The 72,089-nt window shown below is 41.3% G+C and overlaps 1 long non-coding RNA gene and 15 other non-coding genes across 16 annotated transcripts; 1 reads left to right on the top strand and 15 right to left on the bottom strand.

The window, feature by feature from the left end:
* Window positions 1-27,228: 27,228 nt before the first annotated feature.
* On the bottom strand, window positions 27,229-27,310 carry trnas-gcu (transfer RNA serine (anticodon GCU)). Its single transcript has one exon. It is a non-coding gene; the product is annotated as a tRNA-Ser (tRNA).
* A 122-nt stretch (window positions 27,311-27,432) lies between these two features.
* Window positions 27,433-27,514, bottom strand: trnas-gcu (transfer RNA serine (anticodon GCU)). Its single transcript has one exon. It is a non-coding gene; the product is annotated as a tRNA-Ser (tRNA).
* A 2,927-nt stretch (window positions 27,515-30,441) lies between these two features.
* On the bottom strand, window positions 30,442-30,523 carry trnas-gcu (transfer RNA serine (anticodon GCU)). Its single transcript has one exon. It is a non-coding gene; the product is annotated as a tRNA-Ser (tRNA).
* Window positions 30,524-31,911: 1,388 nt separating this feature from the next.
* Window positions 31,912-31,993, bottom strand: trnas-gcu (transfer RNA serine (anticodon GCU)). Its single transcript has one exon. It is a non-coding gene; the product is annotated as a tRNA-Ser (tRNA).
* A 528-nt stretch (window positions 31,994-32,521) lies between these two features.
* Window positions 32,522-32,603, bottom strand: trnas-gcu (transfer RNA serine (anticodon GCU)). The gene has a single exon. It is a non-coding gene; the product is annotated as a tRNA-Ser (tRNA).
* Window positions 32,604-33,981: 1,378 nt separating this feature from the next.
* trnas-gcu (transfer RNA serine (anticodon GCU)) lies at window positions 33,982-34,063 on the bottom strand. The gene has a single exon. It is a non-coding gene; the product is annotated as a tRNA-Ser (tRNA).
* Window positions 34,064-34,590: 527 nt separating this feature from the next.
* On the bottom strand, window positions 34,591-34,672 carry trnas-gcu (transfer RNA serine (anticodon GCU)). Its single transcript has one exon. It is a non-coding gene; the product is annotated as a tRNA-Ser (tRNA).
* A 1,171-nt stretch (window positions 34,673-35,843) lies between these two features.
* trnas-gcu (transfer RNA serine (anticodon GCU)) lies at window positions 35,844-35,925 on the bottom strand. Its single transcript has one exon. It is a non-coding gene; the product is annotated as a tRNA-Ser (tRNA).
* Window positions 35,926-36,442: 517 nt separating this feature from the next.
* trnas-gcu (transfer RNA serine (anticodon GCU)) lies at window positions 36,443-36,524 on the bottom strand. The gene has a single exon. It is a non-coding gene; the product is annotated as a tRNA-Ser (tRNA).
* A 1,350-nt stretch (window positions 36,525-37,874) lies between these two features.
* On the bottom strand, window positions 37,875-37,956 carry trnas-gcu (transfer RNA serine (anticodon GCU)). The gene has a single exon. It is a non-coding gene; the product is annotated as a tRNA-Ser (tRNA).
* A 1,138-nt stretch (window positions 37,957-39,094) lies between these two features.
* On the bottom strand, window positions 39,095-39,176 carry trnas-gcu (transfer RNA serine (anticodon GCU)). Its single transcript has one exon. It is a non-coding gene; the product is annotated as a tRNA-Ser (tRNA).
* An 867-nt stretch (window positions 39,177-40,043) lies between these two features.
* On the bottom strand, window positions 40,044-40,125 carry trnas-gcu (transfer RNA serine (anticodon GCU)). The gene has a single exon. It is a non-coding gene; the product is annotated as a tRNA-Ser (tRNA).
* Window positions 40,126-45,751: 5,626 nt separating this feature from the next.
* Window positions 45,752-45,833, bottom strand: trnas-gcu (transfer RNA serine (anticodon GCU)). The gene has a single exon. It is a non-coding gene; the product is annotated as a tRNA-Ser (tRNA).
* Window positions 45,834-46,331: 498 nt separating this feature from the next.
* Window positions 46,332-46,413, bottom strand: trnas-gcu (transfer RNA serine (anticodon GCU)). The gene has a single exon. It is a non-coding gene; the product is annotated as a tRNA-Ser (tRNA).
* A 522-nt stretch (window positions 46,414-46,935) lies between these two features.
* trnas-gcu (transfer RNA serine (anticodon GCU)) lies at window positions 46,936-47,017 on the bottom strand. The gene has a single exon. It is a non-coding gene; the product is annotated as a tRNA-Ser (tRNA).
* A 14,250-nt stretch (window positions 47,018-61,267) lies between these two features.
* Window positions 61,268-64,153, top strand: LOC137188813 (uncharacterized). The gene is made up of 3 exons (XR_010929537.1): window positions 61,268-61,810; window positions 63,495-63,586; window positions 63,681-64,153. It is a non-coding gene; the product is annotated as an uncharacterized lncRNA (long non-coding RNA).
* The last annotated feature ends 7,936 nt before the right edge of the window (window positions 64,154-72,089 follow it).

Genomic DNA, 72,089 nt, shown 5'->3' with positions numbered 1-72,089 from the left:
GTTGACTCACACAAAGGACTAAAAGTCTGAATATTTCAGCCTCTGCTGCTTAAATTTAGACTATATTTTAAGAAAAATCTGTCTCTTGCAAGTCCTCCAACTTTGTGGAATCAGTATTCAAAACTAAATTGCTAGATTGCCCCTTCATAACTACACACCACATTTATTTTTTTTACACTGTACACATAGTCACATAGGTCTATGTTGGCATATGATGATAATACAGGTGATTTATCCAGAAATACACATATTGTGTGTAAAAACTACTTTTTCTGAAGAAAGAAAATTCAGTTCAGCTGAATTCTCCAATTGTGACACAATAGACAAGACTCCAAGGAATATTTCATATCAGCTGCCGCTGAGTATAAATATCAGAACGCTGCTAACTGTAGCCTCAGTTTGTGCCTCTCTCACAGCTGCTGGAAGCATTAATAAGTCTGATAAGAGATGACAGAGAGGCGACGTTGTGCTGCTCAGAGAACTGCGGTTATGCAAACAACCAAAAGATTTATTCCTTTTCTGTGGCAGTAAACACAACACATGGGCCCACCCATGGGCGCCTGCTTATATTTTCAAAAGGGAGAGCAAACTCGGAAAGATAAATAACTAGTGTGGGGGTCTGGGGGGGGTAACTTTAAACAAACTCTCTGCATTTCTACACCATCTAACCTCTTACATTAAAGTCAAGAAAACAGAAACCTGCACTAGTTTAGACTGAGGGTGCGATGAAAACCAAGAATGCATCAAGAACAGTTTATAACTGGTGGATCAGGACAGGAAATGATTACTAGAAGAAGAATGGTTACTTCATATTTGAAACGATATTTATAAAAACATTATGTAATGTAAAATGCTAGCAGGTAGCAGGCTACTAGGCCATCAGGTCAAACAAGGATAAACAATTTATATAAATGATCACAACACACGCTGCCTCTAGACTCTGAACAACAGGCTACTATAATACCGGTCAAATGATGTGATTACTAATATTATGTTCAAGTGAGATTTTCATTAAATAAAAACACAAAAGTAAAGAGGATCCTTTGTTTTTTTAGTTATACTCATAATTTCTAGCTGTTAGATTACAATACAGTATTCAAATCTTTCTTAATTAGATCATGTAATGTGAAAAAAATGAGACAAAAATAATGAAATATTGTTTAAAAGGCAGAAAAGAGTAAACCTAACCTAACCTAAATCACTATCTTTTGTAACAGCCACAGATTCTGGAGCCTTTCCACTCTTTGCTAAATACTAGCTTTATGGACTTCGCTATTTTGTTGACTAAAATGCTGACAAAAAAGACTGAATAAAACGACTTAATAACTATGCAACATGACGATTTAGTCACACTCTTGACATAGGCCGTCATACTACAGGGGTAGAATCACATGATCTGTTCAACTGAGCCATGGACCATTAGTTTAGGAAGGTGACAATATGGAAACACATGCTTTTACAGTTATCTCTAGATTGCATTTCTCCTGACTTTTACTCAGTCTGTGTTTAACTCAGATTTACTGACCAAATGACAACTATAGTTTCCAAATGTAGCTGAAATATAATGAAATATCCCAGCGTTAAACAGGTAATACATGGAAAAAAAAAAGACAAAGCCACTTACAAAAGCAAGTGAAAGCAGGTAAGTTATCTGTCAGTTTCCATGAGAGTTATATTCTTGTAATGCAGCATCAAGCTCAAGCATCGTTGCTATGGTTACATAAAGTTTGATGTAACCTATTGATGCTGATTCTTCCAACAACATGACACCTGATAGATCTGGAGATCAGACGCTTTAATTAAGGGAAGTTGAAAAGTTATTTTTCCTTCAGTTGTGAAATGTTTCCGGACTCTTTAATTTTTAATGACGTAACTTGAGGAGTAAAGTGTCGATGACATGTTTGGTGGGAAATGAAGGTCTAGTATGTACAGTATGAATCTGCTGCTGAAACACAGTGCATGTGAACAGATGGTCTGGTCTATTTTTGTTGATGTTGTTTAACCTTTACTCAAAATAAATGAAAACAGACAGAGCCATCTGTTCTCAGACTCTGTCACTAAAAACCTCCCAAAAACTCCCAACAACACTTCATCATCACAGGTTCAGACTTCAGCTGCTGAAGAGACGCTTTACCCAACATCTAACTTAGTTTTTCAGGTTGTTTTTTTTTTTTCCTTCCATAATTTTCATATTGTGATTTCAATGTTGTTGTTTTTTTCTACTTTTTGTGGGTATTTTGAACAGTTTCTTAAGGTGCTAGATCCAAACAAAGATGACAAATAAACTGCTTTCACTTGTTTTGTTGCCGAGTTTTCATCTTTGTTTTGGTGAAGGGACTCATATTGACAGACAGGTATAATTTTCCTTTCAGAGACTTTTTTTTTTTTTTTTTGTCACAGCGGGATGTAAGTCTTTGGAAGTTATGCTCATGTCTTTGACAAAACTGTAACTCTTTATATCATTGGAAATAAAAAAGCTTATTATTGGAAAACTTCTGGGGCCTCATTTATAAATGTTGTGTAGGCAGAAAAGAAGGCATACGCCACTTTCTAAGCAAACTTTGGGATTTATAAAAAAAACAACAACCTGACTGGAGAATGTGTGGTTCTCCATGGAAACTCTGACCAATGCATATGCATATAAACTGGACAGTTTTTTATAAATCAGGCCTCTGAGCAGCAGCGAGAACAAACGAGGAGAAAACAGAATGATGCTTTAAAGTCCAGCGTTTTATTTGACGTCACCTTTAGTGGACTTTGTTGCTCTATTATAACGTCACCTGATTTCCTCCTTTGCTCCTGTCATAATTACTACAGCTGCGAGAGAGCGCCGTAACTGCAACGTAAACCTGTTGTTTTTGGGGAACTTGACTGAACAACTGGTTTTGTTGTTTTTCTTGGGAGGGCAGTCTCTTATATTGATGCAATGGAATCACGAGTTTCTTTTTTGGTTTTTGGTCTTATTTTATTTCAGATATATTTAAATATAGGAGAAAAACTGAAAGGATGGTTACTTTTACTAACAGCAGAGAAAGTAAGCTTAGCAAGGGAACTTCTGTGGTTTGTTCTAATACATTCATATATTTTGACCAATTTTTTTTAAGTATTTGTGTTGAAATGTTCCTCTAATTTGATTTTCAAAAAATGTCCCTTAAAAGAATACTCCACCAATTTAGCATTGCACTTCTATTACATACATCAAACATAAAAACTGAGATGTTTTTTTCAAGCAGCAACCTCCGGGGCTGTAAAATGAAGCCAATGCGCCAAAAACTGCAGTTCCTTGAACGGCCACTTGAGGCTCCAAAAGCGAGTCAATCCCCATAGACCCCCATGATAAAATAAAACTTTACAGCAGAAATAAACATGTTTACAGCCTGGTACAAAAAAACGGTTTTGGTCTCTGTAGCTAATTTCTTCTTTCATGACAACTGTACGGGGGTGAATTTTTTTTATAACTCACCCGTTTAAATTTTATTAAGCCGCAAAGTTATGCATAATGAAGGACATGGCTGCTTTGAGTGACAGGTCCGCCAGCCACTAGGTGGCTTGTTTCAGCCATTTGGCCCGCCTCTTTGCCCATTTTTGATTGGCTGGGAGTTAGGCAGCGTCACGCACTGCCAAGATGGCGACGGCCGGAGCGGCTCACTTTGAGCTTCAAAACCGCTCTTCAGAAACCAACGGGTGACGTCACGGTAACTACGTCCATATTTTTATACAGTCTATGTTCTTTCTATTTCATACATCCTCCTCCTTTGTCAAAGCTACATTACCCAAAATTCAACTGGACCATGGACAATGCGGTCAGAGATACAGGTGTGTTATGCTAGTAGCAGCTAATGTAGCCTGGAGCTGCAGCCTCCAGCAGAGATGAGCAGCTACAGATGTCTGATAATCTCACTTCTTTCTAACTTCACACCCCCAGATTTTTTTTTTTTTTTTACCTTTTTCAAACTTGTAGTCTTTAGTCCCAACCGACGCTGACTGAAGTGACATCACTTGAGGCTGTTTATCAGATTTCACACAGCTCCCTCTGGAGATACAAACGATTTTATTCTACTTTTCTTACACACAAAACAGCTGGAAACACACACTGAGTCAAATGATTTCATGAAGTACAAACAATCTTCTGGAGATGCTGATTCCCAATTGTGAATATGGTTTTCTTTAATATTCAGTCTTTTTGTATTTAAATGCCTTTAAGTGTATGATTAAAGGAAGGTTTTGTGTTGTTCTGGTTGTTTTTGTGCTTCGTTTCTTCCTCAGCAGCTTTTCTCTCAGATGTGACAACACGTACGAGGTCCACGTTTCTGACACAGAGATAAACACAAATCCTCATATATACAATTAATTGTTCAAACCTAGATGAAGAAAACTAACTGAACCCCTGAGCTTCCTCATCAACCTGAACACTTCATCTATCAACATAATGAGTCAGATCCTGAGAACTGTGTGAAAATATTTTCTCTCGCTTGTCATCTTGGCTGACGTGTGACAACATAAGAATGCCAATTACAGTTGAGAAAACACGCCGCTTCCTCTCTGATTGTTTTTTTTTTTTTAACTCATTAATCACGGGTCTTTTCCATCTGAGACACATTTTCCAGATCAGAATGTCACTTGAAGAAACGTTGCTGCAGGGTTTTCTGTGCTGACAACACAGATAAATTTAAAAAAAAGTTTGTGCAGCAGCTTAATTTGAGGTTGTGAGCTTTTTTAAAACTCGTCTGCTGAAGAAACATGTGCTTTATCAGTTGAAATCATTGATTCAACTCTGTTCTGTCAGAAGGAAAGAAAAGAGGAGGATGGGCGGAAGTAAAGAAGAGGGAAAAGAAAGACGTGACGGACTAATAAGGTGGAAAGGAGGTAGGGAAGAAATTCACAAAGCCGAAAAGGAAAGGAGGAAGTATAAAAGACAAAGACCAGACAAGACAAAGATGTGGTAGGAAAGGAGGTAAAGAAAAAAGGAAGGAAGGGAAGAAAAGAAGAAGGCAGGAAGGAGAAAAGAGTTGCAATCACCAAAACTTCCCCACACAAACTGTTATTACTGTGTGAGAGCAACACTACAGTTTGCAGTCTAGTAGTGTGATAATGTAGTAAAAATGGCGATGAAACCACAGCCGCTTCATATAGATGGATATATCAAGGTGTGACATCACCCATTTGTTTGCATTGGAGCCGTTTTGAAGACTAGAGTTGCTGCTTATCTGCGTCACCATTGCTGTTTGGAGACAGGAGCTTCTAAATAAGAAGTGCAGGGTTTTGTCTTTCATGGTATCTTAATCAAGTCACATTAAACTTAGTGAAATATTGTGACAATAGTCTGACTCAGTGTGAGTCCCAGAGCCTGAAGAGCAGCAGGTGAGCCAACTGTCAGTCACAGCCGTCAATCAACACAACCCTAACCCTAACCCCAACCCTAACCCTAATCCTAACCCTAACCTTAACCCTAACTCTCTAACCCTAACCCCAATCCCAACCCTAACCCCAACCCTAATCCTTACGCCCTAACCCTAACCTTAACCCTAACCCTAACTCTAACCCCAATCCCAACCCTAACCCCCTAACTCTAACCCTGACCCTAACCCCAATGCCAACCCTAACCCTAACCCCAACCCTAACCCTAACCCTAACCCCAATGCCAACCCTAACCCTAATCCTTACTCCCTAACCCTAAACCTAACGCCCCAACCCTAACCCCAATCCCAACCCTAACCTTAACCCTAATCCTTACTCCCTAACCCCCTAACTCTAACCCCAATCCCAACCCTTACCTTAACCCTAACTCCCTAACCCTAACCCCAATCCCAACCCTAACCCTAACCCCCTAACCCTAACCCCAATCCCAACCCTTACCTTAACCCTAAGAAGTTGAGGCTTTTTGATTGGGAGTCAGTTGGAGCAGCTAGCGGCTGTCGTGGTAGTAGCTGCTTGGATGAAACACACTAGAAATAACAAGTACAATAATTTCTCCATTTCTAAACAAAGTGCAGTATGTTTCTGTTGGCAGAATGAGCACATCTGCCTGGTCAAAGATAAACATGTTTAACTTTGTAAAAAAAAAAGCTTGAATTTGTCTGTTGGATGAGTTTCAATACAAATGAACAGGAAACACAACAAATATTTGTATGACAGAAATATAACATGACCGCATCTTCAGGGTAATAAAACAGGAAAATGGAAAGGAAAGAGGAGGGAAGAAAAGGAGCTGTAGGAAAAATGAAAGAAGACAGGACGGGAGAATGTGTGAAAATAAAGGAGACAGGAAGGAAAGGAGGTTGTTGGGGATAAAATAAAGCAACAGAGGAGGAAAGAGGGAACAGAGGGGCATAGGGAAAAGAGGAACTACTGAAGGAAGGGAGAAAGTGGTCAAACAAAAAGAGGAGAGACGGAGGTAAGTAAGGAGGAAAGGAAGAGAGGAGGAAGCAGAGGAGGAAGGAGGGAATAAAAAGAAAAAAAGTTGTGGTAATGAAAGAAAATGAAGATAAAAAAGTAAGGAGGTTGGAAAGGGAAAGATGATGACAGCAATATAATAGAGAAAGAGGAAAAAAGGGAAAAGGTAAAGAAGAAAGAGGAGTGGGGGAGAAAAGAAGGAAAGAAAGTAAGTAAGACTTAGGAAAGTAAATGAGGAAGATGGCAGGAAAACAGCAGTATAATTAGGTCTATGTTTTGCATTAACAGAGCTGTCAATCAAATTGGGACTCACAGCAGGATCCAATCACACGCTGTGAATGTTGGTGGTGGGCGGGGCTTTGTTACAGCAGAATAAATGTATGTCATGAAAATTTAACCAATGAAGCAAAAATAGTTTTAATGTCATGACACAAAAAAAATCATATTTCTCCTGGAGATGTGTTTGCTTGAGTGGGAATGTTTGTGTGTGTGTGTGTGTGGGGTTTGTGGTCTGGGGGGGTTTCTGGGGGACCTCCAGCCCCCGTCGATGCCGATTATCAGACTTCCTTCAGATCAGCCGAGAGTAATTTGATTATGACGTCCCTGGGGGGTTTTCCAGCAATCACTGATTTACTTAAAGAAAAGAAAAAGAAGACAAAAAAAAAGGGGGTTTCATTTTATTTCTCCCTGAAGGAGGCGTTCAGTCTAATTTGATAACAAGCAGGACAAACCTCAGGAGCCGCGGGAATAAACGCTGAGATGAGACGCGCTCTGACGGCACAACTTATACAGAAAAGCTAAAGTTATAAGCTAAATATCATTTAAAGGACCATGTTTGTTTGTTTTTTTTACCTATTTCATTTCAACTGACCAGATTTCCAAAGAATATCATCACTTTTAGATTGATTTCCTTCCTTCCAGGCAGCTTTTGGTTCAGTTCATATGTAGATAATCCATCACAGTCAATGTTTAGTCATGTTTATTTTTTGGTAAATATCTCAAGGATTCGCTGGCATTTGAGTCTTAAGACAGGAAGAGGAAGTAAAGTAAGAAGAAGTAAAACTAAAACAAGTAATAAAAACTGTAAAGTTTATCCTGATGGAGGCGCTGGAGGGAAGGTCCGAGGTTCCCCAAAAACACTTTAAATGACCCAGGCTTATTATTGTCCCGATACCCGACCTCTTTCAGCTGTGTGAAGAAGTTAACTCCCAAGGTGCATTTTGGCAAGAAATATCCAATCACAGAGCTTAAAATTCTCTTATGTGAGCTGCTAACAACAGCGGAAGTGTTTTAAATTCATTTTCGATGCGTATGTCTGACTGGCTTTGTCTCCATAGCAACAGCAGCCGAAGCTCATGAGTACCGTAGTATTTTTTAGCCGTATAAGAAAGACAAAACATGATTTCTCAGAAACAGGATTGAAATAATTAAAAAGTGTGTCCATAACAAAAACATATATGATCGTTATATAATCTGGGAAAGTCCTGTTTACATTTTCAGAGCAGATCATTGAAAGTAAAAACACCTCAGGGAGCATCTCTGCAACTCTGTTATGACTTTCCTCTCTCAGAAGCCAAAGAGGTGAATAGATGGGATGTTAAAACACCACAAAACCCTTAAAGAGGAAATTGCACTGAAACTTTGTAAAATCAATTCACAAGAAGCTCAGATATTCTGACTTTTATGTTGCGTTCGTGTCATAATCTACTTATTGTAAATATGAGTTTCTGTCTTGTAAATAGTGTTGATATCAGCATCCAAGTCGCTGTCAAAGCAGGAATTAGAAACATGAATCATGGCTGTATTCCATTTAGGTGAGCTGGTTTTAGGGCTCTGGTGTTGTGCAGGCTCACACGTCTTACTGGGACGATTAATGGAACGGAGCCGTTGTTAATGCTCTCTGAGTTACAGCTGTGCTTTTCCTGCTTTGAAAGGTCAAAATGTCTGCCATGAGAAGCGTCTGTTACTACTGACTTAATAAAACCAAAGTGCCTGAAAACCAAACAAACACAGACACCTCACAGAGTCCAACGTTCAATGTAATTAAACACAAATGTAATGGATATAGTGTTATATTGTCATATTTAATCCTCACATGACCAACTCTGGTAGTCACACAGCCGTATTGATGATGCTTGCAAGTCATAGGAATCTTTCCCATCCCTACCTTTATCACTTGAACGCAGCATCAAGCTCCAAAAATGATTCGACATTTCTCATAATTCAACTTTTCTTTACACCCTTTCTGGTAAACAAACTCCTTGAATCCAGTTGGTAACACAGACTGTCTGTCTCAACATTTGTAGCCTTTGATGAGTAAAATCAGTGGATTTGACCTTTTTAAGAAACATTGTTAGATTATTTATATACTTCCCAGCATGCATTGCATCTGAGTGAACTCTCCAAAAAACTGTTCTTTGAGGCAACAGCAAGCATCGTTCCATCAGAAACAAAACACGCTGGGCCAAATGCTACCAAAATGCCAAAGTACATAAACCCTGCCAGCGCGCCCAGTGTGTGTGTGTGTGTGTGTGTGTGTGTGTGTGTGTGTGTGTGTGTGTGTGTGTGTGTGTGTGTGTGTGAGTGAACCAGGAGGTTGATGTCTGAACAAGGCTGTACTTTGATTAAGAGCTGGATTTCAGAAGCTTTGACAGTAAACTTTGTCCTTGAGCGTTTGCCTGCGACTGCTACTGAGCGAGCAGGGGAGGTTGTTGGGGCTCTTCCAGAGTCCCGCAGGCGTGCAAATGAAGCGCACCCTTGGCCGAGCACTGATTAGTATTTGACGATGGCCATCTCTCCCTGGGGCAGTTTAGATGGCTGACCTACTTCGGCCTCGATGGTCGACGGAGACGTTTGGTCCTCTGGCCTTAAAAAAAAAAAAAAAAAAACTCCATCATGGTCGGACGGCGTCTCAGAAACATCTCAGTCCTTCAAAGAACAAACACGGCAGCTGGAACACGAAGCCGAGACGGATTGTGGTTTACAGAATATGTGAGCTCAGTGCTGAAATAGTATTTGCAGCTTCCTGGCAGGGCTTTCTGTTTGTGCTTTTGACAAATGATGATGTATTTTCACCTTTTGATTTTCCTCTGAAATTGCTTTTGGTAATTTGGGGCTGACAGCAGCTGCATGTTCTGTGTATGTATTTATGAACAGGGTGCAGAACATTCAGTGCTCAGACGACAATAATAAATGTCCATCTTTAACCAGACAGGAAACTGACTAAATGAAGTGAGAATAAGAAGATACAGGATGAGTACTAAATACAAACAGCAAGAAATAACACCCTGCATGTGATTTATTATAAACTGCATTGTTAAATATTAAAACATTAGCTCCCAACTTTTTTGTCTTGTGACCCCTGACAAAAAGCCAGTGTTGAATCTCTTGTATAAAAGCAGTGTGTAGTCGGGGTCACATTTCACATGTCTATGAGTTGTTAACAGCTCCACCAAATAGTGATTTTTCCCTCTAAACTTCTCACATGCTTTCATTTCAATAAATGTTCAAATGATCCAATATTTCAGCAAAAATCAAAGATTAGAGAAAAAGTCCAAAAACAGATTTGTGTATCAGAACTTTGTTTTTTCTTCTTTCCTCTCCCATTAATCATCTCACCACCCCTCAGATTTATCTGCTGACCCTTTGGAGGGGCGCGACCCCTAGGTTGGGAACCACTGGACTAAACTAGCTAACTGTATATAAAGAAGTGAGTCGTATTTGTGACAGTACGTCTTCAAAGTGATGCTTTATGGTGCATCTTTGACTGCAGCTCGTGTTGCAGCCAGCACAGGCAGCAGACTGTGTTTTCTGAAATGACACATTTATGTTATTGTGCAGAGAAAACTCAGCTGAGTTCAGACTGTTTACTTACAGCACAGCTACACTCTGGCGGCTGCTCGCTCTGCCTGCATGCTGCTGCTGCAGTTCAGAGGCTAACAAGCAGAGCTAACTGCCAACAGCCACCGCTGCAACCAACAAACTCCACAAACTCCACCATCCACAGTCAGACACACACTGCTGCTTATTTACCATCAAATTACATTTACCATTACCATAAAAAGTCATGCTTACAGCTGACTCGTGTGAGTGTTTTGCTGGCTAGCAAAACATCCGGGCGCCGATTATTTACTGGCATTACTGGCAGCTCATAACCCCCCCCCCCCTTCCCCCACATTCAAAACAAAACAATGATCAACTTCTTTAAAGATATCAACAGTCATTTCTACAAAATTCTTGAGAAAGAGACAGAATCTGCATATGTCACTGCAGTGGTTTTGAGAAAGTAAAACTTTAAGAACTCAATAATGAACAAAACTTAAAGTTAAGCAAAGGCCACAGTGAAAAGGTCATCTCAAACACTGAACATGGAAAGATTTCTCAAAGCAGTTATTAAAAAAAAATATTATTAGTCATTATAAAACACTTTTAAATGTTTTTTTTTTTAGTCTTTTGGGGGACATTCAGAATGATATTTGGGAAATAAAGGGCAACAAGCCTCTGGATGATATTTACTCAACTTTAGCTTTGTTTCAGCCTGTTTTCTGCCAGATTTCATGCTTCTGTGACTGTTAATGATGTTGCAGCAGCTCAGTATTTGAATGAATACAGAGTTCCCGACACACGTCTTGAAAAAAGAGGATTTTAACAAACAGCCTCAAGATTAACAACAGAGATAAACACTCAACAGCAAAACAATCTTTAAAATCCATTACTTAACATAATTATATTTCAACTGCTGTTTTCCAATACTGAGTCATTTACTCTCATTACAGGACTTTAGGACTCAATAACAGGCTGAGTTATTTCTTGCAGTGTGCATGAAAACAAAATTTAAAGTCCCTTTAATGTATTTATTGCAGAGACTCATATTGTTCCATTACAGTGTACATTTGTACACACTTATACACACTTTGAACACTTGCACTCTTTGCATACTATTTACATTTAACAGCATTAAACAGACCTTTAATCTGTCTGTAAACTCAGCAGTAGGGAAGGATTCACCAAGTTATTTGCTGACTTTTTTGCCGCAGGTTTCAAGTGAAACTATTCCTGCAGACACTATTCAGAGAAAATACCTCCACCTCCTCTGCATGTCTGTATTTTTAGTTACAGTTAATATTCTCATAAAAGACTTCAACTGTTGACAATCAATCAGAGGTAAGATAGTAAAGTATTAAGAACACTTTTCAATATAAAGTACTGCAGCACCACCACCTGCTTTTACCTCAATAATAAAAGTATTTTATTTATATTTATTTTTATTTATATTTATTTATAACACCTTTTGAGAGCAGAGACATCACAGAAATAAAACAGAAAGATACATACAGACATAAAACGCAATAAAAACAGAATTAAATAGAAAATAGAAAAAGAACACAAAGACAAGTCTGAACAAGCTGCTTTTTAAAGATGTCAACAGATCTTAAATACAAAGAGAGAGAGTTCCAACGTTTAGGAGCCACAACCTCAGAAGCACAGTCCTCTTTAGTTTTAAGCCTAGTTCTAGAGACAACCAGCAAACCCTGATCGGAGGACCTTAGAGACCTGCTGGTGACATACAGCCATGCAGAGCTCTACAGGTGATGACAAGGACTTTGAATTTGATGAAGAGCAATCAGAATCAATGTCACATGAGACCTTTCTGAGGACCTGGTTAAGAGTTTAGCAGCAGCATTTTGGACCACATCTAAATGATCCAGGGATGTTTTATTGATGCAGGTGAAGTCAAGACGGGACAATATAACAGCATGAATTAACATTTCCATCTCTGCTTTAATGGGCCTGAGCTTTGCAATGTTTCTCAGCTGGAAAAAACAAAAGAGAATCAGACACTTGACATGTTGGTCCAGTAAGAGTCTGGTCCATAGTGACACCTACATTTCTTATGGAGGATTTAACCGACGAGGTAAGACACCCAAGACCATCCTTTACCTTAAGGACAAGACCAGGAGGGGCAGAGATAAGGATTTCTGTTTAGTCTTCATTTAGCTGTAAGAAAATTATCTGCCATCCAGTTCTTTTAGCATTCAGGTAGTTATTTAAAACTGACAACGTAGCTGTTTTGAGTTTTAAATGAGACTGAATATCATCTGCATAGCGATGTCTAAGGGGACGCATATACAAGGCAAACAGAACAGGACCGAGGACTGAACCTTGGGGTACACCACAATACAGAGTTTCAGATGAGGAGGTGAAGCTGCAGCAACAGAAACTGCAAAACTCCTATCAGAGAGGTAGGAGAACCACTGCAGGGCTGACCCAGAGATACCCACCCACTGTCCAGGTCTCCCAACCAAGATTTGGTGGTCCACAAGTACCAAACACTGTACTGAGATCCAACAGCACCAACACCGAACATTCTCCTGCATCACCACACATCAAGATATCATTCGAGACTCTGAGAAGAGCTGTTTCTGTTGATGCCAGACTGAAACTTATCAAAGACATTATGCTCAAAAGTATAATTTAGAAGTTAAAGAAACAGTTATCATTATCATATCATTGTACACCCTGTATACTGTATGTGTTCATATTTAGTCCTATTAAGCCGAAGATGAAGCCCGATTTTATCCCCAAATTACTCAGATTACTGATCTACAATCAGGACGAATTTCTACCAGATCGCTTGTCGTCTGATGTTTGATTAATCACCTGAACGATCAGCAGTCTGACTGGAATATTGGTCAAAACATCCGTTATAATCTGTAGTGAGTTTGTTTTAATATTAATGGCGTATATTGGACATTAGGGATGTACAGAGGGCCAAGTATTTGTATTTGTATCTGAATAAAAGTGGAAAGAGGCTTAAAAATCCTGTTTTTGTTTTTATTATGCTTATAATTTTAGAAAATTAAATTGAAAATTAAAGTGATGTCCAAATTAAGAAATATGCGTCATGTAGCAGGTGAATGTGACTCCACTCATTGAGACCTGCAACTATAACTGACCTGCTCGCTGGTATTTGACATGTTTTGTGCAATTTGCCGAATTACACATTTGTATTCGGGCACACCCCTATTGAACATGTTACATGCGGCTGCTGTGATATAAAACTGAACTTCAGATCAGATTGATGCATCGTCCAGATAAATTATTTCATTCTGTTCTTATGTTTTTAAAACAGATTCATTTACTTGGTGAATAAAGTCTGATTCTGATGGTGAAAACACCTCAAAACATGTGAAACTGCACCGGAGACACGTTGAATGATTTTACCTCACAGGTAAAAGGTTTGTTTTCATGTCTGAAACAGAGTCGGTGTCGGATGTTGAATACGAGGCTGAACGACACGTCAGGACAGATGTTTTCTTCACTGAGTCTGTCTGTCAGGACGCCGATCGTCCATGCGACTGCGCCGCTTCGTGTTTTCCTCCATATGTTCTTCCTGCGTGGGTCTGATGTGAACGTGCATGACCGCCTCATCGGCTCTGATACAATTGCCTCGGTTAGCGTTGTTCTCCTGTTGTGGGTTTCTCAGCTCATCCTGTACACACACGCTACACAGAGGACTTCCTCCCCTGTGGGTTTCTGGGAAACGTTACAGTCAGCTTTGGAAACCAGGCGTTTGATTGGCTGTGTGAATCATCGTCTGTGGAGCTGTAGAGTGAGTAATCATGTTGCGTGTAAATAAATCACTTGTGATTTTGCTGCTGCCATGTTGCATTTCATACTGAATACATCTTTGGGTTTTGGGGTTTTTTTGTGTCTTTTGAGATCATGAATTGGCCTCTGTATGTTTTTTTTTATTTCTTTATCAGTTTATAATATTTCTGGAAATTTGAGGGTTTATACTATAAAAAGAAATAGAAATAAATTCTACAATTACACACATATTATACATATATAAACATGCACATTTTTAAGGTTGATAACTAAACTATTTAGACAAAACTTGAATAAGTTAAATTAAAATGAGAGGAATTTAATATTGCCAACCAGAGTTACAAACCTGGCACCAGATCATTATGTAGTTAAATGAAAATGACAAAAAAATTACAATTTAATAGTTACATCAACTAATACAATGTGATTTTTATAAATATACAGTATATATTTGTAGATATATAGGTTACATGTCAAAATATTAAAAAAGTTGGACTTGTGACATCAGGATTTCTAAAACCTTGTCAGAAGTTCTTAAAGCTTCATTTTTTTTTATAATCTCACTTTCTGTCAGTATGTAATGTCAGAGAAGAGACTCTGCAGCTCCTCTCGGCTCTACGGAGCTTTATAGTGAGTTTCAGCTCATTGTTTATCTGTCCGGCTGCAACTTTACTATTCTGGTTCACTCTCAGCGCTCTCATAGCATCATTTTTGGCTGCAGCAGGCAGCTGTTTTCAGAGAAAAAGCTCTAAAAAGCCACTGTACACTACCTGCTGTTGGGCTTCAACCATGAGGTCAGACAAAGAAAAGCCTACATGTAACCTCTGAGGCCTGGCCACGTGGCTGCCTCTTTCCCTTGTTCCCCTGAAACAAAGGAGTAGCACCAAAATGCTGCTCACAGACTCCATTTCCACTGATGCATTGCAATTTCGCACCTAGGTGTCATCACATCGCATCAACATCACAAGGAGTCATGGCAACGCAGCCGTGACACATACATACACCTGTTTACCTGTTTTACTTTTACACAGCTGCTGTTTTTATGTGTGTTTTTACTTAGTATTAGTCGGTAGTATAGTGTTTGTTGAGTGAAACAATTGTTGACTTTGTTGATCCTTGTGGAGATTAATAAATACCGTTTATAGCTTTAAAGAGAAGTCTTCTTGTCATTCTTGTGCATATTCTATTGTGATAAGTGGCTGATTGAGAGTAAGAGCTTGATCTTTCACCTTCACTGTTCACTTAGTGGTGCTGATATTTCAGGTATTAGCTTGTTTATGAGACTACTTTACAGTTTGGTTATTGGTCCCGGTTGCCGTGTGGTGCCCCACATTATTAATTAAATTTAATAATTTCTTAACTTCATAATTCTTAATTATCTCCGATAACACTGCTCAGCACCAAACATCAGACAGACACAGTTAGCTGTAGACTAGCTGGTGAACATAGTGGAGCATTTAGCAGCTAAAGAGCCAGATGTTTCCCTCAGGAGTTGGTAGAGAGCAAAAACAGAGCTAAAAGAGAGTGAATATTGGACTTACTTTCACCAGGTGGACAGAAACACGACTCCACATGAATGATAATGTTGCTCCGTAACTGCTGGATGTGGAAATGAGAAACTTGCTAACTGGTTCAACATGTTAGCTTAAAAGCTGATGATATGTTAGAGTTGTGTTCACTACTTTGTCCCCAAATGGCCCCCAAAAAACACTTTTTGCAGTTTAAATAACTCAGTCACCCTAAAATGTTTTAATATTACTTCACATCCAGGAGCCAACATGATTAGCCATCACTGACGTCATCGGCCATTTTTGTTCAGTTCCACCTTCTTATAAGATAGTTTTGTTGTTTGTAAAACTTATTGTGAGATTGTTCTATTTTAAATAGTCATAAGGATTCAGATTCTGCTTTATGTGGATATCATTTCTGCCTTCACTGTTCAGCAGTACATAATACTTTAACTTAAGTAATATTTGAAACAGATTTGTTTGGTTGTCGGAGTGTTTCAACCTGGACGACAGTTATGTTCACAGTGATACAAAGTCTGCAGAACAGTAAATTCATGTCGGGCATCCTCTCATCTTATATACTCAGGCTCTGTTTGCTAACAGTGCTAAGCTAACCACACATTATCAGATAACACACACACACACACACATTTCAATCCCCACTGAGTCAGTCAGGCAGATCAGACGCCACAACAACAAAAGGCAGCAGGATGGAAACAAACTTGGAGAGCATCTTAGGGCAGCTCTCGCTCTTTCTATCCACTGTAGGTTCTCTGATAGAGTTATAATCAGAAACACTCTTCAGTCTGCAGCTGTCAGTGTCGACTGGCGGAGTCTAGAATAGATCCCACTTATCCTCAACCTCTTCTATTGCAACGGTGCACTTTTGAATATTTTGAGTAACTGCTTCTGTAGCGCCGAGAATCAAAAAAACTGAGTCAGATTCTCCTTGAACAAATGGAAAGTAGCTAAAACTCAGTCTGGCAGTGCTGGAAGAAGAACTCTGATCTATTAGTGAATTTAAAGTAGCAATACCACACTTTGAAAGTATAACAAGGAAACGTCCTGCATTTCAAAGTAAAAGCATAGAAGTATTATCAGCTTTAACTTAAAGTATTAGAAGTGAAAGTACTCACTTTGCAGAAAATCATGTTAAATATGTTTAATATAGTACATTATTAATACTGAAGCATCAATGTGTTAGCAGCAGTTTGAACTACTTTATATACAATTAGCTAGTTTACTCCAATGGTTCCCAACCTAGGGGTTGTGCCCCTTCAAAGGGTCACAAGTCAGTTGTCTTACATCCCCTTTTCGTGGTTTTAATTTCCCTGTTGATCTCCTCATCTTTCCCTTCACCTTATTCCTGTTATTCCTACATTCTGGTGCACAAATCTCTTTTCAGCTTTTGGACTTTTTGCTAATTTTAGGGGGGGGGGGGGTTTGTGAGGATTGAAGAGTTTCACCTCTTTGGGTCTCAAATAGATATTTAAATGACACCATGTGAGAAGTTTAGAGGGGAAATGTCTCTTTGGTGAAACATGACGAGGAGACTCAACTAGACATTGATTTTTTGTAAGAACGTTCTCTCTGTAGATATAAAAGCTCATTCTAAGGTAATGAAAACACGATAAATCTTATTTTCAGGTGATTATACACTAATTAAAACATACATATTAATATTATATTCCATCTCTGCTGAGTCCGTTCTGCTAGATGCTGCTAAATTCTACATACTGGTCCTTTAACTGTGTTAGAAGACGTTGCTTTCTGACTTTTGGGGTTTTTCACTGAGCAGAGTGAAGCTTTCCATCACATATCATTATTCTGAAGACATATTTTTAAAATGCACAGATTAATTAATAATCAGGATAATTGTTCATTTTAGTCGTGTTGTGTCTGTGTCAGTTCCAGTTTGAAATATAAAGCCCCCCATGACGTTCTCACACACTCTCTCTCTCAGTCTGTGTGGGTAGCAGGTGGTGTGGCGAGTGTCCTGGTGTTGTTGGCTGGCCTCTGCCTCCTGCTTGGCCCAGGTTCATCACTACACCTCCACCCCTCACCTCCCTCCCCTCCCCTCCCCCCCTCTAGAGTCACTCGGGGTCAGGCAGGTTTAATCACATCCAGCTGGGTTCACTGGTTGAAGCAGAAAACGTCTCTGAAGCTTCTAGCTCGTCCAGCTCAGAGTGTCAGGACGGTTTACGGTCTGTAATGACATCAACAAGTCAGCAGTGTTGAGCAGAAAGCTTTGTGGTTTGTCTTAATTAAAACTAATGTACTACTTTTGGTTGTTGGGCTACTGTGGCTGTGACACTGTCATAAGTTGCCATATTTCTCTAAGTTGCCTTCTATTGCACCTGGACAATTATTAAATCAGGTTTTTCTTCTTCTTTTTTTTTAATGAAAATGACTGAAAAGACAAGGTCAAATCCATTAAGGCTGTGTTGATGAAATGTTGCGTGTCGTGTGTTGTGTGTAAAGTGGCTTTTTAGAGCTTTTTCTGAAGCTACGCTATGATTGACGCTCTCAGCAAAGACACAACACATTACACACTGACATTTCATACATTATTATTACGAAAAATATTGATTATAGATTCTCTAAAAACTTGAAGACTGACCTCTTACACTGTAGAGAGAGCACAGAGGTTCGTATGATGAGGTTGGTAATTTGAGTCAGTCTGGTTGTTGTTACCAGGGATGTGCAGAGATCCCAGTATTTGTATTTGTATTTGTTGAGGCAGCAAAATTATTTGTATTTGAATAAAAGTGGAAAGAGGCTTAAAAATCCTGTTTTTGTTTTTATAACACTTTTAATTTTAGAAAATTATTATGATTACTGAGCTAAAACTTTACTCGTCACCTCGTTGCAGCCAGACTTATCTATTTATACAACCATAACACAGAGACAGCACAGCGTGTAACGTGTAGGGAAGAACTTCAAAGGTGATTCTTGCTTTGCACTTTTCATTTATTGCCTATTTTTTACAACCTAACTTTGTGGAAAGGAGAAGAGGAACAACAGGTTATGGAGAGTCTTTAAGAGCACTTTGCTTGTGTCAGTAGCTCAGCTTTATCTCTGGGGAACACAAATATTCGTATAAAACTCACTATCTGTGCTTTGCCGAATAATGTATTTATATTCGGGCACACCCCTAGTGGTGTCTGTAAAAAAAAGTGTATTTTCAGGGACGTCCAGCAGCCGAATGGCGAAGACACGTAGCATAAAAACCAGACATGTCATCCTTCCCTCTCCTCCCATTTCATGTCTGTTTCTGCTGTCTGTCAATTAAAGGCAAAATGTGTAGTTACATGCCAACAACTAAACTGTAATAAGTCAAATTTCCCTCATATCAGACTTTAAAACTGTAACAAGTGTGTTATTTGAGGGGGGAAAATGTGTAGTGAAAAAATTAAAATAACATTTTTACAGTGAAAAAATGTACACGGCAGATGATTAAAAAGAATTTTGCTGGATACATCTTCTACTCCTGTGTGTGTGTGTGTGTGTGTGTGTGTGTGTGTGTGTGGTGTCGGTTAGACAACTCGCTGCCAATCACTGCACCACGCAGCGAAGGGATCGATTCAACACCTCCCTCCAATTATTCAACCCGCCTCACAGCAGGTCGCAGCGAGAGCGCGTCATCGGGCCTCCCGCTGCCTCTCCCGCTCCTCTCTGCCATACGGTCATTAACCCGGTCGCCCAACCGGAAAACGCCGGCGAGGGACGAGAGAGAGGAAGGAGCCGCCGCATGGAGGCGGAGAGGCGGGGGGGGGGGGGGACCTTCAGCACCCCGGGGATCCTGCTTCCGGGTTCCTTCCCTCATCGCCACCCCCCTCCCCCCTTCCCCGATCGCATCCCAAGGCCCAATCACGGCCTCCTGAATAATTCAGCATGTTCATCAGCTGTAATCTGATTATTCACCGGCTCTGAAATATGAATAATGAAGGAGCAGAGCGGCGGCCATTTCCATATTCTCGCTCTGTCTATGTCTGAGTTTTCCTGCAGACGAGGACAGATGGACAAACAGACACACGGACAGACTTTGTCCTCCAACAGATATGGCCAAAAGTATGTGGACGCCACTGTTCACATATTTCGGTGTACTTTTGGTTTTTCCAGGTTTGTGCACCATAGTTCCCATTTACTCAGAGGCCTTGACCAGCATACAGTAGAACACAAAGCCAGCTCCTTAAAGAAATGTTGTTGACTGGTCTGCACAGACTCATGATCTCAAAACCTATCCAACACCTTTGGGATTAACTGGAACACGGTCTATCACCCAGTATCAGTGGTGGACCTCAATGATGCTCTTGTGGCTGAATGGGAGCAAAATCCCTGCAGCCAGGTTCCAAGTTTTGATATCACATGTTCATCAATCACATACAATATAGGTGGAATAATTGCATGTGTGGTATTTAAGACTTTGAAAATAATTAATAATCTTTTCAGAGTTATGCAATTATATGTCTTATATATTCTATTTCCTTAATACATAATTTTATTGTTATTTCAGTTATGTTGCTAAGGTTATTACTGTGGAGAATATCCAGCCAGAGTGTAAACCATACAAATAGGTAATGTGTGTTCTTTTTCTGGGTTGATTGTGCGTCGATCTATTGGCAATGCCTCATGACTCCAGTAGGGGGTATCACGCTCTCTGCCTCACTCAGTACAAACGAGTGAAAACGAGAGAAGTATGCAGGTTTCTTCATCCCTCTTCCCTCACTATTTTCCTTGTTTTAAGGGCACAACACATGTCCACATACTTTTGGCCATGTTGTGTAAGAATGTGACGTGTGGAACAAAAATCTAATCTCTGAGTGGAGTTGAGACTAGTTTCAATAATGGTGATTTTTTCATTTCTGTCTTTTAAAGAACAACATAAACAGACAAATGAATCAACATTTCACCACAATTAAAATAACTATAACATTACACTTGTTTTCAGTGTTTACATAGATGTTTATCACTCATTCCTGAAGAGCTGAGAGCTCCAGAAAAGAAACTCTAACTAAGAAGAAAGACTGTAGTAACAGTTAATCTTCTTAAAGGTAACTTTCTTTAAAGACTCTTTCTCTGTTTTTGTTGTTAACAAGGTGCAATTCTGATTTAATGTTTTGACATTTTAATCATGGCAGAGCGTTGTGAAGATGTAAGTTAAAGTTATTTTCATGTTATAGCCTATAAAGTTACTTATAGGCCACAAAGAGATTTTTACCTTGTTTTGTTTAAAAAAAAAAAAAACTGGCAGAGAACGTGTCACGGTCGGCCATTTAGCGGCAGCCTGCACTTGTGTACACTGACAAATACCTCGCTGGATTTTGGGAGACAAAACATCATTTTTTGTCTGTTGAGATGCTGTCCGTGGTGTTGAAAGGTGTGCTTGGTAGATGTGTTAAGCACTGAAATAACTGTCTTCCATCCTGATGAAAATGCCTATAGAGCGTGCATAAGTGCATACATGTGCACATGCATGAACGTTCGGTACACTTAACGGTTCCAATGCACAGACTTGTTCTATGGTTAACTAACGCAGCTAGTTTAGCTAACACTAGCTAGATGTTAGTTAGCCAAGTTGAATATGCTACTTAATTTAGCCATAGTTAGCTTGGTGAAGGCACATAGTAATCTTGCTAACTAGCATTAGCGCTAGGTAGCTAACTGACTTCAGTTGAACATGCTTGGGCAAAATGTAGTAAATGCAGTAGACTGGGATAGACATATATATACATATATATAAGTGGTATATAAGTAACCTTTTTAAGTCATATCCCACTCGTTAGTATGGAGAGTAGTCTAGCTTGGATTTTATTATATTAAGTTAATATTTGAAAATGTTAATTAACATCTTCCTTATTATTATTCAGTTCTTCTTACACTGGAGGTATATTTACTCCTATTGATAGTGTAAAATCAATAAAGCCAATGACTTGTTTCACTTATGTTGGTCTTTTGAATTATGAATTAGAAACCTTTGAAGGCGAGAGGCGCCTCAGCAGTGTCTGGATGGATGGACGCTACACAAAGTCTCAGTTGCCTTGTTATTAAGAGTCTATTTGTTTGTGGGTTAAAGCTACACAAATAATTAGTAAAATATTTAAAAGTATTACGCTTAAAGATGGCGATCCTGCCGTGGTCCAGCAGGAGCACATGGAGAAACTCGGGGGGCTACATGCTAAATCAGCTGATTTGGGCGCAATTATAGAACTGATTAGTTTGTCTGTGAAATTTTAGTTGTCTCATTGTTTTAACAGTAATTTTGCTTATTTTTTGAACAAAAGCATTTGGTGAGTCCTCCTCGAAAAATACCTCCACAGGTGGGTCTCTGTGAACCTGTGACCCTATTAGATCGACTCCAGCCTTTCTTTGAACCGTCCCTTGTGATATAATCTTGTATATAAACAAACTCAACTTCCATATCTCGTCTCCTTCCTTTTTTTCAGAGCATTGGCGGATGTTTGCTTTCCTCTGTATGAACAGAATTTACATACATATTATCGAAGTTTCAAGGTGAGTTTTATGACCTGAACTTGACTTTATACATTGGTTGTTTTGACATACATGATTAAGTAATAATTCCAAGGCTCAGCATGTTATGTGCTAGCAGCCGAAGGCCAAAGTGTGAATATAGTGCTCCTTTACCATGTTCATGCAAAAATGACTCATAATAGCTAATACAAGGTATTCTGGATGTTTTTAGTATTAGCGACATACATTTACAGAGGCTGTAGTAATAAAACTGAAACTTATTGATGAATGAAGTCATTACTTCACCAAATCAAAGCATGTTTTTACATGTAATAGTCAAAGTACATGTAGATGGATGCAAATAGGATTTGGGTGTGCAAATTTCATACAAATCAGTTCATTTACTTTATTATCCCAGATGGGAAACTTGACTTGCAGTCAAAACAACACAAGTCCTTGCAGAGAACCTGCTGGTCAAAGATAGCCATCGGGGGGGTCTGTGGGACACCTGTCACCTTACCCGCCACATTCACAATATAGCACAGGTAGTTTTTGTCCCTGATGTTCAGGTTACCAAGCAACCATAGAAAAAGTAACAGATATATACAGTACAACAGTATACAACACCCAGATATAAAGAGCCACATTGGTTATTCCACCCTGGGTGCAAATAGCATTGTTGGCTACTGACACCTGGGTGCTAATAGCATCTGACAACGTTTTATGTTTGTGTTTAGACTCTGGTAGAACGTGGTTATTGTTAGAGAAAGATCATGATCTTGGTTTAATACAGAAGATTAATTGGCAACTATTTTGATAATTGAATAATCATTTTAGTCATTTTTTAGGGAAAAATGCCAAATGTTAGCTGGTTGCAGCTTCTGAAATGTGATGTTTTAAGGTTTTTTGTGTCTTAACATGACGGCAAACTGAATATCTTTGGATTTTGGATGATTGATCAGACAAAACATGACATTTGAAGATGTCACTTTGAGCTCTAAGACATTATAACGGACATTTTTCACTGTTCTCTGACATTTTATAGACAAAACGATGAATCGATAATGAAATTAATCGTTTATTGCAGCCCTAATTATGTAGGAATACAAATGTTTGTATAAAATTTCACAATAATCCATTCAGTAGTAATTGAGACATTTCAGTCTGGATCCAAACTAGAAAGAAATCATTTTAAACTCTATGATGACATGTCTCCAGTAGGTAATTGCTCTAACTTATTTATGTCTTTCTCTTCATTATTTTTTGTATTTTTGTTCACTCGTCTTCCACTTTCTCCCTGCAGAAGCCTCCGTTTCTCCCGTCTTTATATATTCTTTGGCCCTTTCTGTCTTTCATTCACTTTCTCTGTCTTCTTATGTATTCTTTGTAGGTACCCCCACCTCTCTTCTTCCTCGTTAACATTCAAAGCAGCATCTGAATAATTCCCATTGAAATAATTGATTTTCTTTTTTTTTTTGGCTGCTGGACTGCTCAGTAAATAATGGATGGCTTCATCATCAGGGACTCCCAGACCCTGCAGGCTGAGTGACGGCTGTTACTAATAAAACACACACACACACACACACACACACACACACACACACACACACACACACTGATATATACCTGGACATCTTGGCAGGGTGAGACTGTGTATTTACAGAGGAAGCAGACAGTGAAGATGAAGAGAGGACGTGACATAATGTTCCAGAGGAAATCCAGATTCCAGGTCTGCTGAGGGGAAAAAGGTACATTAGAGAAAGATGGTGCCAAGATTGTATTCACAAGCTTGATTTGTTAAAATGTTAATTACTCTAATTTGTTTATTTTACTTTTGTTTAACTTGAAACAGCATTTTTTTTTTAACTTTCCTCACATGAAAAAGTGTGTTTTTTACTGCCAACAGGTCATTTGAATGTAATATATTGTAAGCGATGATGTTACAATAAACCGGCTTGTGACCATTTGCTATCAATCAATAAAATAAAGTATGGTTAATTCAAAAAGGTTAATTTTCCTTTGCTGTTTTACGAGTTCTGTCACCAGGGGACAGGAAGGTTCACACCATTCTTCAGTTTTCTGCCATTTATCCTGGACCAGATCATGTTAATGGATATTACCAGGAATTATTGTTATTTACACCCAGGAAGTACTGACAAAAAATGTGATATAAGTGTCAGCAATTTTATGTACTTAAAACATCATTTTAGGCTTTATTTTCCACGCTGGTTTTTTTTGTCAATCTTTGTCTGGTATGACAGTGAAAAGGGTATTAAATTATATTCTATGTGGTATTTAAAAAGGTCTCACAATGTCTTAAATTTAATTTGGTGAACACTCCGGAAAGCCTGGCTACAGATGTTTCGTTAGAAACCAATTTACATGTTACTAAATTATTTACTAGATAAGACATTTCTTAAGCTTTAAAGAGCTGGTGTTGTGGACAATAACAAAAATTAGATTTGGGATGGATCAGGATTATGGTGGGGCCTTGTGTGTTGTAAAATTGAGTGGTGTTGAGGTGGAACCAAGCCGCAACCTCTTGGGCTGTAAAATGAAGCCAATGCGAAAGTGCCGAAAACTGCAGTCCTTGAACGGCCACTTGAGGCTCCAAAAGCGAGTCAATCCCCATAGACCCCCATGTTAAAATGCCCAACTTTACAGCAGAAATAAACATGTTTACAGCCTGGTACAAAAAAACGGTTTTGGTCTCTGTAGCTAATTTCCCCTTTCATGACAACTGTACGGGTGGTGAATTTTTTTATAACTCACCTGTTTAAATTTTATTAAGCCGTAAAGTTATGCATAATGAAGGACATGGCTGCTTTGAGTGACAGGTCCGCCAGCCGCTAGGTGGCTTGTTTCAGCCATTCGGCCCCGCCTCTTTGCAAATTTTTGATTGGCTGGGAGTTAGGCAGCATCACGCACTGCCAAGATGGCGACGGCCACAGCGGCTCTTTTTGAGCTTCCAAACTACTCTTCAGAAACCAACAGGTGACGTCACGGTAACTACGTCCATATTTTTATACAGTCTATGGGTGGAACCTGCTACTACACCACACCAGGAAGTCAAATTAAATATGCAGGAAGCTTTAGGATGTAGTAACTTCTGTAGTCGGAGTTTGCATCACAGCCGCATGACGAGCAAAGCAGCAGACTTAAGTGTTGCTGGTTGTTCAGCAGCTTAAAAGTCTTTACAGCCTTCCGGAAGATGGAAACTGACATCAAGAATGGCTGAAATTCATTTTTGGAGACAGTCTTCCCTCCGTTATCGGTTAGTGGTTGTGTGTGTGTACGACACATTATACAATTGACGGTCTGCTCAATGAGACTCAGCAGGCCGCAGGATTTTCTACTGTTTCATCTTCAATCTCTGGATGTAGTTTTAATACATGGTTTCTTTCTGTCAATCAGCAAAAGGAATATGATATATCTGTGCTAAAGCTAAGCCAGCGACCTCCGGCTACGTTTGAAAAAATGACTTTTAATTTGTGAGGAAACTTTCACCGTTCTGAAACATCCTGTTGAGTCTCAACTGTGCAACAGCAGCTTCTTCCTTCATTCAGGATCAGACTGTGCTTCATAGACACTGTATACTGTCTTACATCTCCAGCTGCAGATGTTACTTCAGCTAAACATGCTGTTGTATTCGTTAGGTCGTATCCCAATTGACTGGGGGTGAAGGTGGGGGCCACATCTCCAGCCAATCGAAGTAGGTGCTCATTAATTTATTTATGATTAGTTGGTAAAATCCAGTCCTGGGGCCTTACTTTACTAAGATAAGCTGTTGCCTCTTGAAACCAGCAGTCTACCAGCTATTAAGATTAATAGCTTAATTAATGAGGTGTTATAGTAACTCAGTTATCTGAATAAAACAACCATCCAAAGAGAGTTCAGGATGCTGTGTGAACATGGTTTGAAGTTATCTATACAGTATGTCTATTATGTCTAAATTTCAACATGTACAAGTCCAACTTGAATTTTCCAGACATCTCATCACGGATGTGTCGACATTATACAAAAACCACAAATTTCCTTTTTAACCCCCTATGACTGCATTTGCTTACTGTAATACTGCTTTCAGCTTTAGTACACAGTTTATTTTTGTGGACCCTTATTTCCTCTTTTTTTTTTTTTTTTTTTTTTTGCCTTTTCTCAAACCCTTTGAACAACTTTTGAAAAGCAGATCCAATCCCTCAGTACGACCTGCCTCCATCACTCCACCAAAACATGTCTGGATTCAGCTGAAAGATTTCAATAGATGCTGCGTTGCTTCAAAGAGCCGTAAAATGTTTAATGGGACTCATTCCAGAGTCATCCAGGTTACATAACAGGTGTTTTTTTCTCTCATCTGCTGGAAATCTTTTTTTAAAAGAAAAAGCCAGAAGAAGAGCCCAGCATGAAATGACCTCTGACCCCTCACTGAGATTGAGGTTTGGATAAATAGTCTCCTTTAATCTGACTGGATGTCCTTTACTATACATCGTCAGACCATTTTCTTTTTGTAAATAAAGAGCTCTTGCTTTAATCAACTCGATACCTGCTGTCAGTGTGTTTGGGGTCAGGCACTGCCGCCTCAGATCACCATCGCTGCTCGTTTGGGTATTTTTCCTGTTAAAACATGTCAGCAGGCCTCTGCATGAATTCCTTAGAAAATCTAACCTGCTGCTGCTGAGTCAGAGCTCGTATCTCACTCTAACACAGACAAATGCCTTATTTCTTAAAAACCAGTGGACGGCTCTGATGTGAGCAGAGTCACAGCTGCTGAGAGGAGACGACTATCACAATGGTCATCGGTTTACAGAAAGTCATATAAAAACATTTTCCTTTTCAAAGCAGCAGTAGAAACTTCCCCCGCAAACTTTATTTAAATAAATTACTAACATTACAACTGCAGAAAGTCGATTCTCTTGGAGAAGTTGCCTTTTCAATATGAAGTACATTTTTTACCCCATTAACTTTATTCGAATAAGTTAACAGATGAAGCCAGGAGTGCTTTTCTGCATCCCTGTCATTTATCAATCATTTTTAATCTCAAAACTAAATACGTTTTAGGATTTGCTTTAAAAATCATCAAAAATTATTTTCTTCTTATTTGAAAAACAGTTTTACATTAACCACTCAGCCACATCGTCTGTTGATGGTAATTAAACATCCATAAAGTTGCGGCATTGTCTGGACAATCTGTGAAACACAGTGAAGGCTTTGATGGAGCCAGTTAGCTCGAAGATATGAATCCCGTCCTCGACGAGGATGGGATTCAAACCCACGCGTGCAAAGCACAATGGATTAGCAGTCCATCGCCTTAACCACTCGGCCACCTTGCCTGTTGATGGTATCTAAATATCCATACAGTTGTGGCATTGTCTGGACAATCTGTGAAACACAGGGAAGGCATACTGTAATACTCGAAGATATGTAAACACTGCAGACCAAAGTGAAGTTGACTCGACGAGGATGGGATTCGAACCCACGCGTGCAGAGCACAATGGATTAGCAGTCCATCGCCTTAACCACTCGGCCACCTCGCCTGTTGATGGTATCTAAATATCCATACAGTCGTGGCACTGTCTGGACAATCTGTGAAACACAGTGAAGTCTGGTAACATGGCAGTTGTGAGAGTGGTCAGAGTCACACGAGGAGCTGGCCCTTCAGTTGGGGCTCGGGCGGGTTCCCTTGCCACAACCGGTTCCCGCTAGAGCCCTAGATGGACACATCTTGGGCAACGTCACACATCGAACCTCCCCTGTCCATCTGCTGCTCTCTGGCAACCACCACGAAACAATCCAGTTTCACATCCTGAGCTCACTCCGTCTGCCTCTCATCCTGGTGTATCCTTGGCTCCGTCTTCACAACCCTCACATCGACTGGGTCACGGGGGCCATTCGAGGGTGGAGCCCCTCTTGTCATCTCAGGTGCCTGCAGCAAGCCTCCTTGCCACTTCACTCCCCCAGCCTCAGACCCACAAGACCCTGAGACCCTGCATCGACTACCAAGGGCTAAATGACATTACTATCAAGAACAGGTACCCACTGCCACTCATCTCCTCCGCCTTCGAGCTGCTCCAGGGGGCCACCATTTTCACCAAGCTCGACCTGCGCAACGCCTATCACCTTGTCCGCATCAGAGAGGGTGACGAGTGGAAGACGGCCTTCAACACACCGACAGGGCACTACGAGTACCTCGTCATGCCATTCGGCCTCACCAACGCCCCCACCATCTTCCAGGCCCTGGTAAACGACGTTCTTCGAGACATGCTCAACCGGTTCGTCTTTGTCTACCTGGATGACATTCTCATCTTCTCCCAGTCCAGAGATGAACACATTCACCATGTCCAAGCCGTCCTCCAGCGCCTCCTTGAGAACTCCCTGTTTGTTAAAGCTGAGAAGTGTGAGTTCCATGCCCCCTCAGTGTCCTTCCTGGGGTACATAGTTGCAGTGTACAGATGGACCCGGCTAAAGTCTCTGCCGTCACCTCCTGGCCTGTTCCTGATAACCGCAAACAGCTTCAGTGCTTCCTGGGTTTTGCCAATTTCTACCGCCGCCTCATCTGCAATTACAGCTCCATGGCAGCTCCTCTCACCGCCCTGACCTCCTCCAAGGTGCCTTTTCAGTGGTCACCTTCCACTGACAAAGCCTTCCAAACTCTCAAGACACGGTTCACCTCAGCACCCATTCTTCAGATGCCTGACCCTAATCGCCAGTTCGTTGTGGAGGTGGATGCCTCTGATGTGGGGGTAGGGGCTGTCCTGTCCCAGCGCTCTGCCACTGACCAGAAGCTCCACCCATGTGCCTTCTTCTCTCGGCGTTTGTCGCCTGCCGAGAGGAATTATGATATTGGCAACAGGGAGCTGCTGGCGGTGAAGATGGCTCTCAAAGAGTGGCGGCATTGGTTGGAGGGTACCAAAGAGCCTTTTCTTGTATGGACTGACCACAAGAACTTGGAGTACATCCGATAGGCTAAAAGACTGAATTCCCGCCAAGCCCGTTGGTGCCTGTTCTTTGCCCGGTTCAACTTTACCCTCTCCTACCGCCCTGGGTCTCGTAATGCCAAGCCCGACGCCCTGTCCCGGCGATTCCAGAGAGTGGAGGAATCTGGAAGGAGGCCAGAGCCCATCCTCCCTGGGTCCTGTCTTATCGCCACGGTGACCTGGGACATCGAGGAGAGGGTGAGAGCAGCAGCTGAGGGACAGCCTGGTCCCAGCTCCTGCCCGCCAAACTGCTTGTTCGTCCCTCCAGCCTTGAGGTCAGAGGTGCTGCAGTGGGCCCACTCCTCCAAGCTCTCCTGCCACCCTGGTGCTCGACGGACACAGCACGCCCTCCTCCAGCACTTCTGGTGGCCCAGCTTGAAAGAGGACACCCAGGACTTCGTCAAAGCCTGCCCAGTCTGTAATCAACACAAGACCTCCCGCCGGGCCCCAGCAGGACTTCTGCAGCCTCTTCCTGTTCCCCACCGCCCGTGGTCCCACATCTCCATGGACTTTGTGACGGGCCTTCCCTCTTCTGAAGGCCATACTGTCATCCTGACTATTGTGGACCGCTTCAGTAAAATGGCCCACTTCGTGCCTCTGCCCAAGCTCCCTTCAGCCATGAGAACTGCTCAGTTGGTCCTGCTCCACATATTCCGTCTTCACGGCCTCCCTGTCGATGTGGTGTCAGACTGTGGGCCTCAATTTGCCTCTGTTTTTTGGAGAGAGTTCTGCAGTCTCAGTCTCCTGGGTGCCACTGCCATTCTGTCCTCCGGCTTCCACCCTCAGACCAATGGGCAAACGGAGCGCATGAACCAGGAGTTGGAAACGGCCCTGAGGTGCATGGCCTCCCAGAACCCCTCCTCCTGGTCCTCACAGCTGTTGTGGGTAGAATATGCCCACAACTCCCTCATCTGCTCTGCCACCGGCCTCTCTCCTTTCCAATGTGCATACGGCTATCAACCACCGTTGTTCCCCACCCAGGAGAAGGAGGTTTCCTGCCCGTCTGTCCAAGCCTTCATCCGCCGCTGCCGCAGAACCTGGCTCCAGGCCCATTCCATCCTCCTTCGGTCTGTGGACCGCTACACTGCCGCCGCACCCCTGCACCTACTTACCAAGCGGGTCAGCGAGTGTGGTTTCTTCATCTTGACATTTATACACAATTTATTCAAAGAGTTAGCAGTATCATGGCCTCTTCTCATAGCTGAGTGTAAACCACGTCTCTGTTGTGGAGCAACTTTTCTCTGACACAGGAGGGTAAAAAAATGCTACGATAGCTTCATCCATTTTGGACTCTCTGTTCCCTCATAGGTATCATAGGGAGCTGTTTCAAGAAGCCTTGCGATTGGTCAGTGGTGTGTGGATTGATTTGACGTCTTTGACCCGACGAATTGAATTCACTGCTTTAAATGCTGCTCCATCGAGCCTTTAACGATGGAGCCGGATAGCTCGACGATATGTAAACACTGCAGACCAAAGTGAAGTTCACTCGACGAGGATGGGATTCGAACCCACGCGTGCAGAACACAATGGATTAGCAGTCCATCGCCTTAACCACTCGGCCACCTCGTCTGTTGATGGCATTTAATTGTCCATACAGTCGTGGCATTATCTGGACAATCTGTGAAACAGTGAAGTCTGGTAACATGGCAGTTGTGAGAGTTGTCAGAGTCACATGACTCAAAGTGTGAATAGTTGAGTGGCCCCTTTGGAAGGATTCAATCTTAGCTGACAGTCTAACAGCCCATTCATACATACAGACTCGAACACTGGAGACACAACAGGACGCCTGTGACGTGGCATCTCAAAAACTAAAACTGCCATTCAAACAGAAGTTGAAAAAAGTTCAACTTCGATGGATCCCGCTACTTATCGCATACTAAGCAAGCACTCTACCATTTCAGCTATTTCCTCTCTGACTGTAGTCACATAAAGACAGAACATTGAATTGAACATGACTTGATGAGAATGGGATTCAAACAGACGCTCTATGAGCACAAGTCTTTATACAGACCTGGAAGGTCCTGAGGGCTTCATTGGTAACTTTTCTGAGTGGAGACACCAAATAAAGATAGATTTCTCCAGGAACACAAATCCTCCACAGGGAAGGAAGAAAGAGAAGTGCAGCATAGAATTAGATGTCCTCATGTTTTTGTAGGGGAATTAGCTCAAATGGTAGAGCGCTCGCTTCGCATGTGAGAGGTAGCGGGATCGACACCCGCATTCTCCAAAAGACTGTAACTATTTCTTCCACTTTCGTTGGGAAAGTCTAAGTTATGCGGAAAACCAATTTCACAGCTGAACATGGGTAAGATGATCGAAATCAGAAAGGTCTGGATCAATCGGCGATAGGATCCAAATGACACAAAGTCCCGAGTAAAAGGAGGAAGGAGGCCCCAGGAGACCTGAATGTCCAGCACAGAGAAGCCTGGCTGTAGGGGCTATTAGGTGGTGCCAAAAACCTGGCAACATAGCGACACTAACGGGGCTTGACGGTGAACTGCTATAACTGGCCAGCTAATCGGTAAGTTGCTAGCTGGCTGGACTACCACTAGTCAGTCACAACAGCTCCTGGAATTTGTGTCTATTTTCTCTCTGCTGCTCTGTTTCTTCATCTTGACATTTATACACAATTTATTCAAAGAGTTAGCAGTATCATGGACTCCTCTCATAGTTGAGTGTAAACCACGTCTCTGTTGTGGAGCAGCTTTTCTCTGACACAGGAGGGTAAAAGAACGCTACGATAGCTTCATCCATTTTGGACTCTCTGTTCCCTCATAGGTATCATAGGGAGCTGTTTCAAGAAGCCTTGCGATTGGTCAGTGGTGTGTGGATTGATTTGACGTCTTTGACCCGACGAATTGAATTCACTGCTTTAAATGCTGCTGCATCGAGCCTTTAACGATGGAGCCGATTAGCTCGACGATATGTAAACACTGCAGACCAACGTGAAGTTCACTCGACGAGGATGGGATTCGAACCCACGCGTGCAGAACACAATGGATTAGCAGTCCATCGCCTTAACCACTCGGCCACCTCGTCTGTTGATGCTATTCAAATATCCATACAGTCGTGGCATTATCTGGACAATCTGTGAAACACAGTGAAGTCTGGTAACATGGCAGTTGTGAGAGTGGTCAGAGTCACATGACTAAAGGTATAAATAGTTGAGTGTCCCCTTTGGAAGGATTGAATCATAGCTGACAGTCTAACAGCCCATTCACACATACAGACTTGAACACTGGAGACACAACACAACTCATAACTGAGTGTAAACTATGTCTCTGTTGTGAAGCAGCTTTTCTCTGACAGAGAAGGGTAAAAAAATGGTGCAACACATCCAACACGCTATGATACCTTCCTCCATATTGGAATCTCTGTTCCCTCATAGGTATCATAGGGAGCTGTTTCAAGAAGCCTTGCGATTGGTCAGTGGTGTGTGGATTGATTTTATGTCTTAGACACGGCAAATTGAATTCACTGCTTTAAATGCTGCTGCATCGAGCCTCTAATGATGGAGCCGGTTAGCTTGACGATATGTAAACACTGCAGACCAAAGTGAAGTTCACTCGACGAGGATGGGATTCGAACCCACGCGTGCAGAGCACAATGGATTAGCAGTCCATCGCCTTAACCACTCGGCCACCTCGTCTGTTTACACTATTTGAATATCCATACAGTGTTGGCTGTCACTGTGAAACACAGTGAGGTCTGGTAACATGGCAGTTGTGAGAGTTGTCAGAGTCACATGACTCAAAGTGTGAATAGTTGAGTGGCCCCTTTGGAAGGATTCAATCTTAGCTGACAGTCTAACAGCCCATTCATACATACAGACTCGAACACTGGAGACACAACAGGACGCCTGTGACGTGGCATCTCAAAAACTAAAACTGCCATTCAAACAGAAGTTGAAAAAAGTTCAACTTCGATGGATCCCGCTACTTATCGCATACTAAGCAAGCACTCTACCATTTCAGCTATTTCCTCTCTGACTGTAGTCACATAAAGACAGAACATTGAATTGAACATGACTTGATGAGAATGGGATTCAAACACACGCTCTATGAGCACAAGTCTTTATACAGACCTGGAAGGTCCAGAGGGCTTCATTGGTAACTTTCCGGGTGGAGACACCAAATAAAGATAGATTTCTCCAGGAACACAAATCTTCTACAGGGGAGGAAGAAGGAAGAGTGCAGCATGGAGTTAGATATCTTCATACTCCTCTAGGGGAATTAGCTCAAATGGTAGAGTGCTCGCTTCGCATGTGAGAGGTAGCGGGATCGACACCCGCATTCTCCAAAAGACTAACTATTTCTTCTACTTCCGTCGGGAAAGTCTAGGTAATGTGAAAAACCAATTTCACAGCTGAACATGGGTAAGATGATCGAAATCAGAAAGGTCTGGATCAATCAGCGATAGGATCCAAATGACACAAAGTCCCGAGTAAAAGGAGGAAGGAGGCCCCAGGAGACCTGAATGTCCAGCACAGAGAAGCCTGGCTGTAGGGGCTATTAGGTGGTGCCAAAAACCTGGCAACATAGCGACACTAACGGGGCTTGACGGTGAACTGCTATAACTGGCCAGCTAATCGGTAAGTTGCTAGCTGGCTGGACTACCACTAGTCAGTCACAACAGCTCCTGGAATTTGTGTCTATTTTCTCTCTGCTGCTCTGTTTCTTCATCTTGACATTTATACACAATTTATTCAAAGAGTTAGCAGTATCATGGACTCCTCTCATAGTTGAGTGTAAACCACGTCTCTGTTGTGGAGCAGCTTTTCTCTGACACAGGAGGGTAAAAGAACGCTACGATAGCTTCATCCATTTTGGACTCTCTGTTCCCTCATAGGTATCATAGGGAGCTGTTTCAAGAAGCCTTGCGATTGGTCAGTGGTGTGTGGATTGATTTGACGTCTTTGACCCGACGAATTGAATTCACTGCTTTAAATGCTGCTGCATCGAGCCTTTAACGATGGAGCCAGTTAGCTCGACGATATGTAAACACTGCAGACTAAAGTGAAGTTCACTCGACGAGGATGGGATTCGAACCCACGCGTGCAGAACACAATGGATTAGCAGTCCATCGCCTTAACCACTCGGCCACCTCGTCTGTTGATGCTATCCAAATATCCATACAGTCGTGGCATTATCTGGACAATCTGTGAAACACAGTGAAGTCTGGTAACATGGCAGTTGTGAGAGTGGTCAGAGTCACATGACTAAAGGTATAAATAGTTGAGTGTCCCCTTTGGAAGGATTGAATCATAGCTGACAGTCTAACAGCCCATTCACACATACAGACTTGAACACTGGAGACACAACACAACTCATAACTGAGTGTAAACTATGTCTCTGTTGTGAAGCAGCTTTTCTCTGACAGAGAAGGGTAAAAAATGGTGCAACACATCCAACACGCTATGATACCTTCCTCCATATTGGAATCTCTGTTCCCTCATAGGTATCATTGGGAGCTTTTTCAAGAAGCCTTGCAATTGGTCAGTGGTGTGTGGATTGATTTTACGTCTTAGACACGGCGAATTGAATTCACTGCTTTAAATGCTGCTGCATCGAGCCTCTTATGATGGAGCCGGTTAGCTTGACGATATGTAAACACTGCAGAACAAAGTGAAGTTCACTCGACGAGGATGGGATTCGAACCCACGCGTGAAGAGCACAATGGATTAGCAGTCCATCGCCTTAAACACTCGGCCACCTCGTCTGTTGTTGGTATCTAATTGTCCATACAGTCATGGCATTGTATGGACAATCAGACAGCAATAAAGTCTTCTGGAGAATGCGGGCATCGATCCCGCTACCTCTCACATGCTAAGCGAGCGCTCTACCATTTGAGCTAATTCCCCCTTGACTGTAGTCCCATAAAGACAGAATATTGAATTGAACATGACCTGAGGAGAATGGGATTCAAACAGGCGTTCTATGAGCACAGGTCTTTACACAGAACCTGGAAGGTCGGGAGGGTTTCATTGGTAACTTTTCTAAGTGGAGACACCAAATAAAGATAGGTTTTTCCCCCTCCAGGAATCTGCAGGGGCGGAAGGAAGAGAAGTGCAGCACGGAGCTAGATGTCTCCAGTTTTTTGAAGAGGAATTACCTCAAATGGTAGAGTGCTCGCTTTGCATTTGAGGGTTAGCGGAATCGACGTCCGCATTCTCCGAAAGACTTAACTATTTCTTCTACTTCCGGCGGGAAAGTCTACTTAATGTGGAAAACCAATTTTACAGCTGAACATGAGTAAGACAATCAGAATCAGAAAGGTCTGTAAGAATCATCGTTAGGACCTAAACGACACAAGGTCTTAAGTAGAAGAGGGACAGAGAGCAGAAGAAGGAAAGAGGTCCCAGGAGACCCAACTGTCCAGCACAGAGAGGCCTGGCTGCTGGGGCTGTTAGGTGGGGCCGAAAACTTGGTGAAATAGTGACATTCACAGGGCCGGTTGGTGAAATGCTGTAACTGGCCAGCTAACCGCTAGTTCGCTAGCCAGCTGGGCTACTTCTAGTCAGTCACAACAGCTCCCGGAGTTTCTTACACAAATTTATACACAATTTATCCAAAGAGGTAGCATTATCATGGACTCCTCTCATAGCTGAGCGTAAACCACGTCTCCGTTGTGGAGCAGCTTTTCTCTGACACAGGAGGGTAAAAAAATGCTACGATAGCTTCATCCATTTTGGACTCTCTGTTCCCTCATAGGTATCATAGGGAGCTTTTTCAAGAAGCCTTGCGATTGGTCATTGGTGTGTGGATTGATTTTACGTCTTAGACACGGCGAATTGAATTCACTGCTTTAAATGCTGCTGCATTGAGCCTTTAACGATGGAGCCGGTTAGCTCGACGATATGTAAACACTGCAGACCAAAGTGAAGTTCACTCGACGAGGATGGGATTCGAACCCACGCGTGCAGAACACAATGGATTAGCAGTCCATCGCCTTAACCACTCGGCCACCTCGTCTGTTGATGGCATTTAATTGTCCATACAGTCGTGGCATTGTCTGGACAATCTGTGAAACAGTGAAGTCTGGTAACATGGCAGTTGTGAGAGTGGTCAGAGTCACATGACTAAAGGTATAAATAGTTGAGTGTCCCCTTTGGAAGGATTGAATCGTAACTGACAGTCTAACAGCCCATTCACACATACCGACTTGAACACTGGAGACACAACACAACTCATAACTGAGTGTAAACTATGTCTCTGTTGTGAAGCAGCTTTTCTCTGACAGAGAAGGGAAAAAAAACAGTGCAACACGCTACGATACCTTCCTCCATTTTGGACTTTCTGTTCCCTCATAGGTATCATAGGGAGCTTTTTCAAGAAGCCTTGCGATTGGTCAGTGGTGTGTGGATTGATTTTATGTCTTAGACACGGCGAATTGAATTCACTGCTTTAAATGCTGTTGCATCGAGCCTTTAACGATGGAGCCGGTTAGCTCGACGATATGTAAACACTGCAGACCAAAGTGAAGTTCACTCGACGAGGATGGGGTTCGAACCCACGCGTGCAGAGCACAATGGATTAGCAGTCCATCGCCTTAACCACTCGGCCACCTCGTCTGTTTACACTATTTGAATATCCATACAGTGTTGGCTGTCACTGTGAAACACAGTGAGGTCTGGTAACATGGCAGTTGTGAGAGTTGTCAGAGTCACATGACTCAAAGTGTGAATAGTTGAGTGGCCCCTTTGGAAGGATTCAATCTTAGCTGACAGTCTAACAGCCCATTCATACATACAGACTCGAACACTGGAGACACAACAGGACGCCTGTGACGTGGCATCTCAAAAACTAAAACTGCCATTCAAACAGAAGTTGAAAAAAGTTCAACTTCGATGGATCCCGCTACTTATCGCATACTAAGCAAGCACTCTACCATTTCAGCTATTTCCTCTCTGACTGTGGTCACATAAAGACAGAACATTGAATTGAACATGACTTGACGAGGATGGGATTCAAACACACGCTCTATGAGCACAAGTCTTTATACAGACCTGGAAGGTCCTGAGGGCTTCATTGGTAACTTTCCGGGTGGAGACACCAAATAAAGATAGATTTCTCCAGGAACACAAATCTTCTACAGGGCAGGAAGAAGGAAGAGTGCAGCACGGAGTTAGATATCTTCATACTCCTCTAGGGGAATTAGCTCAAATGGTAGAGTGCTCGCTTCGCATGTGAGAGGTAGCGGGATCGACACCCGCATTCTCCAAAAGACTAACTATTTCTTCTACTTCCGTCGGGAAAGTCTAGGTAATGTGAAAAACCAATTTCACAGCTGAACATGGGTAAGATGATCGAAATCAGAAAGGTCTGGATCAATCAGCGATAGGATCCAAATGACACAAAGTCCCGAGTAAAAGGAGGAAGGAGGCCCCAGGAGACCTGAATGTCCAGCACAGAGAGGCCTGGCTGTAGGGGCTATTAGGTGGTGCCAAAAACCTGGCAACATAGCGACACTAACGGGGCTTGACATTGAACTGCTATAACTGGCCAGCTAATCGGTAAGTTGCTAGCTGGCTGGACTACCACTAGTCAGTCACAACAGCTCCTGGAGTTTGTGTCTATTTTCTCTCTGCTGCTCTGTTTCTTCATCTTGACATTTATACACAATTTATTCAAAGAGTTAGCAGTATCATGGACTCCTCTCATAGTTGAGTGTAAACCACGTCTCTGTTGTGGAGCAGCTTTTCTCTGACACAGGAGGGTTCATCCATTTTTAACGCTGTGTTCCCTCATAGGTATCGAGCCTTTCAAGAAGGCTTACGATTGGTTAGTGGTGTGTGGATTGATTTTGCGTCTTTCACCGGATGAATTGAATTCACTGCTTTAAATGCTGCTGCATCAAGGCTTTAATGATGGAGCCGGTTAGCTCGACGATATTCTAACAGCAGACCAAAGTGAAACTGACTCGACGAGGATGGGATTTGAACCCATGCGTGCAGAGCACAATGGATTAGCAGTCCATCGCCTTAACCACTCGGCCACCTCGTCTGTTGTTGGTATCTAATTGTCCATACAGTCATGGCATTGTATGGACAATCAGACAGCAATAAAGGCTTCTGGAGAATGCGGGCATCGATCCCGCTACCTCTCACATGCTAAGCGAGCGCTCTACCATTTGAGCTAATTCCCCCTTGACTGTAGTCCCATAAAGACAGAATATTGAATTGAACATGACCTGAGGAGAATGGGATTCAAACAGGCGTTCTATGAGCACAGGTCTTTACACAGAACCTGGAAGGTCGGGAGGGTTTCATTGGTAACTTTTCTAAGTGGAGACACCAAATAAAGATAGGTTTTCCCCCTCCAGGAATCTGCAGGGGCGGAAGGAAGAGAAGTGCAGCATGGAGCTAGATGTCTCCAGTTTTTTGAAGAGGAATTACCTCAAATGGTAGAGTGCTCGCTTTGCATTTGAGGGTTAGTGGAATCGACGTCTGCATTCTCCGAAAGACTTAACTATTTCTTCTACTTCCGGCGGGAAAGTCTACTTAATGTGGAAAACCAATTTCACAGCTGAACATGAGTAAGACAATCAAAATCAGAAAGGTCTGTGAGAATCATTGTTAGGACCTAAACGACACAAGGTCTTAAGTAGAAGAGGGACAGAGAGCAGAAGAAGTCCAGCACAGAGAGGCCTGGCTGCTGGGGCTGTTAGGTGGGGCCGAAAACTTGGTGAAATAGTGACATTCACAGGGCCGGTTGGTGAAATGCTGTAACTGGCCAGCTAACCGCTAACTCGCTAGCCAGCTGGGCTACTTCTAGTCAGTCACAACAGCTCCCGGAGTTTCTTACACAAATTTATACACAATTTATCCAAAGAGGTAGCATTATCATGGACTCCTCTCATAGCTGAGTGTAAACCACGTCTCTGTTGTGGAGCAGCTTTTCTCTGACACAGGAGGGTAAAAAAATGCTACGATAGCTTCATCCATTTTGGACTCTCTGTTCCCTCATAGGTATCAAGCCTTTCAGGAAGACTTGCTATTGGTTAGTGGTGTGTGGATTGATTTTGCATTTTTGACCCGACAATTTGAACTTACTGCTTTAAATGCTGCTGCATCAAGGCTTTAATGATGGAGCCGGTTAGCGCAATGATATGTAAACAATGCAGACCAAAGTGAAGCTAACTCGACGAGGACGGGATTCGAACCCACGCGTGCAGAGCACAATGGATTAGCAGTCCATCGCCTTAACCACTCGGCCACCTCGTCTGTTGATGGCATTTAATTGTCCATACAGTTGTGGCATTGTATGGACAATCAGACAGCAATAAAGTCTTCTGGAGAATGCGGGCATTGAACATGAATTGAACATAACCTGAGGAGAATGGGATTCAAACAGACGCTCTATGGGCACAGGCCTTTACACTGAATCTGGAAGGTCGGGAGGGTTTCATTGGTAACTTTTCTAAGTGGACACACCAAATAAAGATAGGTTTTTCCCCCTCCAGGAATCTGCAGGAGTGGAAGGAAGAGAAGTGCAGCACGGAGCTAGATGTCTTCAGTTTTTTGTAGAGGAATTAGCTCAAATGGTAGAGTGCTCGCTTTGCATTTTAGGGTTAGGTGGGGCCGAAAACCTGGTGAAATAGTGACACTCACAGGTCTGGTTGGTGAAATGCTGTAGTTGGCCAGCTAACCGCTAACTCGCTAGCTGGCTGCACTACTGCTAGTCAGTCACAACAGCTCCCGGAGTTTCTATCTGCTGTTCTGTTTCTTCATCTTGACATTTATACACAATTTATCCAAAGAGGGAGCAGTATCGTGGCCTCCTCTCATACCTGAGTGTAAACCACGTCTCTGTTGTGCAGCAGCTTTTCTCTGACAGAAGAGAGTAAAAAAAGCAAACGGCGCAACACATCCAACATGCTACAGTAGCCTCATCCATTCTGGACTCTCTGTTCCCTCACAGGGAGCTCTTTCAGGAAGACTTATGATTAGTCAGTGGTGTGTGGATTGATTTTGCGTCTTTGACCGAACAAATTGAATTTACTGCTTTAAATGCTGCTGTATGGAGGGTTTAATGATGGAACCTGTTAGCTTGATGATATGTAAACACAGCAGACCAAAGTGAAACTGACTCGACGAGGATGGGATTCCAACCCATGCGTGCAGAGCACAATGGATTAGCAGTCCATCGCCTTAACCACTCGGCCACCTCGTCTGTTGACTGTGTTTAAATATGTATACAGTCATGGCATTATATGGACAATCTGTGAAATAAGTGAAGTCTGGTAACATGGCAGTTGTGAGAGTGGTCAGAGTCACATGACTGAAAATGTGAATAGTTGAGTGTCCCCTTTGGAAGGATTGAATCTTAGCTGACAGTCTAACAGCCCTTTCACACAAACAGACTTGTGATGTTGAATCTCAAAAACTGCCACTGCTACTTAAAGGGAAGTTGAGAAAAGTTCAACTTTATGCAGAACTTAAGACAAGAGGGGGAGAGTGAAAAAAAGATGTGGGGAAAGAAAACATGCACAGCGCTTACAGTAAATGTAAGAGGACTCAATTCTGAATTAATTGTACACATCGGGTCGTTTGTTATAGTACACACAAGATTTCCAGGAAATATTACTTACGCACAACAGGAAAGTCTTCTGGAGAACGACGGCATCGATCCCGCTACCTAGCACATACTAAGCAAGCACTCTACCATTTGAGTTATTGCCCCTCTGATTGTAGTCATAGAAAGACAGAACATTGAATTGAACATGACTTGATGAGAATGGGATTCAAACAGACTTTCTATGAGCACAAGTCTTTATACAGACCTGGATGGTCCAGAGGGCTTCATTGGTAAGTTTTCTGAGTGGAGACACCAAATAAAGATAGATTTCTCCAGGAACACAAATCCTCCACAGGGAAGGAAGAAAGAGAAGTGCAGCATAGAATTAGATGTCCTCATGTTTTTGTAGGGGAATTAGCTCAAATGGTAGAGCGCTCGCTTCGCATGTGAGAGGTAGCGGGATCGACGCCCGCATTCTCCAAAAGACTTTAACTATTTCTTCTACTTCTGTTGGGAAGGTCCACGTAATGTGGAAAACTAATTTCACAGCTGAACGTGGGTAAGATAATCGAAATCAGAAAGGTCTGGATCAATCAGCGATAGGATCCAAACGACACAAAGTCCTAAGTAAAAAAGGGAGAGAGAGCGGGAGAAGGAAGGAGGTCCCAGGAGACCTGAATGTCCAGCACAGAGAGGCCTGGCTGTAGGGGCTATTAGGTGGTGCCAAAAACTTGGCAACATAGTGTTGTGGAAATTTTCTCTCGAGAAAGAAGGCACATGGAGACATAAAGAAAGCATTAAACATTGTTACTTGTTGAAGCAGTTGTAAACACTGTACAATCCATCACATCATCAGTAACAATTATACAAATGTCCAAACACAAACAAAAATACAATCATCTTGTATTTTTGGAGAGAAAGCATGTTGTTCAGCTGGCCCTTTCCCTAAAGCCAGCCCTTTCTCTAAAGATTGTGAACTCAAACTAGACAGCTTTATACCTCTCCAGAAGCAAAGCTACAAACAGTCTGGTCCCTAAATGGACACTTCCACAAACCATTACACCTTCTTACAAACAAGTATGGTCTCTAAAACAGTAGGCTTAAGACAAATATCTCTAGCTAACCCCAGAGGTCAGCAAGCAACCCTCAGATAGAAACAGGTTCAAGAGTTCAACTAGCCTAGGAGTAGGATTTCTTCACCAACATGTGTCCCCAAAATGACGATGACATTACATCACATTCAGTTGATAACAAACATTGACTCCTTAGTTTGAAAACGTTTGTAACATATATACAAAAGATTTATAAAATGATAACCTACTATTCAATTTTCTTTCACATTCCCTCCTTTTATCATTTGATAATCCTTTGTGCATATCAGAACTCAAGAGACCCCAAACTCAATACATTTTCCTTGAAACCTAAACACCTAAACACTTAATCATCATTACATTGCAACAAAAACACTACATCTGATGTAAAATTAAACCTCTTTCAACACATTCCAAAAAGGTAAACATGACATGCCCTTTTGACAACCCACAAATCCTTGACTCTTCTTACATTAAGACATTCTCAAACATGAAACTGCATGTATTATACAGCACTCAGTGTACAATAACTAGATGAAAAGTGTCCCATGATGATGAACAATGTCCCTTGCTCTGATGTTTCTCCTTGTCCCAGAGTCATATACCTGGGTTCGATAGTGACGATCTTACCAAACCTCTCAACACTGTCCCAGAAACTTGATTTTGCTCGTCCCAGCCTTGTGAGAACAACTCTTGCAGTCAGAGTTCAAGCAGGCTCTTCTCAGAACCAGTCTTGCTCAGACCCTTGCAGCCACTAGCTTATAGCAAGTGTTGAATCGAGTCCTTTTGTCCTCATATTACACCAGGCTTATCCACACGACCCTCCTGGTCCTTTCTGTGGCTTTCTCACAGCCCTGGTGCCCCGAAGCAGCTTCAGTTTTGCTGTCCAAACTCAGTTCAGTGTCGTTCATGACCACATGCCTTCATGTGAAGGAGTTGGGGGAACTGCTGCACAGGGTTATTTTAGACCCTGCCTGTGTGTAGGTCTCTCTGCTTACTCTGTCCCACAAAACCTTTCAAAATGACCTGACACTCGATGACGTCTTCAACAGTCCCATTTCATCCAACCAAACTGTCCAAAACTCAAACACAGTCAATTAATAACAACATCACAGTTGAAACACGACTTAAAGACAGTTGAAACAGGTGTGGGCCGAAGCTACAGCATGTCATGTCTACCCTTTTAACACACATCATGTTTAACCGTGCAATGCAACAACAAAACAGTCATACACAAATTCTATATCAGAGTTGTAGGTCTCTTCAGTTCCTCACTGATTCCCTCCTGTGTTCCATAATCTAAGCACATCTCCATCATCAGAAAGAGCCTAATCATGTGATGCATCAATAAAACAAACCCTTGTACAACCACTTAAACACAAACAATATTCAATAACTTTGGTTTCTTACTTAAGACCTATTTTTTTATCTCAGATTCCTAAGAGAAGCATGTTGTAGACTCCCATATTGAGGAAATCCTGAATTCTTATGCCACTTTGGCAACAGAGCCATACTTATCAAACATTTCATTTGCTGGACTTTGAAGGTTTTTCTGATTGCTGTTAATGGCACCCATGGCGATTCTGTTCCAATTATATAATACTATGTTCAGATATTTAAATAAACACCTTCTAATGAATCTTATATTAACTTTTTCAAAAAGAGAAAGAAAAAAGAAAAAGGGAAGAAACCTTCAAAGAAAACTATCCCTTTTCTTCACCTACTGACATGCACTCAGTGATTGAATGAATGTGTGACAAAAATATCTCCCACAGACTAACTGTCTGCTGTAGAAACAGAGAAGACAAAATATGTACCAGCTGTCTGATTCCCTAGTCTGACCACTAACCTAATCAGACAAATTACTATTTCTCACACTTCTTTTTGTCCTTTCCTTGTTGAAAAGAACTTAAAAAAAATACGCCACACCAACTGTGCAGTGCGTTCAATAATTTCAATAGGAGAAAGGAAAATTTGACCTTGCTCATCAAGAGATTGATAATGCATGCGATGTAAATCACCAAAAAGGTGGACAGGCATCATTAATTACTCATACAAAACAGTCCACGTTGAACTACTTTCATTTATTCTATGCATTCAGCATAACTCACTTTTCGTCTTTATTTATTTATTCTATTTATTTATCTTGTGTTTTTTTTTTGTTTTGTTTTGTTTTTTTTTTCTCTTTGTTTTTTTCTTTTTCCTTGTGAGTTTTTTCCACTTTTCCTTTACTCTCCCGAGTTTAACAACTTCTTGCTAACATTTGCTTTGGAAAGTTAAATCTTTTCTGACCTCTCCTCTCATTAACTTCTTTGCAGGTAGGAGCTGCAGACACATACCCGCACAGCAAAATGCAGTAACTCAAACAAAGAAAAACAGTACTGTACAGCACGGACTCGAACCGTACTAAGCGTTTTTTAACAATTTACGCAGGCTCACATATTGATAGAACTCTGATCTCACCTCGTAATTTAGGCCTTTTTGGGGACTCTAACCCCTTTTATTTCTATGGCTTTTAGTTACGCAGGCTCACATATTGATGGAACTCTGATCTCACCTTGTATTGTACGCAGGCTCACGTTTGTTGTTCCCGATCTTACCTCGCACTTTTAGCCCAGGGGACTCTAACCCCTATTAGCTTTTATCAAGGACTTTAACCTTGAAAGGGACCCTGGCAGCGGACTCTAACCCTGCCTCTTTTCTGTGCACTTTTTAGGCAAGAGAACACTTTTCTCTCACGTTAGGCAAATTCCCTAGGAATTCCCTCTCTAAGCTTAGAGTATCTATGACGCCATTAAAACTTCAACAACCACCAATGCATGCCTTCGAACTAAACTCCCTTCCTTTCCTAAAAATTTTGGAAGCAAATAACAAATGCAATTTCCACAGAATTAATCACAATTACCAACAAACCAAGGATTGCTCACCACTGTCCCCATTTCCTGGAAGGTGACCCCAGCCTTCTCGCAAAAAGACCCTAACTTACATAGGTCCCCGAGGTTTCCGCAATCTCCTAGGATCGGTCCTGGCCACTGGACAGGTCAACTCTCCCAGGAAAAAGGTCAGTGGGTTAGCATCCCGGACGAGCCCCCAAATGTTGTGGAAATTTTCTCTCGAGAAAGAAGGCACATGGAGACATAAAGAAAGCATTAAACATTGTTACTTGTTGAAGCAGTTGTAAACACTGTACAATCCATCACATCATCAGTAACAATTATACAAATGTCCAAACACAAACAAAAATACAATCATCTTGTATTTTTGGAGAGAAAGCATGTTGTTCAGCTGGCCCTTTCCCTAAAGCCAGCCCTTTCTCTAAAGATTGTGAACTCAAACTAGACAGCTTTATACCTCTCCAGAAGCAAAGCTACAAACAGTCTGGTCCCTAAATGGACACTTCCACAAACCATTACACCTTCTTACAAACAAGTATGGTCTCTAAAACAGTAGGCTTAAGACAAATATCTCTAGCTAACCCCAGAGGTCAGCAAGCAACCCTCAGATAGAAACAGGTTCAAGAGTTCAACTAGCCTAGGAGTAGGATTTCTTCACCAACATGTGTCCCCAAAATGACGATGACATTACATCACATTCAGTTGATAACAAACATTGACTCCTTAGTTTGAAAACGTTTGTAACATATATACAAAAGATTTATAAAATGATAACCTACTATTCAATTTTCTTTCACAATAGTGACACTAACAGGGCTTGACGGTGAACTGCTATAACTCGTCAGCTAATCACTAAGTCGCTAGCTGGCTGGACTACCACTAGTCAGTCACAACAGCTCCCAGAGTTTGTCTCTGTTTTCTCTCTGCTGCTCTGTTTCTTCATCTTGACATTTATACACAATTTATCCAAAGAGGGAGCAGTATCGTGGCCCCCTCTCATAGCTGAGTGTAAACTATGTCTCTGTTGTGGAGCAGCTCTTCTCAGACAGAGGAGAGTAAGAAAAGCGAACAGTGCAACACATCCAACATGCTACGAGAGCTTCATCCATTTTGGACTCTCTGTTCCCTCACAGGTATCATAGGGAGCTCTTTCAGGAAGGCTTGCGATTGGTCAGTGGTGTGTGGATTGATTTTGCGTCTTTGACCGGACGAATTGAATTTACTGCTTTAAATACTTTAATGATGGAGCCGGTTAGCTCAACGATATTCTAACAGCAGACCAAAGTGAAGTTAACTCGACGAGGATGGGATTCGAACCCACGCGTGCAGAACACAATGGATTAGCAGTCCATCGCCTTAACCACTCGGCCACCTCGTCTGTTGACAGTATTTGAATATCCATACAGTGTTGGATAACTGCTATAACTCGTCACCTAATCACTAAGTTGCTAGCTGGCTGGACTACCACTAGTCAGTCACAACAGCTCCTGGAGTTTGTCTCTATTTTGTCTCAGCTGCTCTGTTTCTTCATCTTGACATTTATACACAATTTATTCAAAGAGTTAGCAGTATCATGGCCTCTTCTCATAGTTGAGTGTAAACCACGTCTCTGTTGTGGAGCAGCTTTTCTCTGACACAGGAGGGTAAAAGAACGCTACGATAGCTTCATCCATTTTGGACTCTCTGTTCCCTCATAGGTATCACAGGGAGCTGTTTCAAGAAGCCTTGCGATTGGTCAGTGGTGTGTGGATTGATTTGACGTCTTTGACCCGACGAATTGAATTCACTGCTTTAAATGCTGCTCCATCGAGCCTTTAACGATGGAGCCGGTTAGCTCGACGATATGTAAACACTGCAGACCAAAGTGAAGTTCACTCGACGAGGATGGGATTCGAACCCACGCGTGCAGAACACAATGGATTAGCAGTCCATCGCCTTAACCACTCGGCCACCTCGTCTGTTGATGGTATCTAAATATCCATACAGTCGTGGCATTGTCTGGACAATCTGTGAAACACAGTGAAGTCTGGTAACATGGCAGTTGTGAGAGTTGTCAGAATCACATGACTAAAGGTATAAATAGTTGAGTGTCCCCTTTGGAAGGATTGAATCATAGCTGACAGTCTAACAGCCCATTCACACATACAGACTTGAACACTGGAGACACAACACAACTCATAACTGAGTGTAAACTATGTCTCTGTTGTGAAGCAGCTTTTCTCTGACAGAGAAGGGTAAAAAAACGGTGCAACACATCCAACACGCTACGATACCTTCCTCCATTTTGGACGCTGTGTTCCCTCATAGGTATCAAGCCTTTTAAGAAGGCTTGCGATTGGTTAGCGGTGTGTGGATTGATTTTGCATTTTTGACCCGACGATTTGAACTTACTGCTTTAAATGCTGCTGCATCGAGGCTTTAATGATGGAGCCAGTTAGCGCAACGATATGTAAACACTGCAGACCAAAGCAAAGTTCACTCGACGAGGATGGGATTCGAACCCACGCGTGCAGAACACAATGGATTAGCAGTCCATCGCCTTAACCACTCGGCCACCTCGTCTGTTGACAGTATTTGAATATCCATACAGTGTTGGCTGTCACTGTGAAACACAGTGAGGTCTGGTAACATGGCAGTTGTGAGAGTGGTCAGAGTCACATGACTGAAGTTGTGAATAGTTGAGTGTCCCCTTTGGAAGGTGTGAATCTTAGCTGACAGTCTAAATAGACAAAAACACTGGAGACACAACAGGACGCCTTTCATTGTGATATGGAATCTCAAAAACTAAAACTGTTACTCAAAGGGAAGTTGAGAAAAGTTCAACTTTATGCACTTAAGACAAGAGGGGGAGATTGAAAAAAAGACATGTAGGAAGAGAAAACATGCATAAAGAGTGCTTACAGTACATGTGAGAGGGCTCTTTTTATGTAATTTCTAAATTAATTGTACAGGTTGGGCTGTTTGTCGTAGTGCTCACAAAAGTTCCAGGGAATATCATGTAAACACAACAGGAACGTTTTCTGGAGAATGCGGGTATCAATCCCGCTATTTTTCACATGCTAAGCGAGCACTCTCCCTTTGATTGTAGTTACCCAAAGACAGAAGATTGAATTGAACACGACTTGAAGAGGATGGGATTCAAACAGATATGTTTGAGCAAAGGTCTTCACACAGACCTGGAAGGTCTGGACAGTCTCATTGGTATTTTTTCTAAGTGGAAACACCAAATTAAGAAAGGTTTTTCCCCCTCCAGGAACATGAATCCACCACAGGGGAGGAAGGAATAGAAGTGCAGCACGGAGTTAGATGTCTTCATATTGTTGGGTATGGGATTCAAACAGACGCTCTATGAGCACAGGTCTTTACACAGAACCTGGAGGGTAGGGAGGGTTTCATTGGTAACTTTTCTAAGTGGAGACACCAAATAAAGATCGATTTCTCCAGGAACACAAATCCTCCACAGGGGAGGAAGAAAGAAAAGTGCGGCATAGAATTAGATGTCCTCATGTTTTTTTAGGGGAATTAGCTCAAATGGTTGAGCACTTGCCTTGCATGTGAGAGGTAGTGGGATCGATGCCTGCATTCTCCAAAAGACTTAACTTAACCCTGGTTCTTTGTTCCCTCAAACATCAACCCTGTTGAGATGGAATTGTTCACTATGTGAATGTGCATGTCATAGTTCACCAAAGTTGAATAATGAAAACTCATCAAAATATTCTGTTACAAAGACATATGACCTGGCTCTTATCCAGACAAAGATGGACATCAGTTTTGTCTGTTTATTCAGTACAGAAACAGATCCAGGCTGTGTTTAGACAATATTTGCACTAAGACTGGAAGCAGGGGGAATCTGTTGGCCTCGTTCCTTTTAAAAAAAGGAAAGCTGTCTGACTGACATGCTGTAGCTTGATTATGGAACACGCAGAGATAGAAATGGAAAAGGAGACATTGTGTTTTTAAAAATAATAATAATAAGGATAAACTTTATTTATATAGCTTCAAAACACAGGTACAACGTGCTTCACAAAAATAAAATAAAAACTAAAATAAAAGAAAGATTACAAATGCATATAAGAATAAACAAATATGTATATACCGTATATACACATACGTACACACACAAATACATATACAACAACCAACAACAACCGCTGGTTGTAGTGACTTCATGAAGCATCTCCAAGTTAGAGCTGCAACGATCAATTGATTGACAGAAAATTAAATTGGCAACTTTTGTGGTAATCAAATAATGGTTTTAGTAAATTTTTTTAGGCAAAAATACCCCAAATTGTCTGTTTTCAGGCTCTTAGATGTGATGATATAATGCTTTTCTTTGTCATACTGATGGTAAACTGAATATCTTTGGGTTTTGGACTCTTTCTCAGACAAAACAAGACATTTTAAGAGGCTTTGGGGAACTCTAACAGATGTTTTCAGTTAGATGAATACGGTATGGATTAGTGACTTTCCTGCTGGCTAATGACAGATACATGAAGGTAAATTGTGAGAAAAGTGGGTTTGATCTGAGTTCAGATTGAAAAGTGGATCCAGAGTTCACTTCAATGATGAAGCCAGATCCTTCAATAAAAGAGGAGGTGTGTTCACAGCTTGCAATTAACCACCCAGTACCTCCTCCACAATGACAGACCGAAGGAACAGCAGTCTGGAACATAAAGTACCCATGTGTCAGGTCTGAATGCCGACAGGTCGAAGGTCAGCACTACAATGTGGGCGAGCAATTACTGATGAATGAAGTCTCGGCATGTGTGTCCTTCAGGTCAGGAACGCACAGTGGGACTTAATGTTTCAACACTGACAAGCGGCGTTTTCAGCTGACCTGAGAAAAAAAGCTTCAAATGCAGAGAGGAAGAACCTCCACATGTTGTTTTCACCTCTGTTATTATCCGTCTGAACCGGCAGTTAGGAAACATTTCAGCTTTCATCAAAAGTGCATCAGCGTATTCAGCTGATTGAGTCCTGCTAACTGGGTCCTGCTGCTGAGTCCTGACCTCTTCATGCCAATGAACACTCAACTCCTGATGATTCATCCTTCAGTTTCTCACTAGCACAGAGGCTCCGTGACTGTAACAATAATCATGAACTGTGTCTGAAATCACCACCTTGGTCACACAAAACAGCAGCCTTTTTGGGTGTGGGCAAGGAAACTTTAACAGGTGATGTATTTTTACACTGTGTGCATTTTGAATTTCCAGTAAATAAAACACAAAGATGAGGTACTGCAAAAAAGATTGTAGACTTTGCTGAGAGGATAGATTCAGAAATATATCTTAAAACATCAGTCAGGTGTCCATATGAACAGTGAAAGAGGTTTTCCTCGCTGTAATCATTCCTCCTGTTCATACTGGATATTAAAAGATCCTTCAAATGTGCTTTCAGTGTAAGTGATGGGGGACAAAATCCACAGTGTGTCCACACAGTCATTTAAAAGTAGATGTGAAGCTTCTATTCAGCTTCAGCAGTCTGAGTTAGTCATATCAAGTGGATATCTGACACATTTACAGTCTTTTTAACATCAAATTCCCTCTTTGTGTTTGTTTCCCTGTTGAGTTGCGGTGGAAGTATAGTAACAAAAAGAGGGACTTTGGCATAGAGTGCATAGAAGTAGACAATTATATATATATTTATATATTTATGTCCATCAGGCTGGGTCAGCTGGGTCTTTAGCTTTTTCTTAAAGATCAAGAGGGACTCTGTGGATCAGATGGAGTTTGGTAAGTCGTTCCACCACCGGGGAACTACAGAAGAGTCTGGCTACCGACTGGTACCAGGCACCTTTCATTGGCAGAGCGTAGTGAGCAGGAGGGAGCGTAGACCTGAATGAGGGAGTTCAGGTAGGCAGGAGCTGTTTTAGCTGCTGTTTTGTAAGTGAGTGTCAGGGTTTTGAATTTGATGCGGGCAGTAACTGGGAGCCAGTGGAGGGATATGGGCTGGTTGAAGACCAGACACGCCGCCGCATTCTGGATCATCTGCAGAGGTTTGAACATGCATGTAGGGAGACCTGCCAGTAATGAGAGGCAGTGGTCAATGTGTGACATTATAAGAGTTTGTGTCCTTTTTAATATTTTTGGATGATGGAAACACACTTGCACAAAAAGAGGAGGTGTAGTGGTAAAAACCACAGTACCCATAATGCAATGTAAGTGACTTCTGGGTAACTCGGTAAATTGCTGTTGTCCTGTCTCCTTCGTTACACATGATGTCAGAGAGTGAAACAGAACTCAAGATCTCTGTGTTCTTCTCTGCTATAAACTAATCTGATGTTTTTCTCAGGGAGCAGACACTTGGGGAGCAGATTAGTAATGAAAATAAGTGCAGAAAACCACGACCAACGATGCATGCTCTCAAAGGCAGCGAGTCATCTCGAGTCTGTGAGGCGCTAGGCAACGAGGCCTGGACATATACTCACACGAGGGAGAGAAGAGGAGAAACGACGGAGCGCCATGGACGTTTTCCTGAACATAAAACAATGGGGGGAAAGAACATAATGACAGTGGCAGCTGTACAAATATCACACCCAGATCCATTTGACTTCTTAAATCTGTCAGAATGGCCGAGATGGATCAGATGATTTGAGAGATTAAAGGCAAAAACCCAAAGAATATCAGGTGAATTTAATCCTTCATGCAATGGGAGATGCAGCAGATGAGATTTTGGGAGTTTTGCCAATGACTGAAAATAAAATTATTAACCCTTGTAAAGGCAACACAAACAGTGAGATAAAGTGAGACTGTTAAGAGACAACAGACAATACTGTAATGTAGAGGGAAGAGACCTGAAAACAAATGCCAGTAAGACAAACACAAAAAAAGTGAACCAGCAGTCAGTAGATCAGGCAGAGTTTCAAGGGCTCCTGAGAGACTTGATTTATAAGTGAATAGTGATGTAACCTCAGGTCATATAGGTCAAAACAAAAAACCCAGAAAACAAAAGGACTTGTTAAAGTGGTTTAATAGTGTTCCTTAGTGTTAAAGAAACCCTATACCCTTATTTTGAAAAGTCTGTTGCTGAGCTAAAAAGAGACTACAGTACCCATAATGCAATGTAAGGGACTGCCGGGTAACTCTGTAACTTATTGTTGTTCATCTAGCTCCATGACTCCAGTCTCCTTCATCATACAGCGATGATTTACGTTTAATTGGGCCAACATTTTAGAAATTAGTTTAAAATATGTGTAACAATTTAGTGGAAATGTAAGAGTGTGATAACAGTAATTGTCACATCAAATACAAAGTGTTATCTGTGATTTTTAGAGAAAAATGTTGTCAGTGTTGTGAACACAACTTACTTTGTTTCACTGTGGGAACTGTTGTCACTAAACACTGCATTGATTTTAAATTCAAGGCCAGTCCACAAAAAAAGTGTTTTTCACTCCTCTGTCTCACAGATCAGAAACAAAGTATTAATCCACACCGACTCCAAAACATGTGAGTGAGATGCATGAGCACCTTTTTGTTTTCTCAGGCACGTTTAGTGACGTGGAAGAGTTGCTTTGCTCTGGTCTGAATCAGCGGATGAGTTGGTGTTCAGCTTCTTTTCACACAGAAAGAAAGCCAAGCAAACCAAAATCATAAAAGCCACGTTCTCTCCTCTCATTGGTCAGAGTGAGAGAGTAGAGACAGGAAGACGGTCCTGAAGAAGCTCCTGTCTGCAACGTACCTGGTTGTTAGTCCAGGTCAGACCTCGATTCATTCTCTGTCAAGCTGCTAGCAACTGTTGATGTCACTCATCCACATCCCAGCATGCAAAGCTCACCTCACCTGGCTGCCGCTCCAGAATTCGTTTGTGACCGGACCTAGACCACTTCCCCTAGAGGGTCTCTGTGTGAGGGTTTTGGTCCGAGTACGATTGCTGTGTTCATATCCGCCCATCGGATCGTACAAAGGAGGAAAACCAACCAGAGTCCCAATCAACTGGACTCACTTAGTTACACAAGAACACACATCATTCATTTACAACAATCATAACACAACAAAACTGGACCAAACTCCACTTCAGGACCTTTGTTGCATGTCAGACTCGTCTCATTCTCCCCACAGTTCCTGTCTACATCTTCACTGCGATCTAATAAAGGCTCTTTTTATAACCTATAATCTTCCCTCATGATGAGTTTAGACTTTTAGTGTCAAAATGAATCCAGGTGATTGTGCAAACAGGAGCTGATAGCAGCTAATTCATGACATTTAGTGGAGCAGATAAACCAAAATATAAACACTACTGGGAACAAAAAAGAAATTAAAACAGGGCTCAGTTGTATCAACAGCCAATTCACTGACTTAATGACATCATCACACTGATATATTACATTCCTAGCGTATTCTGAATGAATATATGACATGCCTAACTGAGATAGTGACGATGCCATTAAATGTCTTTACTGAAAAGAAATTAAGTCCTCATATATATATATGAATATGACTGGACTCAGTAATGAAAATATTACCACCGTATGCAGATTCTAACTTCTAACCTTACAAAAAATGTTTAACCAAACAGCAGACGGACACCTGTGATTGGCTCAACGGTTTACCTGTGAATAGGGAGCTCACAGAGCAGCTGCTGTGTTCAAGTTTAAACGTACAGCTCTGCTCTTATTGTGAAAGTCTGACAGATAGTTGATGAGCGGCAGGACGGCGAGTTCAACATCGACGCAAATCGGCAGCAAACACTTGGCCGGAAGCTTTAAATCCATCTCACGCAAACAGAATGACTGATGATTATTGATATTAAATAGAACATTTACAGAACTGTTGTGGGTCAGCAGAGCGGTTCAGTACTGTACTGGTGTGTGTGTGTGTGTGTGTGTGTGTGTGTGTGTGTGTGCATGTGTGTGTGTGTGTGTTTGTATGTGATGTCACTCGTATCGAAGCTGAAACTGGTCAACTGTCACAAACACAAACACACACAATCCAAACATGAAACATGTAGACTCACCTTATCAGCATTTTGTATGTATATTTAACACACACACACACACACAAACACACACAAACACATACAAACACACACATATGTACACACACAGGAAGTGTCTCAGTGTCTTTGATGTGTTGGAGAGCGAGTACTTCACTGCCCGCCTAGAAAAACGGAACGAATCAGAGGATTAGGGAGGCCTGGGAGACACTGCAGGGTGTGTGTATGTATGTGTAGTCTGTGGGGGTCACGCTATGTTTAGCACCCTGATTGCTGATCCACTTCCTCTTCATCAAAGAGACGAAGAGGAGGAGGAGGAGGAGTGACACCGCTGGAGCGTGGAGACGTACGGGAAATTTGAGGGGGGGTTGAGATGTGACAGTGTGATGGTGAGGGGGGTCACATTTTGGCGATCAGATAAGAAGAGGGTAGGTCACTTCCTGTTGACACTATGGGGTTGATAAAGATCACGTGAGGATCTGAAAACGTGGCAGCAGCATTTATTTCATTCAGATCAATATTATAAGGATCTTGTTGTGAATCAACAGCAGAGGATTTGTTGTTTTCACCCTGATTTAGAAGATAATTGTTACTGTATTAACGAGGTAACTGAACCATATATGGTACTTTTGGATCTTTCCAGTGTGTGGAGGCTTAAATTTAGAACAGCTGATCAGATAATGTGAGATCCTCAGAATCTATGTCAGTTATTTAAATGGAAATAGAGGAGATAAGTGAATGTATTTATTATTTTTGTAAAAAATGTACAACTTATATAATTAACATCTACCATAATTAAATCTGCATGTCACAACTTTCAGTCAGTATCGTGGCAGAGGAGCAGCAGTCTTTGCTGTTGCTATGATATGGAGCCAGGAGCATTATAGTTGTGTTTTATGCATCTGTCACGTAAGAGTTGATTTATGTTGTTTCGGGCCGCTGGTGGTTATGACCTGTTGTGTTGCTTTTATTTTGAAGAACAGTCTTGAAAAAGATGTCTTATAAGCTCATTGTGGGGCAAGAAAGTATATAATGAAAAAATATAGTTCATGATCAACTGAGTTTGTGGTTAAAACAATGTTCATAATTAAGTTCACATGAAATTGTGATAGTGGGTTTAAGTGATTAAGTCGACATCTAAAATAGGCGCCAAAACTGGTAATTCTCCTCCTACTGGTCAGCCACAGAAAACCAGCGAAGAAGAAACGGTGTAACTGTTTCTGCGGCGGCTTCCTGACATTTAGTTTATTGCAGCAGTTAGATTAGCTACACAATGAACAATAAATGACAATAAAGAGAACAACACTCGCATGAAGTCGTCCGCCATTGTTGTTATATTCCTTGTGTTTCTTCTTCTTCTTCTTCCAATGAAACGCTGCACTATTGCCACCATCTGTTATGTCAGTGACAGTGACAGCGTTTCTCCTCGCACACACTACAACACCAAGCAGGCATTTTCACATTTACACACTCTGGAGGCTGTTCTGGAAAAAGTTCTACTTTCAGGGGAGAAAAATGCTGTTTCAGTCTAGACGGAGGAACAAAACAGAGAGAAAAAGATGTGTTTATGAATGTAGCCGGCTTAGTGTGGACGTGGTCTCAGTGTGCGTCACGGAGAAAGCAGCAGGTGAGCCACCTGTTAATCACAGCTGTCAATCAACACCCACACAGCAGACGTCAAAGCTGCTATAAGTCTCCAAATCTTAACAGAGCAATAATTTCCAAAATGACCACCAGCACACTTATTAGAGGTCCTGAATTTAGAGATTGAGACCAGAATGACTCGTTGAAAACAATGATTCGCTTAGTTGGAGCATCTAGCAGCCGTCGGTCGGTCAGCTGTTGTAGTCTGGACAGAGGAACAAAACGGAGAGAAAAACATGTGTTTATGAATGTAGCCGGCATTTTTTTACTGTACCCTTAAACAGGGTAAATGAGATTGCTCAGTAGTATGTATGGGGACAATTTTACTAAACATTATATATTACTGTATGCAGTGAATGTTTGAATAGGAATATATTTATATCTAATCATAGTTTATTAGGCCTCCTCTCAGTTGGGGCCTTCCTTGGTAACAGTAAAGTCCGCCTCTGACTGCCAGCCTTTGCAAACTTCTTCCAGTCATATTTAGCGAGACGTTCACCATCCGTGAATCATGTCACCGTCCAGATGAGTGTGTAATCCTTCAGCCGAGGCCGAACATCAGCGTCATGCAGGAGAAGTTTCACACGAGAGCGGTGGAGCTCTTCAAAACGAGCCCAAACATACAGAAAAAGAGGCTTCAAAAAAGGCAGATGGCTCTGATTGGAAATCTAGTTTGAAATGAAAAGACATCTTACTGTGCAGTGATGCAGACAGTCTCTATCTCTGCCTCTCTTTTATAATCCCTGCGTGCCGCTTACAGCTCGCTGTCAATTTATTAATAAAGTTTGAGTTTCAACTTTCTTGTCGTGTCTTAGAAGCCGTGTGCTCGTGTGTAATGAAGAGTCTGTGCTTTTCTTACCATCATACAACACAAGAAAACGTATAAATATGCAATATACAAACTAGATGTACAATAAAAACTAAATACATGTACAGTACAAAAAATTAATGTACAATTAAAAAATAAAATAAATGTAAATACACAAGATAATTAAACATTCAAAATAGAATAAAATAAATATACAGTACATGATCCATTTGGTTTGATAACATTTGGAGAGTCTAGAAGAGCCGCTTGATTAAATTATTTTATCCCCATTCAAGTTAGCAGAGTAGGGATGTGCAGAGAACCCAGTATTTGTATTTGTATCTGTATTTGTTGAGGCAGCAAAACTATTTGTATTTGTATTCTAATAAAAGTGTAAAGAGGTTTAAAAATCCTGTTTCTGTTTTTATTACGCTTTTAATTTTAGAAAATTAAAGTGTTACAATAAGTGTTCACGAAGTGTTCCCTTGGGAGCGCTTCATTTGTGTCAGTAGTTCAGTTTTATCTCTGGGGAACACCCCCAACTTGTCCAAATTATGAAATGTGCGTCATGTAGCAGGTGGATGTGACTCCCCTCGTTGAGACCTGCTGATAGACGTCACAGCGGAGCAGAGGAGATACACTGAGATAGTGATGTTAACGACCTGCACTCTGGTATTTGACATGTTTTATTTTTCTTCCTGAAAACAAATAATTTTTATAATATTTGTATGAAACAAATATGCGTAAAAAAAAAAACCCACTATTTGTGCTTTGCCGAATAATGTATTTGGGCACACCCCTAGCAGAGAGCTAACCGGATTAGCTGCCATTAGATCCATAAGATTTGACAATTTAAAATTGTTATTTTATATTTTCTTTGACTTTTGTATATTTCTGATTATGTCCTTGTGTTTTTTCTCATTTCATTGTGTGTATTTGCATTTTATTCTTTGCTTGATTCCACATCAAGCATCACTTCTGCTATCAGAGTGGACATTTTCACCTATTAATGACGGTGCTAGAAAGGTCAGGAGGTCACTAAGAATATTCATATTCACCTTCTGGGATCCATGAATATTCACATCAACTCTCATGGCCGGTAGCTGTAAAAATATTTAGCTGTGGACCGAAAGTGTTGGAACGACTTAATTCAGAAGAAACACAGCGGCTGCGAGTCCACACGTGCAGCGGCAGGAATACAGAGCAGAGCGTTCATTAGGCTGAAGCTAGCGCTGTCAGTTTGCTACAGGGCATGTTTAGCCTCACCAAACTCATCCTGCTTTGTCTGTCGCTGATGTTAAGCTTCTGTTATTGCAGCCGGGGGGATTTTAATTAAATCAAGGGCTCTTCACACTATTGTTATGCATAAAAACAAACTATTTGGATTAAATAAGAAGAGAAAATGTTTCTCCATTCGCTGTCCACCTCATCTCCATGGTAGATTACAGGACTGCAGGTGAGGCTGCAGGAACTGACACACTGCCAACAGCATACAGAGTGCTCTGCATGTACTTCTTTTCATTTCAGTCATCTATCTGCTGCTGTTTCAGACTCATAATGAGAGCTGGTTGGAAGGCTTTGCTTTAAGGCACTGTGTGCTGTTATGATTAACAGGCCTGAGTATCTCTTAAAATTATCCAATACCAGCGCTGGTATAATATTAGTTTTTATTACCAATACAATGCTTTATTAGATTTTCTGAAATATAGATATAATTTTCTACAAAATCTTCTTTTCACATAACAAAAGAAGCCAAAGTTCTAATAAATGTTACCAATTATCAGAACACAACCAGCTGTATGTCTAAAATAACTGACTCAATTTTCAATACCAGCTTCTGATTTAACAATAATGTTGCTTTTTTAAAACATCAGGTCATTCAGTTTTTATTTATATAGCGCCAAATCATTTTATCTCAGAGCTCTTGTCACATAGAGCAGCTCTAGACTTTATTCTTTACTCATAAACTATAACCGAGGTCATAATGCTAAACATCACAACGTAGAATTAATGTTCCTTTCATTCACTGAGCACAGTTTCAGCTGTGATAAAATGTCGAAATATTAGTAGTTGCACTCATGTGAAGTTTGTTAGGCCAGACAAAACTCTCAGGTAGCACTGCAGACCTTCTCAGATGGTGTTTGGACAGACAAGTGATGTGTCATTTGTGCAAATTTGACTGCTCATTTGTGTTTTTTTGCCCCAAACAACCAAAGTACTAACTTTACAGATGTTAGCTGTAAGCTAGCTAGCAACATGTGTCTTTATGTTTGTGTTCAGTTGAGCTTCTGACCGAACTCATTTTTCCTGTCGTCTCTGTACGTTTATAAAGCAGATTCATACATTTTCACTCAGTTAAAACATTTTCAACTCATGCAGACACGTATTCGCATCAATGTGTGCCATCCCTGGTAAACATGCATCTAATCTTTCTTTTTTCTTTCATTATTCCATGCTTTATTTCCAACTTATTCTTAGACGTACATCATCATTGGGGGTTTTCTATTCATAAAATCAACAAAAATGATACAGATACAAACTGGAAAGAGTAATTAATCAATATTAAAGTTCATTTAGCTTTGAATATGTATTATATAAACAACCTCAAGATCAGTAAAATGTTTGTAAAATCTTAACTATAATAAAGTAATTATATTTTTTAGTTTAGTTTTACCATTATTGGTAAAAGTAGCACTGCCAACCTTTATTTTTTTCATGAAAACTGAATATTGTCATGGAATACAAAGTGGAAAATATCCCCAAAAACTACAAAAGTGTAAAAAATTTCCCTCGAAACAACCAGTTCTCCAGAAAATGTTTATACTCTGTTACGACTTTACGATCAGGAGATTTTTGAAAATGGTGGCTAGCCTAGCATCATTAAAAGTGAACAAATACACTTTTCAACAGCACCAACGCCGTCTGATTTACGTTTTCTCCAGCAAACCGGCAACTAAAGAGCCAGATATCTTTCTCAGGAGCTGGTTGAGACCAAATCAGAGCTAAAAAGGAGATAAAGTGAAAATCGGACCTTTGCTAACATGTTAGCTTTCGTTTTCTGACCCCTAGTGGACAAAAAATATATTACTGTGGCTTTTAAATAAATCACCTGCCAGTCGGAGTGTGTGTCTGCCAATCAGAGCGATGCTGGGAGAGAGCGCACAGAGCTCATTTAACTTTTTCCTGGATAAGATAAAAAAAAGGTTTCACATTGAGCTGTAACTGACACTTGGCGTGATCATAATTAACATGTGTTTCATATTTCACACAGCTTCTGGTGGAAAGAACGGGGGTGTTTGTGGAGCTGGTGCTGGTACTGGTGTGTGAGTGTGTGTGAGTGAGTGTGTGTGCGTGTGTGTGTGTGTATGTGTGTGTGTGTGTGTATGTGTGTGTGAGTGTGTGTGTGAAGCCCAGAGATCAATGCAGCGTTTGATCTGCATGTATCTGAGTGAAGTGAGCTTCCAGAGAGCTTCCAGAGCTACCAGCCCAGGGGGAGGCTCGGTATAACGGGCAACACCTCGCTCTGTTACACCACCCCACCACCACCACCCCCACCACCCCCAACACACACACACACACACACACACACACACACACACAGCGTTTCATCTACTGTTTCATCTCTCACAGACACACACACACACATGATGTAGCTGCAGTAGCATCACATCCATCATGTTCCTGCAGGAACAAAGACTCTGAAAAGCATCTGAAGTTGATTCTCATTCAGAGATTCATTCCCTCTGAAAGCTTTTAATTAAATTACAGCCTGTTTTGTTATTTTTTTGTGTACAAGTTGGCCTGATGGTGGCGCTAAAGCAAAGGTCAGGAGGTCACCAACATTACTGGACTGCAGATGAATTTTTTCTTTGCTTTATTTTAATGAGTTTGGTTGTTTTGTTTCCAGTCTGTGTGTGCACCGACTGTATAGACATTGCTGTAGCTAGCTAGAAATATAAGGCCGTGTAATTCTCAGAAGCCATCGATAGCCCAGGAGTAGGGTGTAATTATTTGATTTGCTGATAGGTAGCGTTCGCCTTCAGCGTATCGGGACTAAAAGGGAGAAGATTCGTCACCCTGGAAGAAATCCAGTAAGAACTGCAGGAGGCTCCGGACACGGTGACGAAAGATGACTGCAGGGCATGTTTCCAGGAACGGGATAAGCACTGGGACAAGTGTATCTCAAGGAGAGAACTTTTTTTTTAAGGGGAATAGAAAAAAAACTGAAAAGACTAATACTGAAAGATTTATGACAGTTTCTGGGAAGTTTTGGGTCCCTGCTCCTGTGTTTTATTTTTATGTGTGAGAGCTCTTCTGATTTCAGAACTTAATGTACCAGGAACTTTTAGTTATTGTCCTCATTTTTCTCTACCTCTGGTCTCTACAGATTCATGAAACGTAGTTGAGTTCATTTATGAAACGTTGTGACCTTTAAAAAAGTTCTCAATTAAGCGTTATACCTCTATAACACTATTGGACTCACGATTAACAGTTTTTTTTTAAGGATCAAAATTGATCAGATAGCATCTTTTTCATTCCACACATATTCTTCCTCTTTGTCAAAACCTGGCAACTACATTACCCACAATGCAACACAACTGTCAACAGAGTTTCAGGTGTGTTCTCGATCCAACAGCTCAGCTTATAATAACACCCTTCATGCCTTTGTATATGTTTTACCAGAAGATGCATGTTTTTTAAAGTAGTGGTGTCTGGTAATCGCATGTGTTAAATGCTTTTATTTTGACACAATCTGTAACTTTGAAAAGTCTTAGCTTATAGAAAGTAATATTTAATCAGTCCCTGTATAGCAGAGGGGTCTTTACTGTGTTTATCCAGGCATGACGTCCGTTCACATCTCTCCAGCGACTTCTTCACCGCACACTGTTCATGCAAATATGTGCAGCAACTCTTGTGATATTTTATTCTGAAAGTGTCACACACAGACCGATCACAACACTACCAACTTCCAGTTGGTTAAAAAGAGGACTGTTGTGATAATACGAACGCTTCATGATTTAATACTGAAATAAAACAGACATACTGATCAGCACACACACACACACACACACACACACACACATACACACACACTAAACTGCACATGTATAAATGTGCAGCATGAATTCCTGCTGGACTGCTAGATATAGACCGAGAATAAAAACACACATCCACCTACAGAACTCACACACGAAACACACAACACAGCACAGTACCCACACATGTACTGCACACACACACACACACACACACACACACACACACACACACACTAAAAACTACACACTGGAGCAACATGAGCTCCTCCAGCTGAAACCCAGCAAACACACATCCATGTGCACACACCCATTTGCTCACACACCATGCAACATGCTCTCCTGCTGGCATCCTGAATATTCAGACAAGGTATCAAACACACACACACACACACACACACACACACACACACACGCCTGCACATGCACGCTCATCTCACAGTCTCTCGACGCCGCTTGCAGCTTGTCACCACAGAGTCGGCGTCCCGCGATACGGACAGGTCCAGATGGCGCTGTCACGGCTGTCACCGAACCGCATCTCCCAGAATACACCTGTGACAGCTGGAACATGTGCGCCCAGTCAGAGCGGCGCCGCTACAGAGACTAATTATCACCAGCAGTCCAGCCACCACGTACACGGGGCCCGCGCCTCGCCGTCACCTTACAAGGTTGCCGAGACCAGGCGACAAATCAACGGTGTCGTTAGCGTATGCCAGAGAGAGAGAGAGAGAGAGAAGGCCCGTAACCATGGAGACACGCTGGCGTGCTGAGGCTAACTGAGGCTCAGTCTCATAATTGTATCTCAAGGTTGGGCTAACTTTTCTTACATGACAGTTTTGTTTTTTCTTACAGAGTACAAATGGTGAACACATAGATAAAAAGATATTTTATACTCGAGTGTTAAGAGTTTTTCTTCTCCAACGCTACATCTCGCAGGTGAATATTGTTCTTTTTTTATTCTTATCTGACAGCTGAAGTTACTGGTTACTTAACAGATTCATATTGTGACCTTATTGCCTTATTCTGTCTTGTTTCATGATACTGATACTCCATAGAAAACGTGTGAATCAAAAGGCAAGCTGCACTGTGAACAGTAGAGATGTTAAACAGAAGGAGCCATGTGGTTCACAAACATTTGTCCTTGAATCTTTTCTTTGTAAAAAAAAAAAAAAAGGTGCTTAACATATTTTCTCAGTGAGCTTCAACTATAAGTGATGGATTTGTATTTTTCTTACTGTCTTTTCTTTTCTCACTCATTTGAAGTAGACAGAGCTCAGTTGAAAAGAAAAAGGTGATGTCATTTATCTCCCTGCACCAATCAGAGATCAGCAACATTCAAATAAAAATGTGTTGACAGGTATGAGGTTGTTGCGCTGCCCATTCAAACTGAACAAACAATACCTCTGGATGTTCTTTTCTGAACTGGTGCTGATGCTGGGCCGACGACGCATCTCTTGCTCTTGCTTTTGTTTTTGGCCACTCTGGTCAAGCATACTGTACATAAAATACTAAAGATTTGGCACCAAGTTGTCAGTAACATCAATGTTCCTCAACACAGAAACACAGGGGTCTCCAATCATGTTTATGGTGGCTTGTTTTAAATACTCCTGATGTTTATGACCCTCGGTAGTAGAAGCCAGTCAGAGGCGTTAATCTGAGAATTCAGAACATTTAATGATTGTTGTGGGAACAAAACACGTCGCAGTAGCTGCAGAATTCATCCAAAAGTGAAACTACTTCATCTTTTATCAGGTTTCTACAAAATATAATCTTAAACCTAAGATCAAAGTTCATTTCAGGGTCTGTGATTGGATGTTTTGTACTGAAATGCACTTTGAGAGTTTTGAACAAGAGTTTTCTTGTTCAGTTTGTACGTCAACAGTCTTTGTTCAGTCAATGAACTGCATCTTTTCTAACTGTTTATACTGATGATTCAACCAAAAAACCTTCATTTCCATTCAAGATCTGTTATTATTATCATGTTACCACATTATCTATGCAGAATAAGATGCAGACTTTTTACTACAGGAACTCTGGATGTCTAATTAACTCAGTGAGAATGATGTAATGATGATGTAATGATGATGTAATGATGATGTAATGACCCTACTGGAACTAAATTGATTTAATTTGCATCTTGTAAAATCGTAAAAATCTTTAGCTTCCACCTGCCGTTTAGCAGATCACATGACCAAATTTTAAACTCTGGGATTGGATGTTTCTCGTCGAAATGCATCTTGGGAATCGTAGTTAACTTGTCCCCCAAAGTTGTTTACAGTCTTGTACCTTTGACTTTTTTATTTTTTTTATTTTTATCAAAGGATCAGATATTTTCTAACACAGATGATTCAACCAGGCACCTTTACCTCCAGAACCAGGGGTGCCTGAAATAGATCCTCCCACTTAACAACTCCATTGAACTTATCTTATGATGTGGTTGAAGGTCAATTTGAAGGAAAAAAAAAAAAAGTGATATTTCTTTCTCTGTCAAGGTCGATAAGGCAGTTTCCTCCCACAGATGTTTTTTCTTTCTTTCTCTTTGTCTGCAAGATGAGCTGATTGTCACGCTGGGCTGAATGTGTTTTCTCTGTTTTTTTACCCTTCCTCTGTCTCCCATTAGCACGCTGTTCGCTCATTCGGTGGCTGCGGTTTGGGAATGGTGGTGGCGGCGGCGGCGAGGGGCTGATCCATCACGACACTGCGCCACATATGGTAATTGTTATAATAGATGCAGAGCAGTTGCTTAAGGCCTGATGTTGGGAAACTGTTATTGAACTAATCACTCATTTGCATACTTTGTCTTCAGCATTTAGCTCCAGATTTTGTGTGTCTCTCTGGGGTCACATTTAAAGTCGCTGAAAATGGGGGAAACGTCGAGGAACTCCGGCTGGCTGAGTGGCGTCTGCTCCCATCAGTCAGCTGCACACACAGTCACAAGTTAAACACTCAGAACTTCACTTCTGCTTTCATTTTTGTTCTTTGTTTTGCATCAAACATTCAAAATGTACTCTGTTTGTTTGTTTTTTAGTCATAAAACTAATTTTCACTCCATGTTTACTTTATCTTCTGCACTGTAACGTCTCATAAATTATATTAAAGCTACTGGAAACCCAAATCAACAACAGCATTCTGACTATGTGATTTATACTCTTATGTGCATAATAGTAAACATCTAAAAAGTATTACAAATTAGTTTCAATCCAAATTCGAAATATTGTCATTAAAGTTTTTGTAAACTTTCCTGGTATTAACATTTATTATCAAAAATTATGCAATAAATTCCACGAACCAATCATAAACGATGTGACGTGCATTGACATTTCCTGTTGCTGGAGTTTCTGTATTATTAGCCAGCTAATTTAACGATATTCTTCATTACTGCAGCTAATTACCTGCTGTACATTTAAACACACTCTTAGCTTTCTCCTTCTTTTAGCGACTTTCTCGCAAGTCACAAAGTTGTTTACGTGCTTTTCACATCAGCTAGCTACTTTAGCTTAGCTTAGCTTCCCTGTCTCCCTCTCGCTCTCTCAAGTTATTTAACAACATTACGCAAATGTCATATAATTAGATAATAATATGTAGCAGAACACACTCTTTTCTCTATTTTTGAGACTCAAAGCGATCAGAAAACTTCAGTCTTTCTTTCACAGTTTCAAAACATGTCAGATTATAAAAGTCAGAGCTCAGCCTCGTGAGCTGCTTCCTGTTTAGCAAGATGTTCCCTAGCAACCGAACGACAGATATTCTGAGTCTCAGGAACTGTATTTTGCAATGTTTAAAACAGAGAAGTGATAAAAAAGAAGAGTTATACAGTATCAAAAGTTTGGACACTTGAATGTGAAAGTGTGAATCTGATTTGGGGAGTGCGGACTGATGGGGGCGAGTCAGAGCAGGTCCGTCATGTGTGTCAACGCAAGGGAGTCGTACAGTAAAATAAAACAAAAGAAGAAGAAAGGTTTGTGGTGTGAGAGAGCACTGACCACCTGAAACAGCTGACTGAGCTGTGAAGAAAATGAACGTCTCTACAACATCAACTTAAGGAGCTGCAACTCACCTCCAATCACAGTCTCAGGAATCAGGAAACGGTGCTTTTTTCTCCTTTTCAAACTGCACAACATATTAGCCATGGATGTATTAGTACAAGCGGCCTTTTGCCTCTACGTTGCTTTTAGTACAAAAACTTGTGATTATTGGTATCATTCTCACGGTCAGTTGTAAAGTTTATGCTCCTTCCTGATTGTCAAAGACTATATATATATATATATATATATATATATATATATTGGTGCCAGTTGGTGGAGACAATCTTCCAGTTTTGTAGGTTTCAGCACCTCTTTAGGTTTGTCTCAAGCTTAAGTGAACAACTGATATTCTTATATTTGGATACTCTTCATGTTGGGTGGTCATCACGTCATCCATCACAATCATACAAACATGTTTTATCCCTGAATATACTTTTAATCTCCAGTGGGTACAACATACAGACTTGAGTTACTTTAACTAACTACTCTAACTCATTATAAGTTAACAGAGGTCAAATCTGCTTCTCAGAGGATGAACCTAATCATTTTGCAGATGTCACTTTAGATCTTTACATTTGTCAATCACCATCATAAAGATCTCCTGGATGTTTCATTCCAGTAAATCACAGCGATGATTTCACATGTAGATTTGACAGCGTATTTCAGTGTAGTTTTGATGAGCAGATGTCGCTGCATGCTTCATACTTCATTCAGCTGCTGCCTTTCATGCCTTAATCTCACAGCATTGTGATCCCGCTAACAGCTCCACCTGTGCAGCGGCTGTAATCTAAAGTTCAGACAAACACCTCCTGATGATTTGTTACACACATAATTACAGGCGAATATGTCGCGTCCACGCATCCCGAGGCTTATGCTTTAATCTACTGAACTGCTGACTGGCTGGAAGCCTGAGTTATTGTTTGTTTACCACATATAAAGTGTACATTGATCATGAGCATAGGGAGAATGCAGCCGGCTCACAAATTGTCAGAAGAGCTCGCGTCAGCAGAAATGAACCGATCACGTCCCTCCTCGTTCTGTTTTGGTGACAAACTTGCCCCCCCCCCCCCCCCCCGTCATTAACCTCTCTCTGCATTAATAGCAGCGTAATTAGTCCCTCATCCTCAATCCATAATGTTGAGTCAAGAAAGTAACGCTAATTTAGATCTAATTAGGCTTTTTTTTTTTGCAACGCCATTACGCCGCGCTCTGATAAGCCGAGGAGCTAACGACAGGCCGTGAGTCAGGATGTGAGATGCTGTCGGACGGCTGCTGCTGCTGCTGCTGCACCGCTGCTGCTAAATGACAGCAGAGTGACTGAAGCACAAAGGCAGCAGAGTTACAGTCTGAGGACTGAAGGCAAACTGCAAGTAAGCACTTCTGTCAGAGAGGCTCTGCAGAGGAGAAGCAGTCCGCCTGTCACGGAGAGTCTGAGGATCAACCGCAGGGACGTTCAGTCAAGTAGCAGCTGAGTTAATGCTGGAGATACAAAACTGCCTTAAACAATACATAAAGTGGATATATGTTATTTTCTGGTTTTCTGTTATGTTTATATTGTTATGATGTCGGATATTAATGCTAAACTTGGTCAAAGTGTTGTTTGTGTTGTCCACGCTTTCAGCTCGAACATGTACAGATTTATTTGAGAAGTTGACATTTTGGGTAAAAAAAAAAAGAGGTGAACTCCTGCTACTGTAGTTTGTTTCATGGTTTGTTGACATAGCTTCCTGAAGCTGACCAATCAGAGAAGAGTAGGCCTCATCAGGAGCTAAAACGGCCTGTTTCAGACAGAGGCTGAACTGAGGGGCTGCATAAAGGACCAGTAGAGGATAAATAAGGAGTTTTTAACTGTAAATCATGCAAATATATTCCAGTAGAGCTTCAGAATATAAATATAGAGCTGGAAAAAAATCCCTTGAAGAGATTATTGTGGATAAAAAGCACATGAAAAGAAGACAAAGTTGCTTTCAAATAAAAATACATAAAAATGCTATAATTGTAAGAACAACCAAAACTGATACATTTCACTATGTTAGTCATTTAATAACACAACTACTTAAGATCTGGCAAAAGACATTTCCCATCAAATCAGACATTAAATCCTTCTAGAACTTCTTGAAACTTCTCAAATGGCACTAATACGAACACGTCGTGTCTCAGAAACACAGAACTCAGAGACACCAGCAAAAAGCTCAAACAGTCAACAACACTTTTATTAAAATAACGCAGGCAGGAGCAGGTTTGAGGTCTAAAAACAGGCGTGATGGTAAAACATGTACCTGTATATATACTGTGGAGCTAATGAGGGGACGAGGAACAGGTGAGCAGGTGGGTGTGAGGACTCAGGTGTGTGTGTGTGTGGGACGGGTCGAGGTTACTGCAGGGCAGACGGGTGTAGCTGAATCTGAAACGCCAGGACAGTGAGTGGAGATGGCTGAACGACTGAATAAAAAGACGAATGAACTGTGACACAAACGTGTGTATAAATAAAAATAAACAAACTGCGAGGTACGCAGCGACCGTGCTGTTTATTTCATGTATGATGTTTTATGATATACATACTTTAAGTTTTAAAAGAATGTTGACATCTGTAATCTGCACTTTTTTGGGGGGTTTTACTGGTGAGAATGTAGCTTTTATTGGTTAAAATGTGTGATTGATTTTAGTGACTCACTCTGTCTAATCATGGAGTTCACAAAAGGGATCTATACAAGGAATTGATTAAGGTCGGGTCGTATTTAGGTGTTTAGATGGAGAAACTAGAGAAACTGTTCCCCAGATCAACACGTTGTAGGTATTACTGCAACCATGAGGACAAATGTCCCCTAAACCTTGACAAAATCATAATTTTAACAGAAAACACACATAAACACTCATAAAACCCTGATGGGACTGAAATCTATTCATGTCAATGGAACCGCTGTGTTTTATGGATTTGTACAGATAAAAAATAAAAGAGTTCAACTTTAGTAAACTCGTACTGGTAAATCTGCACCGTTGACCGAATTATAAACCATCCTGACAGCGAACAGAGTGCTGAAGAGACCGAACCGGAGGAATCTATAATATCCACTGTCAGCTGTTTTATAACTCTGCTCTGCTGGAGTATAAACTGCTGCACAAAAGAGACGCAGCGTGTTATACAGTCAGTCAGAGTCAGGAGTCAAAGGTGCAGCCATCCTTTGAAAAAAAAACTAGCATGTGGTTGGTGACCGAGATCACACACAAACACACAAACTACCCACACACAGGTTCCAGTTTATCAGGTACACCTCACTGGAAATAACCCAGTCTTATGGTTTCAACACAGGACGAATATATATATATATATATATATATATATATATATATATATATATATATATATGTATATATGTAAACAGGATGTATCATGTTACCATGGATACGGTGAGTTAGCTGTAGGCTACTTGAGCCTCATTTTAGTCTACATTTGTTTACATTTTTGTAAACAAACAAATTGTCTCCATTAAAAGTTCTGCTGTTTTTCTTGAGATGCACCAGTTTTTCTTGGCTGATTCCAATTTCTGATTTTTTTAAAAAGTTCTTTCTTTCTAAGATCTATAACTGACAGCACACACAAACATTTTTGTGACTTATCTTCAATGGAATATTGAAATTCAACTGTATGTTCATTAATTATTTAAATAACTGAGCCTGTTCACCACAGTGACGCTTTTTTAAGTGTCTTAGAGGTTTTACAAATTGCGAGCTTTCTGTCTTCATCACTCACGCTGAAGAACTTCACAACAACAATGTGCATATTATGTGTCTGTGTGCAAAGAAACGGATATATGACACTGATCACGTCCAATTAGCTGACAACCGATCGATCGTTGCATCTCCACTGTTTTCTCTAGTACACAACCTCTCCACCTGGTGTGAATGTAGCTGTAAACAGCTGAAAAACATCTTGAATACAATCAACAGCAGCACAAACTACAGCCTCTAAAAACTGAAGATTATAACCTCGACGAAGGCAGGATTTATTGCAGGCCTGTTGTATCAGACTGCATTATTTTTAATTGGTGTAACTAATTTACTTAATTTACTTCCTGCTCTGGCGGAGAGCTCTTGCACAGAAAATGTTAAAGGGGCTCATCAGGTGGATAAAACTCAAAGCACACCTTGCTCTTTTCTAATAAAAGAAGAAAAGACCTCGGTGGAAACTAAGTGACCTCTTCGATCTTTAAACACATAAACACAGACGCAGCAGCAGCACCTGTAGATGTGTGTGTGTGTGTGTGTGTGTGAGGTCTGTGTGATGTCCTGTTAGTGGTTTGTCTTTGTAAAGTGTCTGTTAATGATGAGCTGCTGTGATGGGGTCGAGCGCTCATCTGAATCAATACAACCCGGACCTTCCTGTGCTAATGATTAAAGCCGATCGCCCGACACATCCAGAGAAAAAACAGAGCAGCACAATAACTAAAGAGTGTATCGAGCACAAAATCAAAGCGTTGTGACACGGCGGAACAAACGGCGGATCCGCTCCGGTTAGCATTACACGCCACCGTATCTCTCATTGTGAGTAAATGTGACTGAATGTGTTTTCTCCCTTTCAGAGGCCATTAGCGGGCCGATAGCGATCAGTGGGGTTTACATCGTGCCGGGTTTAAAGAGCGCTGGCTGGCTGGCTGGCTGGATGGCTGCTGCTTATCTAATGGCCCACAGGAAGAAGAAGCCATTAGCAAATTAGCAAGTCCATCCTCATCAGGGCTATTAGCTCGAGCCTTTATTTCTCTGCTCGCAAAGTTACTGAGAAACACAACACGACGACCGCTATGAACTCTGGGGACTTAATGACTGGACTGCTCTTTGTTTCTCAGACAGTCTGTCTCCTTAAAGACAACATGAGATTCAGAACTTTCATCTCTACTGCACATAAACATAATATCTCACCCAGAAGGTCATCACTGATTTCACAGTAACTCTCCTATCAAACCAACCTTTGTTTCCAATGGAAATAAAGGCCCTAAAATAAAGGAGTTATTAACTGTAAACCATTCAAAGACGACCTGGAAATGTGCAGATTATGTCCCATTAACGAGGAGGTCATTATATATCTAGTTAACTAATTATTACTTACATCGGGTCGACCCATCCTACCCTGTTTGTCTCAGATTTCTCGACCCACCCTCCCTTCATCCCCTCATCCCTTCCTATTCAATCCGGTGCATATCTCCCCCCCGTCTTATTCTAGGCAGTGTCTGAGGGTCAGTGATCAGCTCGGGTGGATATATATGCCTGAGACGGACCCCCCACACTGAGTCTCCCTCCGCCCCGGTCTTCAGTACCATCCTAACGGACAACATCTTCCTCCTACCTTCAATCACATCCATTTATCTGTCCTCAACATTCAATACCTCCTGAATACCATTAAAGCTTTAAACGACATATCGTTGTGGCGTGGTTCTTACTGACATGATGTTTCAATGCTGTTGAGAGTCAATTTTTAAAATTTCACCATTGAACTGGGAGGAGATTTTGGAAAAGAGAGAGAAAGATGAGCAAATGATTTTCAGGTATTTGGTATTTCAGTGCTTCCTGTCAGGAAGAGCTTATGATTGTATGAAGCTGTTTAGAGCTTCTTCGGAGTGATTTGCTTGAAGACTTCAAGGCTGCAGGTGTTCCTATAATGTGTTTTGAAAAGTGCTACATAAATAAAGTTTATCATCATCATCTCCACTGCAAAAAATTAGATCATCTCCCCCAAAAAAAGGACAGAATCAGCTGTTTCAGAACGACACGTTTATGTTCGAGTGACGTCAGCAAAGGAGGAAATCAGTGGACTGTTGGTGAAACAGTCACACATTAATCACATCAGTTTAAGTGTTTTTTAAGTGTGAATGCTTTTAAATGATCCTGTTTCACCGCGTTTTTTTTAAAAACCTGAATAACTCGGAGGAAACACCATCAGCTCTGTAACATCTGCAGGAAAAAAACAAAAAACTTCACTAATCTGATCGGTTTCAAACACAAACCATCAGCGCTAAGAGGGAGCGGCTGCGACACCGGGTCATCACCTCCGACCCGATCTGATTGGCTGATCTCTTCAGTCTCGTCTGAGTGACATCATCCTGCTCTCTGGGGTCAAAGTGTGTCGGATACATTTCCAGCGACGCCCTCTTAGTCTCTCTCTGTTATCAGTGCGTCTGTTAGACAAAGACAAACCGCAGCAATTACAAACAGTCGGACTCTTCTGTCACTCATGCTTTTATTTTGCTGTTATTACTTCCTGTTTCACCAGCAGGGCCACACAGAGACTTTTCAGGGGCCCGAAGCTGGACTTGATTGGACGTCCCCCCCTGCATTAAAAAAGCTGTCGTTCCCTGAAGCCACGTTTGAGATGAAACAACCTGCAGATGACTTTTGTCTTCGGTTGTGTTGTTGTTATTGATTTATTTGTCTGCTTTGTCGTTTGATCTCGTCACATGCTCTCTCTCTCTCTCTCTCTCTATCTCTCTATCTGTATTGAAAAGAGGCTTTGAAGACGACGCGTATATGTTGGCACACGGTTAGGGATGGTTTAATTGAATTTGTGTGGTATCTCACAGGTCCCCTGATTACAACTGTTTGGGAGTTAATTGGTGTCGTTCGGCACTCTGAGGAGAACAGAAGGCGAAGCGACGCTGGCAAACACACACACACACACACACCTCCGGCTCCTTTTTTTGTTTTATTGTCTTTTCATTTATCAAACGTGTCAGATCACCCGAATCCAATCCAAGCTCTCGTCTTGTTCTTTGCGTCGGGAACTTCCTGTTTTCTGACGCCGATGCAGAGAAATGTAGAACAGATCCGCCTGCCAAAATAAAAGCTGCCCAGAACGCCGTTAACCGCTTTATTTATTCGTTCCTTTTTTTTTTTTTTGTCTCGTCTCCAGGTTTGAATCGCTGGTGGGTTTTTTTTCATTTGAAATCGAATCGAGTTGGTTCACAGTCAAACTGGCAAAAAGCGAGAGCGCGCACACACACACACACACACACACACACACACACAGACGTCGTTATTCAGCACCCGGCGATCAAAAGTAAAAAAGATGGCAGGACTCGTTCATCACAGCGTGGTGCCGTTTTGAACGAGATGGTCATCCAGCCTGAGCCTCGTCGCCAGCTCCGTTAGAGACGGACGACAATCAGCGGATCCAAAGCTTCTCTAATCACAAGCTGGAA

The sequence above is a fragment of the Thunnus thynnus genome, chromosome 9 (genome assembly GCF_963924715.1).
Source record: "Thunnus thynnus chromosome 9, fThuThy2.1, whole genome shotgun sequence".
NCBI classification, from domain to species: domain Eukaryota; kingdom Metazoa; phylum Chordata; class Actinopteri; order Scombriformes; family Scombridae; genus Thunnus; species Thunnus thynnus.
Note: the sequence above shows the minus strand (reverse complement) of the source record. Positions and strands in the feature narration are given on the sequence as shown.